Here is a 72,089-nt window from a genome sequence, read left to right on the forward strand (position 1 = left end):
TTCGAAGTTCGAACTTTTTGAAATCCAAACCATTCATTCGAGCTTAGTAACTCTGCCCCACAATGTAGATGGTGCCTCTAGTAGCAGTGGGATAATATCCTCTGGGAAGGGAGTGTGGCTGTGGGAATGCAGGTATAGCAGGAAGAGATGGTGCCTATAGTAGTTGTAGGGATAATAGTCTCTGGGAAGGAACTGTGGGTGTGGGATAGCAGGTATAGTAGGGAGAGATTGTGCCTATAGTAGTAGTGGGAATAATAGCCTCTAGAAAGGGATTGTGTCTGTGGGATAGCAGGTATAGTAGGGAAAGATTATACCTACAGTATAGTAGCAGTGGGGATAATAGTCTCTGGGATGGGACTGTGGCTGTGGGATAGCAGGTGAGCAGGTATAGTATGTAGAGATTGTACCTATAGTAGCAGTGGGGATAGTAGCCTATAAAAAGGGACTATGACTGTGCGATAGCAGGTATAGTAAGAGAAATGGTGCCTATAGTAGCAGTGGGATAATACTCTCTGGGAAGGAACTGTAGTGTGGGATAGAAGGTATAGTACAGAGATTGTGCCTATAGTAGTAGTGGGGATAAAAGCCCCTAGAAAAGGATTGTGGCTGTAGAATAGCAGGTATAGTAGGGAGAGATTATACCTGTAGTAGCAGTGGGGATAATAGTCTCTGGGATGGGACTGTGGCATAGCAGGTATAGTATGGACAGTAGCAGTGGGGATAGTAGCCTCCTCCAAAAGGGGCTTTAACTGTATGATAGCAGGTGTAGTAAGAGAATTGGTGCCTATATTAGCAGTGGGATAATACTCTTTGGGCAGGGGCTGTGGCTGTGGGATAGAAGGTATAGTACGGAGAGATCGTGCCAGTGGCGTAACTAGACCCCTAAGGGCCCCGGTACAGAAATTTACAACTGGGCCCCCCCTAAAGGGATTGTTCATCTAGGAGTTAACTTTTAGTATGAAGTAGAGAGGGATATTCTGAGACTATTTGCAGTCGGTTTTCATTTTATTTGTAGTTTTTGACTTATTTAGCTTTTTATTCAGCAGCTCTTCAGTTTGCAATTTCACCCATCTGGTTGCTAGGGTCCAAAATCCCCTAGCAACCATGCACTAATTTGAATAAGAGATTGAAATATGAAAAGGAGAGGGCCTAAATACAAAAATCAGTCATTAAAAAATAGCAACAACAGTTAATGTAAAAGTTACACGTAAAAAGGACATGTAAAATTGAGGTTTGACTGTATTATAATTATTTACAGGATATGTACCCCCCTTCTGTAAATGATAAGGATATTAGAAGTCACTGAGGGGTTCTGTGACAATATAAAGGCACAAGGCTGAGTTATATAGGGAACTCTTAGTATCACTCATGTATTATAAGGGTTAATGTACCCCCTACTGTAAATGATAAGGATATTAGAAGTCACTGAGGGCTTCTGTGACCATTGTGCTTAGTACAGGGGAATACCTATGCTGCCATAGTTTTATGGGATCTCTGTACAGACTATGAACACACTTATTATGGGATCTCTCTGTACAGACTATGAACAAACTTAGGGGACTGTATGTTCCTGCTGAATTCTGCTTAGTACGGGGAATACCTATGCTGCCATAGTTTATGGGATCTCTCTGTACAGACTATAAGCAAACTTAGGGGACTGTTACTGCTAAATTGTGCTAAGTACAGGGAATACCTATGTTGCCCTAGTTTTATGGGATCTCTCTGTACAGACTAAGGGCTGCCTACAGAATTTAGACCATCAGGGGCGCGCCACCAACGAGGCGAGTTGAGAAACTCGCCTCAGACGACACTCTGGAGAGGTTTCCAGGGGCGGCAAAAAGCCGCTCCTGGTACCTTTAAGAGCCAAATTTCTGGTTTTTAAACCGGAAATTCGGCTTTACTAATGCGAGAGAGCGCAATAGCGCTCTCCGGATTAGAGTTCCTGCCTCCCCTCCCGACTGGTAAACCGGGGAGGGGGGCGGCATTGCAGGAGCCACCTCAGGCGGCGTTTTCCCCTGAATCAGCGCTGCAGACCATGCCAACGATGGTAGACTTTTTAAATATATTGATAGCTATACATTTCTTTTAGCTGTACCTAAAGTGCAAATCTCATCATTCTGAGATAAAAGACACTGATGCAATTTAATTAATTATTAAAACATTTAGCAGAATAAACACAGTTGCAGTTACATGTATAATACCACAGAATTCAGTAGGAGTAGGATTATACGGTGGCAATTCCATGAATAAAGAACCCCAGAAATCACATAAGGATGGCACAGTCAATTCCATGTTAAAAAAAAAACAACACATTTCATAATAGGAGGTCACAACTGCAATTTTGTTCTGTTGAAAGCAAGGAAAGGGTTAAAAACCACAAGGCAGTGTTATAAATGTGATGTGTATCCTTACCAGCCTGCCTTCTTTCTTTCTTCAGATAGTCTTGGGGGTGGGTGGAGAGGAGGAATCTGCAGCAGCAGCACCACTGTCTGCCATCCATCCTACCTGCCTGTTCGAGCGCTGGACAATATGAATTATTACTGGCGCCTTTTTCCCCTGCTGCAATTGGCTGTCATCTGTCCTGCCTGCATACTTTCTGAAGCAACCCCTGCACACTCTCTCAAACCCCCACTCCCCTCAGTCTGCTACTATTTTTAGTTAAAGGCCAGCGGACTGTGAGGGGGTGGAGGGGAATAGTGTTCTACAGATCGAGGAATGTTATTTTAACATTCCAGTCACTGCGCACATTGATGGGATGTGGGAGAGGAAGTTAGCATGTAATTAGCACACTTGTCTGCAGGAGCCAGGAAGTTACTGATCTTTCTGCTGGTGCCAAGGAGTTCAGTACCCAGTACTCCTCTCCTGGGTTGCGGGGTGCAGGGGATCGGACCCTGGAGCAGATGCACGTCTTGCACCCCCGGTAGTTCCGCCACTGCATGGTGCCTATAGGTGTAGTGGGAATAATAGCCCCTGGGAAGGGACTGTGGCTGTGGGATAGCTGATATAGTGGGAGAGATGGTGCCTATAGTAGCAGTGGGGATAATAGTCTCTGGGTAGGGACTGTGGCTGTGGGATAGCAGGTATAGTAGGAAGAGATGGTGCCTATAGTAACAGTGGGAATAATCATCTCGGAGAAGGGACTGTGGCTGAAAGATAGCAGGTATTGTAGGAAGAGATGGTGCCTATAGTAGCAATGGGATAATAGTCTCTGATAAGGGCTTGTGACTATGGGATATCAAGTATAGTAGGGAGAGATGAAACCATAGTAGCAGTGGTGAAGCATTCTGTCAAAATATCTATTTGAAAATATTCCAAAAATGTGTACTGACAAAAATTTTCTTTTAGTGACTGTTTATGGTAAAAGGCTGACTTATGAGAAAATATGTGCCTTATTGTGTAGTACACAGAACATGTGTGCACAGGTACAGGCAGCAGGCAGTCCCCGAGATAGGGTCTGTAAGTTTGTTCTTAAGTTTAATTTGTATGTAAGTTGGAACAGGTACATTTACCTATTAAATGTCAGATGTTTGTCTTAACATAGTATTTATTTTTATCTTTATGTGCATATTTATTTTTACTTTTCTGTGATCCACAGTAGACAACACACACCAGAGTGGATTGGGACAGGTGGTTTATTAAACCTAAATGCTAATAAAGGCCAAGCAAACCACAGCACAATTCTGTAGTAGCTGACATTTGGATGGAGTTGTATATAAGTCAGATGTATGCAACCTGATGACTCCATGTAAATAACAAACTTTTTTCAAAACTTTCCTAACCAGAACAACCTCAGAGCAGGCCTCTTTCTTTTTCCTGACAACTTCCTTGACTACTTGGTGGTCAAGGAAAATGACTAGCAGGTGGTGATGTTGTAACAAAATGCATTCATGTTAACAGTACATGTATCCCTTATGTTGGAATAATAAAAAAAAAGAATGAATGTACGTTGCAAAAGTGCTCTGTATAGCACCCCCATCAACTTTACATTCACTTATTGTAAGGGTTTACTTATCCTTTAATAAAACTCAGGATTTATTCTCAGCAGGGACAAAGATAAGAAATGTATCAACTAAATGTATCAATTTAGAACGGTAGTCGACAACCCCCCCTCCCAAAATTGCTTTAGAAGGTGAAAAATTAGACAAACTTAAATATTACAAAAACGGTCACACATAGAAAATAGAAAGTAATTGGAATTTTTTTTTATTTTTGGTACACTGAAACAGTGGCGGAACTACCGGGGGAGTAGGGGGTGCGAGCGGGCCAGGGCCCGCACCCCCTCAGGGCCCCCGGCAGCCCGCGCGCCACTGAAATGCAGGCCGTACGGAGGGGGGCGGGGCCCTAGTTACGGTACTGCACTGAAACCAAATGAACTGAAAAAAGTTTTGGAAGGTGGACCACCCATTTAAGTGCAAGAGTTGAATGTAGTGCATGCTGGGAGTTGCCCCTCATCTGGCTGGATTGAGGGCAGGTAAAGGTAAAAACACAGTCCATAGAAACACAGAATACAGCAGTATATTGAGAAATATTGTTACACTGGCTATGCCACTTTCCCACAGCAGCAGCCTAATAAAGTACCCATGTCATTCTTAATCTCCCTTCAGAATTGTTAGACTGACCCATCCTCTGTCTCTCTGAATGAAAGATCCAGATATTTGATGAGAATTTAAAAAAACAATTCCATAATTCCATGTATTTGTAATCTGTATTAATAATTCATTTTAGCGATATTTATACAGTAATTTACTTTCAAATGTATTTATTCTGTGGGTGGAATATTAAATCCTCAATCCCAATTGTATGATCTCGAGACCAACTATAGCAACCATTAAGAGGTTTTTTTAAAAACAGATGATTTATAATAAATAGAACCTGCTGTTTACTTGCTTTGGGTGATCAGACTTGCTGCAAACTTTATTTGCATAGAACGTCTAGTGTTTTTCTTTGAGTACAGGTATGGGAACCATTATCTGGAAACCCATTATCCAGAAAGCACCAAATGACGGAATGGCTGTCTCACTTAGACTCCATTTTATCCAAATAATAAGAATTATATTTCCTTCATTAAAATTTTAATACATGTTGTACCAGAAGCAAGCAGTCGTTTATGTGGTTATCCCAGCATAAATAATATCAAGTCCACTATATGTTATGTATCATTGAGATCAGAACCATGGAGCCAGGGAGGCTGTGATTCCCCCTCCCAGAACTTTATTTATCACTGATAATTACATTTGTTGGAAAAAAAGGTTCAAGGGCTTGGAGTGCTCTGGCCAGAAAGTATACAACCTGTTGGGAGCACATGTTGGGAGCACAGACAGGAATTGGTGCTCATGTCCCAAAGTGGCCAAAAAAGGCCATAAAAAGACCTACTTGAGTGCTGCCTTTACTATGAATACTTGCTGAATGGGGTCGTGTGGACATCCCTGAGACCTGAAAACATTATGAGCTGTTATGTAAGTGTTTTTTTCAGTTTTATACATGATTTAATACCACAGTACCAAGAGACTGTCGGGACCCAACCTTTTGTGTTCGTCATAACCTCTATTGAAAACACACGGAAAGTAGGTTAGACACAGATATCAGCATCACAGTTTTGCCTCTTTGTGCCATATACCGTGCCTTTGCTAAAATTGACCTCCATGTAACATAATGATTTAAAAAACAGAAAGACAAAAAAGGTGAAAAAGGAAATCGGTGTGCTCTATCTGAAACAATTTATGTACGTTTGTGTTATTGTTATCTTAGATACATAACGGAACTTTCTGAAAACAAGAAATCTGTGTCATCCTGTTTGTTTTATGTTTTAATAAGATAAACTGCGCATTGTACTGGGAACTCCCTATTTCTCCGGTTACCAAGAACCTCATGTACAGTGAGCAGTCATTCATGCAACATCTTTTTGTCAATTTCTGGGTTTTTTTTGAACTTTGCAACCAATTCTCAGATTTCTGTTTATGTCAAAAATATGATTTACATTAGGTGGGGACCTGTTCATTACAAAAGGCATTTGTTACCAGGTATAATACTAATTATTAAATATCCGATCATACCTTGTACTTACGCAATGAACTGATGTATTCCTGCACATATAAATAATCCAACCGATCATATGCTTTAGCTGCTTTGGGAACAAGAACTTGGACATCCAACATCACCCTTATAGCAGTTATGGTAAGTTTAGCCAATGCTGATAAACAGACAAATGCAAATGTATGATATAATATGATATGGGTGGGAGAGGTGCAGGAGCACTCCAGTGTTAATTAAAGCACAAGTGTGGGATTTAATTAATGGAATGCTTGGGGCATGGGTTTTTCTGAATTTCTTTCCAAAATCTGGATTACCATACATTAGATATACTGAAAAAGTATTTAAATTTTAAATAAACCCAATAGGTTTGTTTTGCCTGCAATATAGATTCAACAGATTCATGCAGTTTAGTTACCATCAAGTACCAGGCACTGTTTTATTATTACAAAAAAAAAAAATAGAAAATAATTTTACTATATTTACTTAAAACTGAGCTATTTGTAAAGAAGGGTTTCATAAGTACAGTGTATATACATCATTCTGTGTTTATCTGTCATTGAGGTATGTTATAAATGTAAAATTACACCAAATCAGCAATATGCATTGTATACATTATGGCAGTCTAACATATTTCTAGTGCAGGACCTGCACTATTTGTTAATAAACCACATTATTGATGTATGTATCATGTGAGCTAGAAGTGGTTAATTATACCCAACCATTTTTATAACATGTACCTGCATGCAGAATTGTCCATAATTGTGTAGGAAGTCCTCAGGGAACACTTTTACGTTCAATGTCTTTTCTTTCTGGGCTATTTTTAAGATATTCATGTTTTTATTGAAAAATACACTTTTTCAAGCCATATAACAATTTGAAGGGCCAGTGGCCAGGAATGATTGGATAAAAAATATCGTCTACACAAGCAGTTGTGCATACAGTATATAAGCACCTCTCACTCATAGTTGATGCAAACAGTGAGAAAAACTACATTTCTACTACATCTATATAAAAGCATAGTGACCTATAGCAGATAGTATAATCAGAAATTTTAATATTTAAAGTGCCAGTTTCAAAATGAAATTGCATAATTGCTGATTTGCTGATACTGTACATTGCCATAGGAAACTGTAGCATTGTATACTTTTTACAATATATGAACAAAACAGATGGGGAATATATATATATATTATCCAAAGCAAATATATATATATATATACTGTATATATATATATATATATATATATATATATAGCAACACAATTCACATGTAGGGGCACATTTACTTAGCTCAAGTGAAGGATTCAAAGTAAAAAAACTTCACATAGCAAAGTTTTTTTTTGGGGTACTTCGCACCTCGAATAGGCTACTTCGACCACGACTTCGAATCGAACGATTCGAACTAAAAATCGTTCGACTTTTCGACCATCCGATAGTCGAAGTACTGTCTCTTTAAACTTTAAACCTACCGAGCATCAATGTTAGCCTATGGGAACCTTCCCCATAAGGTTCCTAAGCTTTTTTTGATCAAGGAAAATCCTTCGATCGATTGATGAAAATCCTTTGAATCGAACGATTCGAAGGATTTTAATCCATCGATCGAACGACTTTTCCTTCGATCGTTTGATCGAAGCATTTACGCTAAATCCTTCGACTTCGATATTCGAAGTCGAAGGATTTTATTTAGAGTGTTGAATATCGAGGGTTAATTAACCCTCGATATTCGACCCTTGGTAAATGTGCCCCTACGTAATGTTGTCAAAAATAAGTAGTATCATAATTGAACATCCAACCATTCATGTAAAGAGCCCAGCAAAATGACAATTTGCATACATTTCTATTTTAGATATAATGACCTTAAGTCATTCTAGGAAAATATTTCATTAGCATGATGTGGTTTTAATCTTCTGTTAAGCTTTTAAGCTAAGACATTGGTGGGGAAGTAGTAATTTCATTCCAAGTGGAACCTACATTTAAGATTAAAGTTCACATCTGCATCAAACAAAATCATGAGCTGACAGGAAAATGTTATCATGAGAACAAAGTCGTTTGATTAAAATGACAAAGACGAAGAGTTAGCTGTCTTTTTAAATCAACAATAATATTGCTGTAAATGTTGGGAAGTGTATGAGTTTTCACAAGCTTTAAAAATAGGTTTGAAGAAAATTCTTTAAAGTGAGTCCTGCTTTCCAGTTCCCTACATTCATGGCAATAGGTTATTGTGTTATTCCACCCAAATAAGTTTGGGCAGGTACATGTTAAGCTAATGAAAATCATTATAAATAAAGCAACCTACCATAAGCACCCACTGAAGTGCTTGACTCCAAAATAGTCACTGACTCCAAAAGTACGTTATCAGCCTCATTCCACCGAAAGAATTAATGGCAATACTTACATGGAACCACGCCCCCAAAAAAAGCAGACTCAATGAGCAAGGCAGAAGCATTACCCAGAATGATGGCCAGAGGCTGCTCATTGTTAAAGCAATTCACAGATAAAAGAAAAATTTGAACAGCCACTGGCCTGGAGGCAGAGGATTCTGTATCACTAACGCAGTCACAGAAGTGTCACAGGTCTGTAACATAAATCCGAATATTTATTTCTCTGAACAAATATACTATTATATTCAATTCCCTCTTGGCCTGATACTCTGTTTATATAGCCCTAAGACACTGTAACATGTTCTTGAACCTGTAAATTGTTACATGTTCTTAATTTTTAAATTATTATTAATGTTCCCTCTGAATATCTCTATGTTATGAGAACTGGAAGCATGAGTTCTGGAAAGGACAAGCTACAGCACAGGTCTTGGAAACTTGAGAATTCTATGTATTTCTGCACTTTTCTGCACTTTAGACACAATTTAATCATTTTCTGCATAGGCACTTTTGCTAAAAATAAAAAGCAGAGATAATCCAACCATCTATGAAGCTATCAAATAAAACAAACAAGAAACAAAACAATTGCTAAGCCTGAAATCACCCAGAAGTTCATTGCAAAGTTAAAATAGCAGTTGGGGCATAAAACAAACATCATAGCAAAAATAAAATATAAAATATATAATTTGCATACAGTTTTTGGCTGTCATGAAGAAGACCTCAAAAAGACAAACATATTTAGGCTTTTTAGAATAGGATATTTTGAGTTTTATGTTTTTGTCTTGCACAGTCAATGTATGAAAATTTATTTCAGCAAAAGCCATAATTCTATGATAAAAAAAATCACCTTAAAGTCCATTGAACTATTGAAACATGCAAACAATAATGTGCAATGCACATTATAACATTGCCAAATGGCCTTTTCCTTTCTTACATATGTTTTTTTTTGTAACTTAGATTTTTATTAAGTTTTTTCCATTTTTCTTGTTCACGCATACATCAACAGCTTAAATGACATTAAAACCAAATGGCATATAAGTGTCTACAATCATGCATGGTTATACAATTTTAGTATAAGCATGTTATTAGAGATTAAACCTTGATAAGCGATTAATGTCTGATCTTGTACATGTCTTGGTGTGAATGTATTTTTCATTTGCGTAATTTTATTTCTAAAACATAAAGCATATATATATAACAAACCCTTTAAGGGGAGTGGGGGTGGGGGGTATAGAAGGGCCCTTGGGTGAGGAAGGTCAGCGACTCTGTTTGTATTGCACCTTAGACAGTTTCAATTTTATTTACATATTGGAAAAATGGCTTAACTCGTGTTATAGGTTGAGGCTTTATAGGCGTCCCATCTGGACCAGACTTTCTCCCATCTTTTCCGGTAACCCCTGATATTTGCTGTCATATATTCCATTTCCCTCATAACTCTCACTCTGTGTATTAAATCTCCTATCTTGGGGGAAGAGGTGTTTTTTCCACAGAGAAACGATGGCCAACCCAGATGCTGTTAAGATAAAGTTGTATTGTCTGGCATGGGCTTACCCACCAATGTTGTATAGATATGTAGGCAATTTTCCCTAAGTAAGATCTTTGAGAGTAGCTCTTTCACTTTTCTGAATAATGCTAAAATCTAGGGGCACCCACATTATATGTTGCTAAGTCCCCCCTGTGGCCACAGTTTCTCCAACACATTGGGGAGGTACCTGGGAAGATGCGAGTATTACAGGGGTAACATAAATGATTTTTTATTGCAAAAACAACTTTTACAACATACCCCAACATATGTCTAATATGATGAAAGGTTTTATGGGACATTTTGCAAAATGGTGATCTACTGTACTTGGGGAATCTGTTCAAAAGTACAAGGACCTCTATGTATAAATATCATTTTTATTTTAGTAAACAAGAGACCTTTTGTTCTGATAATGCTTCCTTGAGACATATATATTTCATAAATGTATTTCAATAAGATTATATTTAATGAAGCACCTGAAAGTAGGATGGCATAAAATAATGAATAGTATTATACTTCTTTATTCAAGGCCTTCTCATCAGAATCCAGAATAAAAGAGTACTTATTGTATGCTTTGCTCTTTAATTTTATTCATGGACATCTCAGCCTTGATATATCATCTTGCAATGACACTTGGAGAAAACCAGGTAAGAGATCTCCCAAAATTTCCTTGCTGTAGACGATTCATCACTGAATGTTTGCCTTCAAATGAAGCACAGTTAAATTAAACCCAAGAGGACTATTTTGCCTCCAATAATAATTAATTATATCTTAGTTGGGATCAAGTAGGCAGTACTTTTTTATTATTACGGAGAAAAAGGAAATTTTTCTAAAAATTGAAAATTTGAATTATTTGATTAAAATGGAGTCTGTGGGAGATGGCCATCCTGTAATTCGGATTTTCTACATAACGGTTTGTTAATAATTGTATTACTAATTAATTAATTGAAATGAATAACATAGAGAAGTAGAAATTAAATCACAAAGGAAAGTCCTTACATTTCCTTATGAAACCTCTTAACAACAAATTACAAAACAAAGGGAGAGATGGAGTCATGTCAGTATGTTGCTTAATAAGGATAACAAATGTACAGACAGAACAGCATTTTTTGTCATTTCACTTCATTATCCAGATACTAATGTTAGTGCGGTTCACAATATTTTTTAGCAATAAACTTTATTTTTTTTATTTGCAGACTATGGCGATATTTCGGTGACATGTGGACCACAAAACATTGAGTTGAATATTTATCTCTGCCCAATATATTATGATGGTTTTAATGAATCTCAGATATATATGAATGATATCTTTACTAACTCACAATGTCAGGGAATAATTGACACATCAGGCAGAGTCCCGGTTCTGAAATTCATCTTCTCAGTCAACGACAGTTCAACTTGTGGAAGTTCATTTGTAGTAAGTCTCCTTTCAGAATGCTTAGGTTAAAATTATTGTACATTGTTAAAATGTAATTGCTTAAACAAAAAAAAAAAAAAAACGCAGTTGAAATGAAATCCACGGAAAAAGGTAGTTGTATTATAAACATAAAAAATATGGAAAGGCAAATTGGTTGGAGAACTGTAAAAAACATGAATGATGGCACAGAATCCTAACATTTGTTTTTTTCTATCAAACAGATCACCAGTAGTCCTGGTCAAGGGATTTTTCAGGATTTCTCCAACATTCAGAGTGTAAATATCAGTGGAATCATTAAGTCAAGAGATCCAAGTACAGGCATTATTACTTATAGCTCAGCTTTAAAGTATTTATACTCTTGCCAATATCCCCTGGAGTATATTCTGAACAATACCAGGCTTGATGTGTAAGTACATTTACATTTAGCAAAACTCTGTTCATTACAAAGTATATGCAATCTACACCTCTTGATGCGCCTAACTGAGGTGCTTATATAGCATAACTGAAAACTAAATGTTCCATGTGGGAGACAATTTATATAAAATTATAACAATAAATGTTTAATCTCGTGTAAGCCATGGAATACAATATTCATGGTTACAGTGGAGTGGACAGTGGACATTCATTAACTATATTTATTTCACATTGCAGAATTGGAAATTCAGTAGCAATCAACACGAATAATGGCAGTTTCTTAAGCACAATCTCTCTCAAGCTGTATTCAGTAAGCCATTACGTTAATTTTACTGGGGAACATATGGGGGAAATGTTATTCAATGTTATTACATTAAAGTGATAATTTGTGATTGCTGGATGCATCACTATAGGTGCTAATATGGGTGCTGAATTGCACTTTGCAAAGTGTCATATGCAGTGTGCTTTACTAGCACCATGCATTTTAATGCACTGGCATCATCCTTTAATGCAAGGTCAAGCATGGTTACAGCACATAGTAGCCCTACATTGACTATGATGTAAAGACAAGACTCCCTTTGCAATTCAACCCTATTCACTATTGCACCTGCTAAATTATATACATGTGTGTGTATTTTACCTGTTAAACCAACCAGATTTATTTATTATAGCATATTGTTTATCAGATTTGATGGCTGTACCTGTTGCCCAAAACACCAATTAACTCTCATGATTGGTTAAAGGGGTGGTTCACCTTTGAGTTAACTTTAAGTATGATGTAGAGCAGGGGTCCCCAATATTCTGTAGCTGTGAGCCACATTCAAATGTAAATAAAGTTGGAGAGCAAATCAAACATGCAAAAAGTTCCTGGGGGTGCCAAATTTGGGCTGTGATTGCCTATTTGTTAGCCCCTATGTGGACTGGCAGCTACAGGAGGCTCTGTTTGGCAGTATACAGTATATGGTTTTTATGCAACCAAAGTTTACCTCCAAGGCAAGAATTCAAAAACACACACCTGCTTTGAGGCCACTGGGAGCAACACCCAAGGGGTTGGTGAGCAACATGTTTGAGAAACATGGATGTAGAGAGTGATATTCTAAGATAATTAGCAATTGCTTTCCTTTTTTTATTGTTTGTGTTTTTTTAAATGATTTAGATTTTTATTCAGCAGCTCTCTAGTTTGCAATTTCAGTAGTGTTGCTAGGGTCCAAATTAGCCTAGCAACCCTGCATTGATGAAGAGACTGGAAAATTAATAGGAGACGGTCTGAATAGAAATATGAGTAATAAAATGTAGCAATAACAATAAGGGGCACATTTACTAAGGGTCGAATATAGAGGGTTAATAAACCCTCAAATTCGACCCTCGAAGTAAAATCCTTCGAATTCGAAGGATTAACTGCAAATCCTACGATCGAACGATCGAAGGAAAGATCATTCGATCGATAAAATCCTTTGTATCGAACGATTCGAAGGATTTTAATTGATCGATCAAAGGATTTTCCTTCGATCAAAAAAACCTTAGAGGACCCTAAATAGGCTAACATTGTAGCTCGGTAGGCGAAGTATGGGGTCAAAGGTTTTTTTTAAAAAGACAGTATTTAGACTATCGAATGGTCGAATAGTCAAACGATTTTTAGTTCAAAACATTCTAATTGAAGTCGAAGTCGTAGTCGAAGGTCGTAGTAGCCTATTCGATGGTAGAGGTACCCAAAAAAAACCTTCGAAATTCAGTTTTTTACTTCGAATCCTTCACTCGAGCTTAGTAAATGTGCCCCCACATGTGTAGCATAACAGAGCATCTGTTTTTTTAAGATTGGGTCAGTTACCCCCATCTGAAATTTGAAAAGGGTTAGTAGAAGAAGGCAAATAATTAAAAACTTTAAAACAAATAAATAAAGACTAGTTGCAAAGTTGCTTAGAATTGTCCATTCTATAACATACTAAAAGTTAACTTAAAGGTGAACCACTCCTTTAATACAGATGAGACTATGGATGGAAACGATATCTAGAAATTTAAATTACCATGCCACTGCATGTAATAGAGAGCAAAATAGAGAATGATGGAATTTTACTGTGATGACTTGTGACATGAGCTCTAAAATCACACTTTGAGAAATCTGCCCCTAAGTGATCAGCAGCAAACACGAAAAACCAGAAAAATACTTTCCCTCCTTGCTAATGACATATTAAGCACTATGAATTAGCATTTCGCAAAATATTATGTTTTATTAATGTCTTTTGTTTTCTGTAACAGGATGCGACCTATGCAAAAGAACTTACTATTCCAAGCCCTGGATTACAGATGAATAGTTCAGTATTTGTGGAAGTGAGAGCAAATAACTTGACAGCAAAGTAAGATGTTATAATTGAACATTATTTTATCTACCATTAATTGATTTCACTCTAAGAGGTCATAAAGATGTTAATTACTTGAAAATAAAATGTAAAAAAAAGTAGAAATCAGAAGTTGATTGCAGAGGCATGCCTACCATGAGGCAAGCTGAGAACCTTACCAGATATGCAAAGGAACACATATGACACATATATGAGACTTATCAATAAATGAATAAATAAATGAGAATATTGCTGTTTTTACTAACCACCTTTTAAGCATTAAATGGCTACTTTGCCATTCATTTTCTTGCAGAATTGTGCTCAGCACAATGAAACCTAAGATAGGATATTTTATTGTTGTAAATTACACCCCTATCTAGTTGTATTAGAGAGGAGAAGAGGAGGTATGCACAGGAGTAGGTAGTGAGTAGTGGGAGAGGGGTACTAGAGGGATATGCACATGGCAGGATTAAAGCTTGGCTGAGACCTGCATTGGAATTGGTATAGAGCATAGCACTGTACTGTGGAGAGGAGTTGTATATAAGTGTAAAATGTGTGTATATACGATGAGACGTGTACTTTATGGAAAGTTCCATTCCTGCAGAGGAAAGGTTGCACTTTATTCATAGTAAATGCTGCTTATTGCTGCTAAGAGCTATGTAGTATTTTGCAGATCTTTACTATATGACATTTCTATGAATGCAAATGTGTGTGCATTTCTAAGCCTTGCAATTCACCTGCTGTTAGTAAACGAACCTAGCATTTTTCATAAGTGTCAAGGTTAGGGTTGTTTTCTCTGGAAAAAAGGCACTTGCGAGGGGACATGATTACACTTTACAAGTACATTAGAGGACATTATAGACAAATAGCAGGGGACCTTTTTACCCATAAAGTGGATCACCGTACCAGAGGCCACCCCTTTAGACTAGAAGAAAAGAACTTTCATTTGAAGCAACGTAGAGGGTTCTTCACAGTCAGGACAGTGATGTTGTGGAATGCACTGCCGGGTGATGTTGTGATGGCTGATTCAGTTAATGACTTTAAGAATGGCTTGGATGATTTATTGGACAAACATAATATCAAAGGACATTGTGATACTAAACTCTATAGTTAGTATAGGTTTGGGTTTATAGAATTTGTGTTGAAGTAGGGAGAGGTGTGTGTATGTTTGCTGGGTTTCATTTGGAGGGGTTGAACTTGATGGACTTTGTCTTTTTTCAACCCAATTTAACAATGTAACTATAAAGAAATCAACTATATAAATGTTTCTGCTTAGGTTTTATGTAATGCTGGATCGATGTTATGCTTCAGTGTCTCCATTCCCGACAAATTCCACCTATTATGACCTTTTCATTGGGTAAGTTTCAAAGTATTAACATTAAGTAAAAAACGGTTTTTATTTTTTTGCTATATTTAATACAAATTAATTGTGTAATTTACATGTGTTGTCTAAAAAGAAAAACACATATATGTCTTCACTTTATAATGCATGTTCTCTGTGTACCAGATGTAGCATGTAACGTTTATTTTAGAATAATGTCCCAGAAAGACAGTAGAAGTAGAAAAAATAAGCAAGCAAGTGGTCATTTAATTGTACAGCCAGGATAAAGCCTCCACAATGGATCTGGTCCCTTGTTGAAGAAATTTGCCACACACAACAAATTTGTTGTCTTTTTTAGGGTTCAGATTCCATTTGCCCAGTCGCTTGGGTTTGGCTGAAACCTGTTGAAAAAGAACATAGTTTGCATATACCAATGCTTTGAGTATAAGCTTAAAGGGAACCTGTCACCCAGACATAACAAGCTGTATAATAATATAATTCTAATTATTGATTCCATATGGTGACAGGCCATTTTAATGTGCATGGAACTTAAGAAATACCATTTTGACTCCATATCAACTCTGTAGCAATGGAAACAGAACCCTATAGGTTGTGGTTGGCAGCTTTAAAACCAGGCATCACAGCTTGAAGGAATAGTAACATAAAAAAAATAATAGTGATTATTTTATATACAGTACATTTAAATATAATGCGCTGTTACTTTGCACTAGTATATATTAGCTTCAGAAAGACTGCTACAGTTTATATAATTAAGCTGCTGTGTAGCCATGGGGCAGCAATTCAAACTAAATAGGCCAAAATAAGGCACATCAGATAAGCTCGGTAAAATACAACAGGTTTAGTTCTTATACAAGAAGAGAAATGGTTCAATTGCATTCATGGCACTCTACAAAACTTCAGACCTTTCTCATATGAAACAAGACAATTGTAGTAAATAAACAATGTATTTGTAGATAATCTTTCAAAAGATGCAAAATTAAAATTTTTCTGGTCATTCAAGTTTTCTGATTTACAATGGATTTCCCAACAGTGTCCTAAGCAGGCTCTTATGAAGCACAGGGTAGCATGTAAGGAGGCTGGTAGAATAATCTATGTTCCAATAACTGATAAGATATATTTAATTTTTGGCCATTTAAAAATGTTAGCAAATCATCTCTTATGAAGCATAACTAATCTGATAAAAGTATGTAAAAAATATTGAAATATATTTCATTCTTAGATCAACCATGCAGATGTCATAGTGTTTGCAGTGGATAAATTGTTTACACTGTATATTTAAATCCCTATTCACTACAGTATATTTGTTTTTCAATGTAGCCAATAAATAATATATTTTATACACTTTTTTTTACAGATGTAAAAAGGACACTTATACAGAAATAATTATGAATGGAGGTGCCCAATATGCACGGTTTTCATTCCGTACCTTCAGATTCATAGAACAAAATGGTCAGCCAATATCAACATGGTATTTGCACTGTATCACGCGATTGTGTGCAGTGGCAGAATGTGCACGAATTAAACCAGTAAGAATTATAAATGAGATCAATATTAACATAAAGTTATATACACTGTAATAATAGTATTTAAAGACAGAATGGAAGAGATATGGCTATATGCTTAATTGTAAGACAGACAAAAATCATGGAATCAAAGTTCTGAAACTTGAATTTTCGAGAGCAAAACAGTTGAAAACATGTGGCATCTAAAAGCTGATGAGATCATGTAGACATCAGTGGGATTGATTGCATTTTCAAATGGCAAGCTTTTTGTTTTTTAAATAGAGATTTTAAGACCATTGAAAAAAAATGGTAAAATGTGATTTTAGTGCACATTTTTAATTGATCAAGTTTTTGAGTTTTTCATAAATAAGTGTACAATTGGGAGTTCTAGCTTTCGAGTTTTTCGTAATCGAAAACAATAGGAACATTTACATTTTGTTAAATCTGCCCCATGGTGTGGCCCTGTTCTTAATGCCTGCCTATGGTCAGATAAGTGCAAGTACATATATATTTATTAGCTAAAAGCAGTCACGTTGCACCCAAAATCAAAGCATCACCTCGTGCAGTCATGGCATTGCTATGCAATAGCTCACATGATGCCTATATCAACCAAATGAAAGAGCAAACTACTAGGATTATTCAATAAATAGACATTAGAGGTAATTTTTTTTCCATTGGACAGAAGTGGGAGGTCAGCCAATGAAGTATGAGTGTGCTCCTTAGTGCTCTTTCCACAGAGCATTCTGCCCAGCAGAATGGATGAGCTTTGCATCTTAAAGGACCAGTAACATCAATTTTTTTTTACAAGCCAAATGAAACTTTAAAATTGCAAAGGCTTTATTAAAAAATAACTTACAGAAACTCCACTTCCGCTCCTCTTCAGAAAAGGCGAAAGGGCGACGATCCATCGTGTGGCGCTGGATTTCTCCTCCCTGGCTATCTCAGATATTCTTCAGCATGTGAAGGAGCCGTGGTCCTTGGAACGTCGGATGCGCTGGTGGGCTCGCAGGCAGTTGTTCTCCTGGCAGTCCAGTCCCATTGCTTTCATCACAAGAAGAACACCAAGGCTTGAACTTGCAGGGGGGCGCCCTGCGGAGGAGGCTGGAGGAAGAGCAGGAAGCCACAGAGGAAGGCGAAGTCAGAGGGCTCCCCAGCAGCAGTCGCGCCGGCAGATGAGGTCGCAGCACCGGTTTGTCCTTTCTTTGGCTACCCTCCCCGCAGCTGTATATTCACCTGTGCCCCCTAGCAATACAGGGCAAGGCGGGGCAAACAAGCCAGCCAGGACCGAGTAAAAGCGAACCATGATGCCCTTATGGTATAGTCCAGAGTCCCTGCACGTGAAGTAACAACCGGATCATAAGTACCAGCTGAGGCGCTAAACCAAGACCCTGCAGGACAAGTACTATCTAGTTGGGGGGCTGCTGCACGAGGTTGGAGGAGGCCACTTGGTGGTCGGCCTGAGTCCAGGTAGATGTGGGGGAGCGGAAGGGATGGTGGTACAGCGCAGTGGCATTGAGCGCATACAGCTAGCATTCCCATGCACGCAGCAGCCACGGGAGAACATACAGTATGCGGGGAGGGGAGCCGAAGAAAGGACGAACCGGTGCTGCAACCTCATCTGCCAGCACGACTGCTGCTGGGGAGCCCTCTGACTTCGCCTTCCTCTGTGGCTTCCTGCTCTTCCTCCAGCCTCCTCCGCAGGGCGCCCCCTGCAAGTTCAAGCCTTGGTGTTCTTCTTGTGATGAAGGCAATGGGACTGGACTGCCAGGAGAACAACTGCCTGCGAGCCCACCAGCGCATCCGACATTCCAAGGACCATGGCTCCTTCACATGCTGAAGAATATCTGAGATAGCCAGGGAAGAGAAATCCAGCGCCGCACGATGGATCGTCGCCCTTTCGCCTTTTCTGAAGAGGAGCGGAAGTGGGTGCTTCTGTAAGTTATTTTTTAATAAAGACTTTGCAATTTTAAAGTTTCATTTGGCTTGGTGTTTTTTTTTCGATTTATACTAACGAATTTTTTGTAAAAAAAAAATTGATGTTACTGGTCTTTTAAGGTGGCCATACAGAGGCAGATAAAGCTGTCAATATCAGTCCTTTAGACCAATTCAGCAATTTATCTGCCCGTGTATGGGGGCTTCCACCGGGTCTTTCTGATCGATATCTGGCCATGATTTTGATAGGGAAGGTTAAATTTCTCCGCCGACCGACCCGCCAGAGCCTATTGCTTCCCGTTGTAATTTGATCGTTCAGCCCTATATAACTCTGTTGTTGGTGGGCATATCGGTAAAAGATCCATTTGTTTGGCGATCTCACCAGACGAGCAGGTCTCTTCATGTATGCTAGCTTAAGATAAAAAAATCAAGCATGAATTGAAAAGTGCAGTGTTAGGGTTCCCAAGCCAGCCCTGTCCTCAGGGCAGGCAGTTAGGATAGGGTCCTGTTGAGGCTGGCATATTTGTCACTCTCTAACTTGTGCCTCTGAATGAACCACAAGTTAGGGGATGGCTAGGGGACAGGTAGGGACAGGAGAAGACGTGCATCCCACCCCTCACAAACAGAATATAGGCAGCGTTGTATTCGTGGGGATAACCTCAGATCTACTAATCCTTATATTCCTTTATAGAAAAATATGATATATATATATATATATATATATATATATATATATATGTATATATATAAAACTTCACTTATGCTGTAAACTATTTTGAATATTTGGAAAGCTTACAGGATTTCAGAGTAGGATAAAATTGTTGTTCAGATTGAAAAATGACAAAGCTGATTACAAACTATCTGTATAAAGTGTCATATATATGCTGATTAAAGGCTTTACCCCACAGACATGTTTAAGAAGAAGGAGAGAAGTGAGAGCAGACCAGAGTTCTTCCTCACCCACATCTGTTTCTGAACCAGCAACTGTTACTTCACCTGCAATTAGTACCAACATAGACAATGGTATGTATGGTTACAAGGTCTTGAATGAGACAATACCCACATTTACTAATTCAAATCCTAGTAATCCTACTACTCATCTAATCTTCTCTAACAGTAACAACACATAATGCACGTGCAAGCAATCTAATACCTGGGAACTGTGACCTGTGTCAACTCTAAAGATGGGCATAGACGTAACAAATACAATCTTTCTTGGAAAAGATCTTTCCAAGAAAGATCGTTTGTTTCAATACACACGTGTAGAGCTGAATTGTCATATATACAGGTAGAAACAATAAAATGCTAAATGTATCTAATGATTCAGCTCTAACAATGGCCGATGTTTGGATGCCTTCAAAGGCACCTGATCAAAATTTTGTGTCCAGCCCGATTGGCAAGCCGACCAATATCCAAGTCTTCTGCCAATATCGGTCGGCTCTTTTCCTACCATACACTCACTGAATATTGTACAATGTTATCTGTACATCTATGGCCACCACTTATTTACTATTAACTCTGATTTACTACAATAATATGCACCAGTGCAGTTGCCCATGGCAGCCAATGAGCACTTTGCTTTCATTTCCTTACTTGTATTTGACTAATCAAAAACGAATTACTGACTGTTTGCTGCGCTTGTACTATTTAGTAGCTATGGTCCAACATCAAATAAATCTGTGTATATTCATTATGTTTTTTTCTTGCTCTCTACAGGGAAAACTGGAAGCTCTAGCAGTGGTAAGTTATTTGGCTTCATTTGTTTATACTTTTTAATATGAAATATAAGACTACAATGTAAATAAACCCTTCTTTCAAGTTACATAGTTAAATTGGGTTGAAAAAAGACAGTCTATCAAGTTCAAACCCTCCAAATGAAAACCCAGCATCCATACATACACCCCTCCCTACTTTTAATTAAATTCTATATACCCATACCTATACTAACTATAGAGCTTAGTATCACAATAGCCTTTGATATTATGTCTGTCCAAAAAATCATCCAAGCCATTCTTAAAGGCATTAACTGAATCAGCCATCACAACATCACCCGGCAGTGCATTCCACAACCTCACTGTCCTGACTGTGAAGAACCCTCTACGTTGCTTCAAATGAAAGTTATTTCCTTCTAGTCTAAAGGGGTGGCCTCTGGTACGGTGATCCACTTTATGGGTAAAAAGGTCCCCTGCCATTTGTCTATAATATCCTCTAATGTACTTGTAAAGTGTAATCATGTCCCCTCGCAAGCGCCTTTTTTCCAGAGAAAACAACCCCAACCTTGACAGTCTACCCTCATAATTTAAGTCTTCCGTCCCTCTAACCAATTTAGTTGCACGTCTCTGCACTCTCTCCAGATCATTCATATCCCTCTTAAGGACTGGAGTCCAAAACTGCACTACATACTCCAGATGAGGCCTTACCAGGGACCTATAAAGAGGCATAATTATGTTTTCATCCCTTGAGTTAATGCCCTTTTTTTATGCAAGACAGAACTTTATTTGCTTTAGTAGCCACAGAATGACACTGCCCAGAATTAGACAACGTGTTATCTACAAAGACCCCTAGATCCTTCTCATTTAAGGAAACTCCCAACACACTGCCATTTAGGGGCCGATTCATGAAGCTCGAGTGAAGGATTCGAATTAAAAAACTTCGAATTTCGAAGTGTTTTTTGGGCTACTTCGACCATCGAATGGGCTACTTCGACCTTCGACTACTACTTCGACTTCGAATCGAACGATTCGAACTAAAAATCGTTCGACTATTCGACCATTCGATAGTCGAAGTACTGTCTCTTTAAGAAAAACTTCGACCCCCTACTTCGGCAGCTAAAAGCTACCAAAGTCAATGTTAGCCTATGGGGAAGGTCCCCATAGGCTTGCCTGAGATTTTTTAAATCGAAGGATATTTCTTCGATCGTTGGATTAAAATCCTTAGAATCGTTCGATTCGAAGGATTTAATCGTTCGATCGAAGGAATAATCCTTCGATCGTTCGATCGCAGGATTTGCGCTAAATCGTTCGACTTCGATATTCAAGTCGAACGATTTTAGTTCCTAGTCGAATATCGAGGGTTAATTAACCCTCGATATTCGACCCTTCATACATCTGCCCCTTAGTGTATAACTTGCATTTATATTATTTTTGCCAAAGTGCATAACCTTGCATTTATCAACATTGAACCTCAGTTTGCTGCCCAGTTTTCCAGTTTAGTGATCAAGTAAATAGTTTCTGCACCCACCACATCCTCTGTTAAATGGATCTACTTCAGGCATAGTATCTACAGATGCAGAACTTAGCACAGAGCGAGTAGAACATCTCTTTCATCCATTAAAAGTCTTAATTAAGTCATTCAAGGAAAAAGTGATATTGGGTATCACAGCCCCATATCACCCTTTACCAGATTGTAAGGAACACTTCTTAGACATACAAACAAACAGTCCTCCAAATCTTCATATTTCCAACACCTGCCAATCCTTATATAACTTCCCCCATGCATATACATATTATAAAGAATAGTGGGGCGCATTTAATAATACTGGGCAAATTTGCCCATGGGCAGTAACCAATAGCCACCAATCAATGATGAGCTTTTTAAAGCCAGCTACAAGTAGAACAATGAATGCAGTAATTTGATTGTTTGCCATGGGTTACTGGCCATCAGCAAATTTGCCCAGTGTTGATAAATGACCCCCAGTGTATCTAAGTTACATAACATTAAAAAAAATGCTAGTCGGTTTGGATTTCTTTGGCATATACATATTGAGAAATGGCTATATATATATATATATATATATATATATATTTGCCCATTTCTCAACAATATTGCAATGGGATGCTATTTAAATAGCATCTACTTACACTATTACTAACTCACAATTTAGAAGCCTGATTTAAGGTTTTGGTATTAATGTCTAATTGCTTTTTCATTTTTTAGATTATTCTGAAATAGATGCACAAGGCATTGGGAACACTACTGTTGGCTTGGGAATTACAGTAGGATTACTGGCACTTCTCTGTCTGCTGACAGCAGCAATTGCATGCATTTTGCACGGAAGACTGAAAAAATGAATACCCAAGAAAAGAACAGGCTACAATAGAATAACTATTGTATGACATCTCTATACTGTATAACTGCTTCTGCAGAGCAGCTGTATTAGTTTGGTATTAGTCTAAAGCCACCTGCTTTTCTAAAAATACAAATTTTTATAATCTAAAAGAAGTAATTCTTATTAACTTGATCTCACATTTAATAAAGGATACTTAAAACTTTACAAAATATATATTACTATAAATGAATTATGCTGCACAGGTTGGATTACAATATTTACTGACAGTTTATTTATACTTTGAACTGTTGGAAGTGATTACACATTTCTCTTTGCTCATGCAAACCTCTTCAAATTAATTTGCAAGCATTTACAAGATAAAGTATTGGTCATTACTTGTTAGCATGTATAGAATATTGGACATTTTTGTAAGCATTTGTAGGGTAGTGACCATCCCTGTTAGCATGTGTAGGTTAATTGCCTACAAAATTAGGGTTTCTTTATTTATACTATATGTCTCCTTTAATATGAAAGGTTGCTTCTAATCACTCATTTTAGGCATGAGCAGCATATTGATCATTGAGTATATTTCCCTTTACTGTTAAACATTCTGTTTAACTCGCATGTATTTGCAAAGCCTAGATTACAATCATTAAATCAGGAGTAAATTAATCTTCCTTGTAATCCTACTAATTGAAAATCAGGCAAATAGGCTTGCCAATGACATGTTACATGCAGAGTCCATGTAAAACACTTCCAAATGCAGTGCAAACCTATGCACGTACACGTGTAATTTATAATTTGTTCTTTGCTGTAACAGTAGCATCATTATATATTTAAGCTCAATTTGTGGCAATAAATTAATGCTTAGTCATGCTTCATTTAATGTTTAAATATTTAATTATTATCTTTGTTTATGGATATGTTGATTCTTTTTCTAAATAGAAAATAAAAAGTAAATCATTTGCATTGAAATCTTTTAGTTATGGTTATTGTGTTACAGTTACCATTAGTAAGTGTATATTATTCCGTGTTACATGTTCTCACACACCTGGTTCCTCTTCATTGCCACTAGGGATGGGCGAATTTGACCCGTTTCGACAAAAATTCACAGCCAGCGAAATGTCGCCGACGCCCATTAAAGTCTATGGGTGTCAAACATTTTTTTGACACGCGTCTTTTTTTTTTTGTAACAACGCTATACAAGTCTATGGGCGTCATTTCTGCGGCGAAACAAGGTGAAAAAATTCACCCATCTCTAATTGCCACCATTTATTTATACAGCAACACTATCAAAAGAGTTTGCATTCCATTTACGTATCTTCTCTTAATTGAGTGTACATCTTACTGCAAATTAAATTAAATATTGTCAATTTTATATAAAAGTGGGATACACCACTTTTCTAAAGACCACAATTAATAAATTGTATCAGATACATATATATGTTGATTCTTCATTTCAAGGAGAAGGAAAGTCCTTTTACTGATTATATTTATTTACCTGACAACCCTGGCCGGTGCACCTATCAGGAGAAAACTGCACCGGCCTGGGATTCTTCTATCGAGCACAACAGTGAGATCGTTTTCCTGCTTCTTCTTTCTTCTCATGGCTGCGCATGAAAAAGTCAGCTATTTCTTTCTACTGCGCATGTGTTTGTCCCTGGAAATTTGAAGAAAGAAGAAGCAGGAAGACAATTGATCCGTGGTGCTGGCTGGAACCCTGTTCCAGTGCAGTTTTCTCCTGATAGGTACACTGGCCCAGGGTGTCAGGTAAGTAAATGTGATCACTTTGGGGTGCCTAATAACTAAATTGCTCCCCCAAATAAAAATGACTTTCCTTCTCCTTTAAGGTTAGAATTATGGATGCACAAAAAGCAATGTATCCAAATCCACCACCAAAGAACCAGCTGAATACCAAATACAAATCCTACATTGCATATCAAAAGCTAAATTAGATTTTTTTTAAAAAAAAAAACAACAACAAAGAAAACTCCTACAACATTGAGTTGTCTGGGTTTTGATCTGACTCTGTATGGCCCTGAACTATAAACCCTAAAAAACAGATTGTATTCTGCAAAATCATGGATTCTCTACATCCTCATCCATAATAATATTAGATGTCCTAAAATAAAAAGATGTGAAGCACAGAAGGTTGTCTCCAGAAAGACAACTCCTGGGATAAGTTTGCATGTTGTAAAATTACACACACAATGATAAATTCAGCATTTATTTTTCACAGCTTTTTACATTGTTTTCAAGCAAATTTCTTACACAGCATAATAAAAATGCCCTTTCATATTAAGACTCCTCATACTTTACATGAAAGTGAAATGAAAACTCCTTGGCTGATCCAATCTCAAGTCAACCACAATATGGACCATAAAGTTACCATAGGCCATTTAGCTTCTCAGGAGTGTCGAAATGCAGGAAGGTGGGGGCAGAATGGGAATTTCTTAAGGTTATTGCATGTGTATGAGGAAATGTACTATATGGCATATGTCTCTGCAATGCACAATTACTACCTGAGTTACTACTCCTTTCTTCCCATGGAAATCTATGCATTCCATAGACTAATCTGCAGATGATTCATACAAACTCTATTAAAAAGCTCTGTTCATAAGATCATAAGATCATGTTATGGGTTTATTCTATCCAATGCAATGGGATAAATGCTTTGGTGGACCATGGGGGGGGGGTTCTCTGGAGTGAAGGTGCTTGTGAGGGGACAAGATAACCCAAATACATTAGAAGACATTAAGCGAGGGATATTTTCTCCCATAGAAAAGGTCAAAGAATGAGAGGTCACCCTTTCGATTTGAAAATAAAAATAAACTTTTACTGGAAACAATGTAGTTAGTTCTTAACAGTGAGAATAGTGAGGTTGTGGAATGCCCTGTTGGGTGAGGCTGTGATGGAAGATTATATTAATGCCTTTAAGAGTCACTTGGATGACACCATGATGAACAAGTATAATATCCAAAGGTATATTGATCTTAAGATCTACAGTTAGTTTAGTCTAAGTATGTGTATATATAATTTATATATGCAAGTGTATTAATGGGTCTGTTTATGAATGTGATACACAAACACTGGGATATATTTGGAGAAGTTGAACTTGATGGACTTTTTTTGTAAACATAAATTAAAGGGGAACTCCACACAAACATTACTTGAGCTTTTTGAAAAGGAAACATAATTTCAAGCAACCTTGCAACATACACAATTTAAAAAAATTGCAGACTATTCATGATTTTTAATGGTTTCTGACAACTCCCTAAGCCTAGCCCCCTGCTCTCCTGATGATCTCTCTGACTACTTTGCTGAGCTGGCTGACTACTGTTACTTTGTATCAGCAGCCAGCTGTCCTCAACCTGCATCCTCCAAACCCCACAATTCCCTGCACATGTGATTTCAATAAGGAACGGAACATCATAGTGCAATGCATTGTGGGTTATGCAGTTCCTGCATGCTGTCTGTAAGAAGTGGAAATGTTATTACAATTTGCAACATCAGTATTTAGTCCCTCATTCCCTGCCAGGATTTCAAATGATGCAGAAAGAGAAGAACTGTTAAACAGCTGGATTTCAGCATAGAAAATGTCATTTATTCATACTTTTTGATGAAACAGGTAACTGTGATGCATATATTAGGGGTTTCTGTGTTATGTGGGCCTCTTTATCAAATTTTGGTTTGGAAGCCGGAGTTCCCCTTTTACAATGTAACTATCCTGGAAAGGCAGAATCTTTGCATGACAATACCTTTTTGAAAAACCTTTTTAAAGATAAGAGAAAATGTTTAAATTTGATATTTGATCCACACATGGTCTACACGGTTTCCTGCAGTTATAACAGTACAAGACAAGAATAGCACTACTCAGTGGATGCTTGCAGACATGAATCTCCTTTATGGTGTCATGGAGGAGCTTTCAATGTAGACGTTCAGCTGGAATAATAAGTTATGAAGGGGTTACCTTTCATCGGTGCCAGGGAGTGTGTAAAAAGAAGAACTATGAAGTTTTTTTTAAACAAAAAAAAAATAATTTTGTAGATTTACAGATTTATTAGCTATACCCCGGTAAAGTCTCTCAATAATAATGTGAAAAAGTCATTCAGCAATGCAAAAGCTCTCTATATTAACTTTCACGTAATTGTATTTAAGTTTTGCATTAGAGAAGTCTGCAAATGTGGGTATTTCATCACCTTAGTGCTCGAGGGTTAGGGATAATTATATTCTTTTTAAAATTATAGGTTATATTCATCTCTTAAATTCTTGTGATAGGAATGAATGCACCTAAATTGCTCTACCGAAAGATAAAGTTTCTACAGGTTTTTTTTCTAATGTTTTAATGTTCACATTTTCTCATTTAAAGCTCATAATTAAACTTTGAAATTAACACCAAAGATCTCACATCACATTTTGACTTTTACCTAGGAAAACGTCATATTATTGAAAGGTGAAGTAAAATAACTGGTGCTAGTACAAATTACAGAATCTACTAAAAGGGGTATGTAGATGACTATTCTTAAAAAGTAATAAAAAAGTTGTAGCTGCTAAAGCACAAATGCTCATAGTTAATTTCAGTTCAGTCAGTTTATATAGAAGAACTATACATACTGAACAAAAGGGAGTTAAATATACAGCTCTGTCCATTTATTGGGTATTAGTGTTGGTACATGGGGTTATCCAATGGCATTGGATTATACAATATTTCTTTAGAAAACATATATTTTTCATGATAAGGCATTATTTATATAAAACAGTATTTCTACATTTGGACATTTAATGTGTTTTTATAAAGACCTGTGATCTGATGTCCGGGGGTATAGTTCCCTTGAAAAAGGAAGTAACAAGAAACACATTTATTAAAAGGGTTGCTCTCAAAGAAATGCATTTTTAAGTTAGGGGCTTATCCCTCAAAATTCAGATTTGGGTTATTTTCTACTTCAAATAAACTCATAATTAAAAAAAAAATGATGAATAGGATCATTGAAAAAAAAAAGCTGGAAACAATTGCATTGAATAAATAGATTAAATATTTCCCAGGACAACTCCCATAGACTTCTACATGGCCGCTTTTAGATGCCTAAGATTTACATTTGAGTTTTCAAGTTTTTTTTAGCTAGATAAAAACTTGATTTGAAGTTATAATTTGTGTATGTGAGTTTTAATGCAAAAAACTCGAATTACAGTAAAAACATAATTTTGAACATTGATAAATCAGCCACGTAGTGTTCTTTTTTTTTGGGTTAGGTGCAGGGAGAAGTTTCTTGTCAAAAGGACATTTATTTTTATTGCTAATATTGAGTCTATGGAAAAGACTAAATTCCACTACTATTGTGGAAACTGATCCGCACTGAAAACAAAACTGAAAGAAGAGGAAAAATACGACACTATTCTCTGTTCCTACCAAATATGCAGAAACAATGTGTCCAAGGCAACAGGAGATCTGTTTAATAATTTATATGGGATGGAAGTAATTGATAATTAATGAAATATTAAAATAATGTATCTTCAGATCACTGAGTTACTGATATTAGAGCACTATAAATATATTTATAATCAGCAGTTTTACAGTACTAAAATGAATGATGACCTTGAGTAACTACTTGATGTCAATGACCTCAAGCAGGATTAACAACATTAACAACTTTAATGCAATAAATGAATATGGACTCATTTATTTGTCCATTACCAGAGTATGAATTGGCCCATTACCACTGCTAGAGGTCTATACTGGCAGGCCCATTTAGTTTCTCATTTCTAAAGTCAGCAAGGGGCTGGCCCATTAATCATTTAGTCATGAGAAAGATAAGCTAAATGACTTATTAATGACTTCATTACTACTGTGACAAGATGACTGACCTATTAACAGACTGATCTCATCTTAATGAGATGAAATGCTTATGCTATCACATTATGATGTAAAAACAGCAAACTTCTGTTCATACTCTGTTTCTAGGTGTATTTGCCAGCCTTGCTTGATTTATTTGTTATAAAGATTGATATACATCTCTTGTCTTGTTCGGAGGAAATTGGTATTTTGTAGGGAGCTTTTTGTTTTCAAACTTAAAAAAAAACTTTCAGGTAAACTTAAAAAAAAACACTTTAGGTAATGACATCACTTCAGGAGACACTGCAACTGCAGAGGTCTTGGGATAGAAGGGAAACCTGTACACTCTCTCTTCTAAGTCTGATAGCTTGCAATGAATGCCTATATATTCTCATAAGTGGTGGGAGAATGGTGAGTAACACAGCACACAGGGGGAGATGGAAATATTTTTGCAGGGTGGCTCAGGTAATTCACCTTATTCCATTGGACTAAGTAATATAGCAAGATTGTGTATTATGTATATGGGCTGAATTTTGGTTTAACTTGTTAGAAGAAGACATGATTTTATACACTAGCATGTTTGGCGATGTTTGGAGTTTTTTATCCAGCCTCTTCTGTGTAAGGGTTTTTTTGCTTTGTTTTTACATACAGAATAAACCCAGTCTTCAGAGTACCATGGCATAACGGCATCAATTCTGGGAAAACGTTTAATATGGTGACGTAAGATCAGAAAGATACTTTTAGCCACCAGCAAAAATCAATACTGGTACATTTATATTCTGACCTCCAAAACTGGATGCAGGTTGTTCTACCAGGTTAAAAATCTTAAAAGGCACAAAGCCTAACAAATGAAAATTAAAAATAATAAAAATTACTGGAAAAATTGAGCTGATATTAGAGGATCTTTTCAGACTGTTTGTAAGGTTCGCTTACCTTGGTAGTCTAGTGACCAGCGGGGACGCCTGCCACGTGGTTGATTCTTCCTTGATCGCCGGTTTCTAAATGTGCACTTCTGGGTTTTACACGCCGACGTGATGATGTCATTGCGCTTTGGTGCGACTTCAGATTTGAATTAGTTGTCCATTGTTAGGTCTAACTTGATTAGTTTCTGGGTGCTTATTCCTTGTGAATCCTACTTGTATATCCTGGTATTGACCCATGCCTGCCTGCTTGACTACTCTGAACACTGCAATCGGACCCTTGCCTATTCTAAGATCTCCAATCCTGATCCTTGCCTGTCTGACTATCCTGTAAACTCTGCCTATACCGACCCAGCCTGTTTGACTATCCATCCTAAATCCTTGGTAAATAATCAAGCGCCTTTGCTCGTCCAAAACTCTTGCTTGGCTCCTCTCTTATTAAGGCATGGCAGCATCTGAGTATCTGAGGGCTCCTTCAGAGGTCAAACAGGCCACAGGCGGAAGCAGAGATGTGACAAGGGAGCCTAGCACTTGTTCTGGAATTAGTTTGCCAATCGTGACACTGATTAAATGCAAGTTTTCAAGGATAATGCCCATTATACAGATCATAATTTGCTCTTTACAAAAAAATATCTTCACATACACCATAATAGTTTAAAGAAACAGTAACATCAAAAAAATTAAAGTGTTTTAAAGTAATAAAAATGTAATGCAATGTTGCACTGCACTGGTAAAACTGCTGTGTTTCCTTCAGAAACTCTACTATTGTTTATATAAATAAGCTGCTGTGTAGCACTGGGGTCAGCCATTCAAAGGAGAAAAGGCTCAGGTTACACAGCAGATATCAGATAAGATCTGTAGAACAGAATTGTGTTATCTAGAATCCACTATTTAACCTGTGTCATATAGCGTTTTTTCAAGCTTCTTTATATGAACTATAATAGTGTTTCTGAAGTCAGTTTTACCAGTGCAGGGTAACAGTACATTATATTTTTATTACTTTAAAACCATTTTTTTGTGTTACTGTTAATTTAAATATCATAGTGCTTATTTTTAAATTCAAGTGCACCTGAGCTAAATGCAAAGTTGTGCTTGACATTTACACTGATATTCATTAAAAGTACTTGCATCCAAACTAGGGATGCACCGAATCCATGGTTTTGAGTTTTGGTCAAATCCCGAAATTTTATTTGTTACTTACTGGATTGTTTGTAGAAAATCACACAATTTTAAGAGTTTTAAGGATTTGGCTTGAACCAAATCATGGATTTGGTGCATCCCTAGTCCAAACATGCTTCTTTGCACTTTTTTTTTTTTTTTTAATCCAACCCTGTATGAAGAGTCATGCACAAGCGCACCTGGACATGACTTTAGCTTTAAAGTTCAATCAGCAGGTTGTGTAAATCAATTTTTACACTGCATGATGAAAGTGACAGTATTTTGAATGCAAAAAATTAGCCGCAACTTGCACACAATTCATAAACAAGCCTATGACTAAGTGTGTATAACACAAAACGCGTAAGGCTGTCAAGGATTAGGTAGGGCACGCTGTGGAGACTGATGGGAAAAGGGTGAGTCCTTGAGGCAGGAGCTGTATGTGCCTAGGGAACATAAATGGATGGCAGGAACAGGTTGATGAGGGCGAAGAGTCAGACTGGATCAGGTGCAGAGCAGAACAGGATGGAGAGGACGGAGATCACGACTGGACTAGGCAGGATGAAGAGGGTGATGACAGGAACAGACTGAATGGAGCAGGAGTGGAACAGGAACAGACTGGGTGGGACAGGACGGTGTGGGCATAGATCAGATCAAATTGGGGATAGAGTGCAGAGGGAGAAGAAGACTGGAGAGCAGGATAGCAAGAGAGGACTGGAGAGCAGGATAGCGAGAGAGGACTGGAGAGCAGGATAGCGAGAGAGGACGAGTGAGATGAGGGGGCACAAAGTACAAGGCAGGGTCAGGAAGCAAGAATCAGGAAAGGGCGAGGCAAGGTCAGTACAAGGTGAAGTCAGGGCAAGGTACAAGGTGGAACAGGAAGCAGAAATCAGGAACAAGCAAGGCAGGGGTCAGGTTAAGGTCTCAAGGCTGAAATAGGCAAAGGCAAGGTGAAAGGTAGATCTGGAGCAGAACTGGAAGTGAAAGACCAGACAGGAACATGGAAGGATAAGGAGGAAAGGTTCAAGGTAGGACAGAACAAGGCAAGAAGGCAAAAGCTGAAACCCTTAGCTAGGGACAATGCCACACTGCTAGTTTGGGCAACAATGCTCTGGCAAGGTGTGTTTGGAGGGCTGACCTTAAATAGGGCAGAGTCAGCCCTGATTGGCTGCAGAGGACAAACAGGCTGCAGCTGGGCTGGGGCTGCAGAGGCCAGGTAACATATATCGAGCAACCCTACAGGCTGCTCACCTGGCCAAATGGTTAAGGTATCGAGCCAGAAACCCAAAGGTCCTTGGCTCGAATACCAGCAATACCTGACAAAGGCTAATGATGACACAATAAATATTTTTACTGAATTCTACTGACTGTGGAAGATTGCCTTTATTTGAGTGCCTGCTTTACTAAATCCTGCTTGAGTTCAGAAACAAACCCTTACTCAAATTACATTCACTTTAATCATGCTTGTGCATGTAGATTTCTGATCTTTGCTCATTAGTGATGGGCGAATTTATTCGCCAGGCGCAAATTCGCTGTGAATTTGAGCGATTCTCCATCAGCGAATAAATTCGCGAAACGCCCGCGAAAATTCGCTGGAAAAAATTCACCGGTGTCAAAAAAAATTTTCGCCAGCGACAGAAAAAACGGACGCCGGCGTCAAAAATGGCTAGCGCCGTTTCGAGAATTTTTCACCGTTTCGTGAATTTCACAAATTTTTTGGCGAAGCGAAACGGCGCAAATTTGCCCATCACTATTGCTCATTGACCCACCAATAATAAATGAGTCTTCAAAATGGAACACTGTCTGTGGTAAATGTAGACAGCAGACTCAGAATAAACACAACCTACGGACTTCTTTATACGGTATACAGTTGCCTTGAAACGCTTTTCTATTGCAAACTACAAAAATGATAAAAAAGAGAGAAATTAAAGGACTTTAAATACAAGTAAAAGTTAAACATGTCTGTATGAGAACATTTGCTGAAATCTTTAATCTATTAAAAGTTCAGCTATAATTGGATGATGATGTTAACACCAATGTAGTCTTTGAAAGTGAAATGCCTAATTAGGAATGTTTATGTGCACTTGTGCTCTGTAGTCACAGTTCTTAAGAATTTATATTAATAGCACTGTGTGAGATCCCTGTCTGAGAAACTTGTATAATAAAGGAAACCTAAATTCACCCCAACAATGTTTTGTCTTATAGAACAGAGGTGGAAATGAATAGCTAAAAATGGAAGCTTAGGGTATTGTCTGAAAACCAAAAATGAAAATCAAGTCAAATCTAATGCAGAATTGCACAGCTTTATGCAAAGTGAAAGTTTTATTTCAATTATTTTCAATTATTTTATTTTCATTCATATTTTGTTATAAATCTCCCCTTAGATACGCTATTCTTTTCTCTGACTATTTAATAGTATATGTTCTTCTCATTAATTTGCTGTTGCAGTTTGCTTTTCACTCTTTTGTGTCCCATATCTTATTTCTTCTTATTCTCCGAGCCACTGTTATGTATTTTTTTATCAAATTCTAACTGCTGATTGGTTGCTATGGGTTACTGCTCCTGGGCAAACTTAGTGAGTTGTATTACACATGATTAATCATATCTTAATTATGAAGTACAAGTTATTGTCTTATTGTAACAGGAAAAAAAAAATATTTTTGAAATTTTAATCAATTGATGATCTATGAGAGATGATCTTCCCATAATTTGCAACTTTCTGGATAAAAGGTTTCCAGTTAATTGATCTCATACCTTTAGTATGCTAAAGAATGGCCAGTTCAAAGCAGCTTTTCAATTGGTCTTAAATTATTTTTCTTCTTACTCTTTGCAGTTTCAAAGGGGGTGGGGGGGTCATATAGACCCTAGCGACCAGATTGCTGAAACTGCAAACTGGAGAGATGCTGAAGAAAATGATAAATAACTTAAAAAACACAAATAATACATGAAAACTAATTGGAGATTGTCTCAGAATATCCCTCTCTACATTATACTGCAACATAATTCAGTTGTAAACTAGTCATTTTTTGTGATGTTTAACCTGTATACAACGTATTTTCATATCTATATGTCTCAAACATTCTGTAAATCAAATTGAATTTTCAATTCAAATTATAAAAAAAATCGATTTTTTCCATGATGCAGGATTTTTGCTGCTTTTCTTTTATAATATATTTTTCAGGCCTGTTTCTGTTAGCTTAAATTTTATTTGCATCCAACTTTATGTTTAAAATGCCATAAATCAATGTAATGGTAGTAAAGTGTAAGGAAAGTCATTGTTTCCCATTTAATATTTATAAAGGTTTTAGACTTCTACCCATCTTTTCAAATCAATACATGCTTAATGGAATGGGATATGAGTTGTACACCATGATTAGCTAACCATCCTGTAATTTGTTCTATCTTCGTCTTTTAAAGTAAACAGTATCTTTCTAACAATTACATAAATATCTAATTAATATCTAATGTGTTACACTTTATCTCGATGTTGTTAAAGAGATTCTGTCATGATTTTAAGGTTTACATTTTAATTCTAAATTACACTGTTTACATTGCAAAAAAAATGTGTCTACCATTTAAAACTGTATTCTTGAGCCAACAAATGTATCTTTTAAGCTATAATATTGGTGTGGAGTTAGACATCTCATTGCAATGTTCCTGTTTCTGAGAAGGAGCCAGTGCTGCACAAAAAAACAGGAGTTGTTTCTCCCCTTCTACACAAGTTGTGTAATAGCAAAGCAGGGTTTCTCCTGCTTGGGTGCTATTCTCATGTTTGCCACTAGATGGATAGAGACTTAAAGCAATGCAAACATTTTTGATTTCATTTTGATCTCTACAATGCTCAAATATTCTCCAACCTTCAGGAATCCTACTTTTTGGAAGGGTAAGGGGGTCCTGGGTCAAACTTGTAGGGCAGCAACAAAGAGTGACTGAAGTGTATCTGAGCACAAGTCACATGACTAAGGGCACCTGGGAAACTAACATCATGTCTAGCTCCATGCCAAAATGAAATATAAAAAAATCAGTTTGCTCTTTTAAAAAATGTATTTCAGTGCATAACAGAATACCTTTAATAACAAACCCTCTTTTAATGCAGGTTACTTAAATGCCCTATGCTAACAAGTTGCATGCTTATTATAATCAATATGGACAATATGGAACTGCACCAACATGAAATATCACTACAAAACGTGCCTGATACATTTGCATTTATTTATTTACAGCTAGGGCAAAATATGTCTATGTCCTGGCTTGAGCATTTTTGAATTCTTTAATTATATATAATATAGGATATAACTGTGGTAAAGTTCAGAACCTTGTTTAGAACATTAGTACAGCTACAGTACATTTTCATTTATAGTATTTTCTTACCCAACAGAACTGCATATTAACACAAAGGCTTTTATAATATACTTTTAATTACTTTTCTGTTAGCTCAAATTTTATTTGCATCCAGACTTCATGTCTAAAATGCCAAAAATCAATGTAATGGTAGTAAAGTGTAAGGAAAGTCATTGTTTCCCATTTAATATTTATAAAGGTTTTAGACTTCTACCCATCTTTTGAATTTTTGATGTGCATCAAAGAGAAAACCATGCCTAAATTGCAGTCTATATCCAATATGTGTGAGCTCACCTTAAAATCAACTATAAGTATAACAACACAACTGAATGGAGATATGGTCTGTCAGGGGATGAGGGTACCGTAATTGAGAAATATATGATGTGGCCTGGGAGAAAAAGGAGTTGTTTTTAGAAAGGGATGGCACCTAACTGGAAGATGGAAAAAAAGGATGGGGGGATTGAAAACTGAGACCATAGTTATAAGTTGAAAACAGAAAGCTGAATGACACAAGGGCAGAGAGGAGAATACAAAAAAAGTACAATTATTATATATTTTTTTCATTATATTTAAGGGTGTTCATTGTAGAAACCAGTATAAAAAAAGGGATATACTGTAGCAAGCACAAATAGCTGTAGTTTGTAACACATTCACTTTACAAAGTGATTTTTACCCAGAAAGGAAGTAACAACACAATTACCATAAAAAGTGTAATGAATCTTTCTATTTTGGGGTGATAAGTTTTCTGGCAATCAATAACAAGTACTTTGTAGACTTCTTTGAGCTTTGTGCAGGAAATGGCAAGTAACCTGAGAGTATTAATTCCTATGGTCATATCAACATTGTCAATCATTTAAAGGGGTTGTTCACCTTTTAGTATGATGTAGAGAGGGATATTCTGTGCTAATTTGCAATTTATTTTACACTTTTCATTATTGACGTTTTTTTGAGTTATTTAGCTTTTTATTCAGCAGCTCTTCAATTTGCATTTTAAGCAATCTGGTAATTAGGGCCCAAATTGCAATAGCAACCATGCATTGATTTGAATAAGAGACCGGAATATGAATAGGAAAGAGCCTGAATAGAAGGATCAGTAATAAAAAGTAACAATAACAACGCATTTGCACAATGGAGGAGTGGCTCCATGGACAAGGACATGTGAGTTTCCCCCTTTCCTCTCTAGCATTCAAATACAATACATATCAAATCTACTCATATAAACAATAAGAACTATAGCATAGTAGACACAAATATTACAGCTACAACATATCAAGAAACAGATGCAGTGTGGTATATTGTGGTGGATTACCATAAAATGGGACCCATTGTTTTTAGGGGGCTCAGCAGGGTCAGGGCCAGCTTTGGTGGATCAGGAGTGGAGCTGGGGCAGGTTGTGGGGTGTATAGGACAGGGTGGGCTAAACCCAGGACTGAAGCCAAAGTTAATCCTCCAATGTTTATTCTCTGTACACTTTTAGGACTGTTAGCAGGTGTTGCTAACTCTCTCTCCATGCTTATTTTGGATAGGGAAGTAATTATGTTATTATGCCACAGTAAAAATTGTTCCTTTCTATTTACCATTTGGCCATTAGCATTTAGATATAATTAACTGAAAAAGAATTAGGTCTTTTGGGCCATGTGATCTTTTAATCTAATTATGTTTTCTTGCAAACTGTACTTTCCTTCACACACTATATTCTGCTTCAGTTTTATGTGAAACAATTCAAAGAGGTATACTATTTTTAAAAATGTAATGTACTTTTATAATTTTTTATTTTATACTTACATTGTTTTATCGTTATGTTTTAGATCTTTATATAACAACTGCATTCATTTCACACAGGGAACCAACCTAGAAAAGAGAGAGGGTGCAGGTGTTTTTTTTATTACTGTGCTCGTTCAAATACAAGACAATATCAAAAGCAGCACATACAAACAATAAATACTAAGTAGCACTGAAGAATATACAAACACTACTACAACTACAAAGCATCTAGAAACAATAAGAGTGAAGGCTTTGTGCTCTTGCCGCCCATAAAATTGTAGCTGAATGCTGTGCTCTAGAAGTCCCATCTTCTTGCATAGTGATAATAACCTCTTTGTGTATCCTTCAGCTCAGTACATTGTATCTTTTCTAGTTTGTATAGTGTATATTTCTGAGTTTGCTGGTGGCACAATGTACATGTAAAAGGGGATCCTTAGTCAGTCTGGTTTTTTTTAAATTGGACTTTTGCATGGTTACATAGTTACATAGTTGAATTGGGTTGAAAAAAGACAAAGTCCATCAAGTTCAACCCCTCCAAATGAAAACCCAGCATCCATACACACACCCCTCCCTACTTTTAATTAAATTCTATATACCCATACCTATACTAACTATAGAGCTTAGTATCACAATAGCCTTTGATATTATGTCTGTCCAAAAAATCATCCAAGCCATTCTTAAAGGCATTAACTGAATCAGCCATCACAACATCACCAGCCAGTGCATTCCACAACCTCATTGTCCTGACTGTGAAGAACCATCTACGTTGCTTCAAATGAAAGTTCTTTTCTTCTAGTCTAAATGGGTGGCCTCTGGTACGGTGATCCACTTTCTTGGTAAAAAGGTCCCCTGCTATTTGTCTATAATGTCCTCTAATGTACTTGTAAAGTGTAATCATGTCCACTTGCAAGCACTTTTTTTCCAGAGAAAACAACCCCAACCTTGACAGTCTACCCTCATAATTTAAGTCTTCCGTCCCTCTAACCAATTTAGTTGCACGTATCTGCACTCTCTCCAGCTCCTTTATATCCCTCTTAAGGACTGTAGCCCAAAACTGCACTGCATACTCCAGATGAGACCTTACCAGGGACCTATAATGAGGCATGATCATGACATAAGTAGATCTACCAATTTGTTTTTTCCAGGTGTTGGTCTGGGCAGTTTCTCTCTCTTAAAAGCCACAAGCAGGGGAGGATTAATCTCATGGAACCAATGCTGGGGTCTAGGTTATCTCTCCCCTTTGAAAGCTAATGGCGGGGGAGGACTAAGCCCTATGATTGAAACCAATGCCTAGGTCGGGAAACCTTTATTTCAGGTAATGCTGTTATGCCAGGAGGTTTTAGCATCTCAGTATTATGATCAGAGGTAAATAGTTAGAGACCGCCCTATGGTTTTTACCTTGACGTGGTGTGGTGGCTTATCAATTTTATGATCATAATTTTCTAAATAGATGCATCTGCATAAATTACTTATGCGACAGGTGACCAGGGAATGTGCATTGATCAATCTTTTTTCTTTTTCTCTGTGTCTTGTTTTTTCCAGTAGCAACACAGCAGCCAATGTTTTTACAGTTTGGTCAGAAAAAGATGAAACCGAATTGAAAATCTGCACCAACATGACAAGCATTAGGACAGCACAGAAAGTTAAAGTTGAGACCTTCTAGAGAAAACCCCTTTAAGAACAAAAGGAGATGCCTGTAAACAAATTAAATAAGTGCATGGGCCAGTAGATTTGCTTGCTGGTCAGGTTAGTAGCAGTGATGTTTTTGCCGTGTCTGTTGTATCCCTGTGCATCCATTTTATCTGTATTTATTACAGGTAGTGATGGGCGAATTTGCGCCGTTTCACTTCGCCGAAAAATTCGCGAATTTCGCGAAACGGCGGAAAAATTCGCGAAACGGCGCCGGCGTCTCATTTTTGATGCCGGCGCCCGTTTTTGACGCCGGCGACTTTCTTCGGAAATTTTTTTTTTTTTGACGCCGGCGAATTTTTGCCGCGAATTTTCGCGGGCGTTTCGTGAATTTATTCGCTCGGCGCGAATCGCGCAAATTCGCCGCGAATTCGCGCCTGGCGAATAAATTCGCCCATCACTAATTACAGGTATTTAATCTGAAAAAAAAGGAAAGAAAAACCCAATATATATTTTATTATTTTTCCAGACATGGTCATGAGAATATTCTAAAGGACTTCTTAAGGTTATATGTACCTCATTTTGATAAATGCTGTTTCATTATGAAAATAGCAACAATTTATCTAAGTGAAATATTGTTCAAATGAGGTTACAGCAGGAGGTGTGTATGAACAGTAATATCGCAGTCATTTTGCTCTTAAGTTTCTTAATCTAGTGTGACAAATAGCTGATCATCATTTTGCAGAGGAAAAGTCATGCTAGGTTAGTAAATGAGAAGAGTTAATTAGCTAATACATGAGAAATGTAGACAGGTAGACAGGCAAAGCAGCAGTGCATTACACCTTCAAGTAATCTTCAGAGATCAGATTGCTCATTAGCAGGTTAATAAAGTATTGACACTGGAGCATTTGCATTTGATATTGGACTGTTTAATTACAAACACAGCATAGTGATTATTTACAAACTGCAGGGTAGGGTGCAAACTTAAAAAAATGAGCAACCAGCATCAGGCATTTTGCACTCTTGTGCCCTACACTTTTTTGAAAATGGCACCCCTTGAACTGCTTCAAACACAAGAGAGGTAAGGCACCAGCAACTGAATCTTCTCGTACATTTTTGAAAAACATTTAAATACACGGTTAAATTTAAAAATAAACCATGAATGCCAAGAATAAAGTTGATAATTTGCTTTGATACAGAGTAGCACTGTCTAGAGATGTCGCGAACTGTTCGCCGGCGAACTTGTTCGCGCGAACATCGGGTGTTCGCGCTCGCCGGAAGTTCGCGAACGTCGCGCGACGTTCGCCATTTTGGGTTCGCCATTGTTGGCGCTTTTTTTTGCCCTCTCACCCCAGACCAGCAGGTACATGGCAGCCAATCAGGAAGCTCTCCCCTGGACCACTCCCCTTCCCTATAAAAACCGAAGCCCTGCAGCGTTTTTTCACTCTGCCTGTGTGTGCTGAAGAGATAGTGTAGGGAGAGAGCTGCTGCCTGTTAGTGATTTCAGGGACAGTTGAAAGTTTGCTGGCTAGTAATCGTTTTGATACTGCTCTGTTATTGGAGGGACAGAAGTCTGCAGGGGTTTGAGGGACATTTAAGCTTAGGTAGCTTTGCTGGCTAGTAATCTACCTTCTACTGCAGTGCTCTGTATGTAGCTGCAGTGGGCAGCTGTCCTGCTTCTGATCTCATCTGCTGACTGCTGCAATAACAGTAGTCCTTGTAAGGACTGCTTTTATTTATTTTTTTGTTGTTTTACTACTACTACTACTACTACTACTATAAGAGCCCAGTGCTATTAGTCTAGCAGTGTTGGGGAGTGGGACTGGTGTGCTAATCTGCTGCTCCTAGTAGTTCAGCAGCACCAACTTTAATTTTTTTTTTTAATATTCATTTTTTTTTTATTTTACTTTTTTTTATTTTACTACCGCTGTAGTAGTGTATAAGTTGACCTTTTAGGCATTATTTGCCCTGTAGGCATTATTTGCACACTGTTTTCTTCAACCCGCCATCGAGCTGTGTGACCTTGTTCACATTCTGTCTAAATATCCATAATATTACCGTCTCCAGAAAAAACACCGGAGTCACTTTTTTCAAGCAGCCATAATATATTTTACGTAATCCGTATCCACCGCTGTAATGGCTTGATAAAGGGCTGGAATAGCCCGAAACGTCGCTCTGCTAATGGCATAAATAAATAACCTTTGATTCACACATCGGAGTGCTGCTGGAATTATTGTTTTTCGTTGGAATTTCTCCTCGGGCAGAGAGGAATACAGCTGTGCACCCGACGCTGCAAAAGGCGATCCTGTGTGAGTGTGGCACCTTACTGAATTGATTTGAATACCGTATCCACCGCTGTAGTAGTGTATACGTTGGCCTTGTAGGCATTATTTGCACACTGTTTTCTTCAACCCGCCATCGAGCTGTGTGACCTTGTTCCCATTCTGTCTAAATATCCATAATATTACCGTCTCCAGAAAAAACACCGGAGTCACTTTTTTCAAGCAGCATTCATATATTTTACGTAATCCGTATCCACCGCTGTAGTAGTGTATACGTTGGCCTTGTAGGCATTATTTGCACACTGTTTTCTTCAACCCGCCATCGAGCTGTGTGACCTTGTTCCCATTCTGTCTAAATATCCATAATATTACCGTCTCCAGAAAAAACACCGGAGTCACTTTTTTCAAGCAGCATTCATATATTTTACGTAATCCGTATCCACCGCTGTAGTAGTGTATACGTTGGCCTTGTAGGCATTATTTGCACAGTGTTTTCTTCAACCCGCCATCGAGCTGTGTGAGCTTGTTCACATTTTGTCTAAATATTGATAATATTATCGTCTCTAGAAAAACCACTTGAGTTACTTTTTTTCAAGCAGCATTCATATATTTTACGTAATCCGTATCCACCGCTGTAGTAGTGTATACGTTGACCTTGTAGGCATTATTTGCACACTGTTTTCTTCAACCCGCCATCGAGCTGTGTGAGCTTGTTCACATTTTGTCTAAATATTGATAATATTATCGTCTCTAGAAAAACCACTTGAGTTACTTTTTTTCAAGCAGCATTCATATATTTTACGTAATCCGTATCCACCGCTGTAGTAGTGTATACGTTGACCTTGTAGGCATTATTTGCACACTGTTTTCTTCAACCCGCCATCGAGCTGTGTGACCTTGTTCACATTTTGTCTAAATATTGATAATATTATCGTCTCTAGAAAAACCACTTGAGTTACTTTTTTTCAAGCAGCATTCATATATTTTACGTAATCCGTATCCACCGCTGTAGTAGTGTATACGTTGACCTTGTAGGCATTATTTGCACAGTGTTTTCTTCAACCCGCCATCGAGCTGTGTGAGCTTGTTCACATTTTGTCTAAATATTGATAATATTATCGTCTCTAGAAAAACCACTTGAGTTACTTTTTTTCAAGCAGCATTCATATATTTTACGTAATCCGTATCCACCGCTGTAGTAGTGTATACGTTGACCTTGTAGGCATTATTTGCACACTGTTTTCTTCAACCCGCCATCGAGCTGTGTGAGCTTGTTCACATTTTGTCTAAATATTGATAATATTATCGTCTCTAGAAAAACCACTTGAGTTACTTTTTTTCAAGCAGCATTCATATATTTTACGTAATCCGTATCCACCGCTGTAGTAGTGTATACGTTGACTTTGTAGGCATTATTTGCACAGTGTTTTCTTCAACCCGCCATCTAGCTGTGTGTATTATCGTTTCCAGAAAAACCAACTGAGTTTTTGTTGTTGTTGTTGTTTTTTTAAAAATAATGCCAGGCAAAGGCAGGCCGCCACGCAGAGGCCGTGCTAGGGGCCGTGCTGCTATGCAATCCTGTGGCCCTAGCAAATTGCCCAGTTTTAAAAAGCCAATGACCCTGAACTCCCAAAATGCTGAAGAGGTAGTTGACTGGCTTACACAGCACACCCCATCCTCTACCGTTTCTAACTTTACCACAACATCCTCCTCATCCTCCACTGCTATGGCCACCCCACGTAACACTTCCTCCACCACCGGTGCCCCTTCTTCACTGGGGTCAGAGGAGTTATTTTCCAATGAGTTTCTTGAACTGAGTAATGCGCAACCATTATTGCCAGAAGAAGATGAAGGAGATGAGGACCTTACACCAGATTTAATTCTGGCAGAGAACACGATAGAGATGGACATAATGAGTGATGAGGAGGAGGTCCCCGCTGCTGCTTCCTTCTGTGATGTGTCAGAAGAAATTGATGCATCTGAGGAGAATGATGATGAGGAGATTGATGTTTTGTGGGTGCCTAGTAGAAGAGAGCAAGAGGAGGGTAGTTCAGATGGAGAGACGGAGAGTCAGAGAGGCAGTAGGAGAATAAGACTTAGAAGAAGCAGGGAGGACAGCCCGCAGGGATCAGCAGGGCAACAACATGTATCGGCACCTGTGTTCAGCCGGCCAACGCACCCGCCATTGCCGCCAATACCGCCAACTCCGCCAACTTCTACTGTTACCGCCAGATCGCACACTTCCAAAAAGTCAGCAGTGTGGGATTTTTTTAATGTGTGTGCCTCTGACAAAAGCATTGTAATTTGCAATGAGTGCAGTCAGAAACTGAGCCTTGGTAAGCCCAACAGCCACATAGGTACAACTTCTATGCGAAGGCACATGAGCGGCAAGCACAAAGCACTTTGGGAGCAACACCTCAAAGGCAACAGGCAAACTAAAAGCCACACTCCTTCTGGTCCAGCATCTTACTGCTCTACCTCTGCTCTCCTTGACCCGTCTGAACCACCCTCCACTCCGCCTTCCACCTTGACCACCTGTTCCCATTCCCAGTCATCTGCCACCAGCCAAGTTTCTGTGAAGGCCATGTTTGAGCGTAAGAAGCCAATGTCTGACTGTCACCCCCTTGCCCGGCGTCTGACAGCTGGCTTGTCTGCACTCTTAGCCCGCCAGCTTTTACCATACCAGCTGGTGGACTCTGAGGCCTTCCGCAAATTTGTAGCAATTGGGACACCGCAGTGGAAGGTACCCAGCCGCAATTTTTTTTCTAAAAAGGGAATACCACACCTGTACCAACATGTGCAGAGCCAAGTTACCGCATCTCTGTCACTTAGTGTTGGGCCAAAGGTCCATATGACTACTGACGCATGGTCCTCCAAGCATGGTCAGGGCAGGTATGTCACCTACACTGCCCACTGGGTGAACTTGGTAATGGCTGGGAAGCAGGGAATGGGTAGCTCAACAACAACAGTGGAGTTGGTGTCACCGCCACGGATTGCACGCGGTTCTGCCACCACCTCTACTCCTCCATCGCTCTCTACCTCGTCTTCTTCTTCTTCTTACTCTGCTGCTGGGTCCTCCTTCTCCTCCTCCACACCTGTGCACCCCCAGCTCCCCCTAGGCTATTCGACGTGCCAGGTACGCCGTTGTCACGCTGTCTTGGGGATGACGTGCCTGGAAAGCAAAAACCATACCGGATCTGTACTCCTGTCATCTCTGCAGTCACAGGCCGATCGGTGGCTGACCCCACACCAACTGCAGATCGGAAAAGTGGTGTGTGACAATGGAAGCAATCTGTTGGCAGCGTTGAGACTAGGCAATTTAACACATGTGCCCTGCATGGCACATGTGTTAAATTTAATAGTCCAACGTTTTGTCTCCAAGTACCCAGGATTCCAGGACGTTCTCACCCAGTCCAGAAAGGTGTCGGCCCATTTCAGGCGTTCCTACACAGCCATGGCACGCCTTGCTGACATTCAGCAGCGCTACAACATGCCAGTCAGGCATTTGATTTCTGACAGCCAGACTCGCTGGAATTCAACGCTCCTTATGTTGGAACGTCTGCTGCAACAACAAAGGGCCGTCAACGAGTACCTTTTTGAACTGGGTGGTAGGACTGGATCTGCACAGCTGGGGATTTTTTCCCCCGTTACTGGGTGCTTATGCGCGATGCCTGCAGGCTCATGCGACCTTTTGAAGAGGTGACAAATATGGTCAGTCGCACCGAAGGCACCATCAGCGACCTAATACCCTTCGCTTTATTCCTGGAGCGTGCCGTGCGACGAGTGACAGATGAGGCTGTAGACCAGCGTGACGAGGAGCTGGAAGCGCACGATTTCTGGTCGGAATCACCAGAACGAACCCAGGCACCTGCTGCAACGCAGGGAGAGGTGCCAGAAGTGGAGTCAGAGGAGGAAGGTGGCTTTGTGGAGGAGGAGGAGGAGGACCAACAGGAGCAGGCTTCCCAGGGGGCTAGTGGTGACCTTTTGGGGACCCCTGGTCTTGTACGTGGCTGGGGGGAGGAGACCGTGGATGATGCAGTCCTTGATAATGAGGAAGCGGAGATGGATAGCTCTGCATCCAACCTTGTGAGAATGGGGTCTTTCATGCTGTCATGCCTGTTGAAGGACCCCCGTATCAAGAGGCTTAAGGAGAAGGACCTGTACTGGGTCGCAACGCTACTAGACCCTCGGTACAAGCATAAAGTGTCAGAAATGTTACCAACATACCACAAGTCCGAAAAGATGCGGCATTTACAAACCAGCCTGCAAAACATGTTGTACAATGCTTTTAAGGGTGATGTCACTTCAGGAACTCATCAACATTCCAGGGGCAGAGGTGCCAGTAATCCTGCCACGAGCACACCTGCAAGGACAAAGCCCTTTGGCCAGTCTGTAACGTCAGACATGCAAATGTTTTTCTGTCCAAGGCAGCGCCACAACCCTTCTGGATCCACCCTCAAAGAACGCCTCGACCGGCAGGTAGCGGACTACCTGGCATTAACTGCAGATATCGACACTCTGAGGAGCGATGAACCCCTGGACTACTGGGTGCGCAGGCTTGATCTGTGGCCAGAGCTGTCACAATTTGCCATGAACCTCTTGTCTTGCCCAGCCTCAAGTGTGCTCTCAGAAAGGACCTTCAGTGCAGCAGGAGGGATTGTAACTGAGAAGAGAACTCGCCTAGGTCACAAAAGTGTCGATTACCTGACCTTTATTAAAATGAATGAGGGGTGGATCTCGGAGGGTTACTGCACGCCGGAAGACTTGTTCTGACTTCTATGCAGCTGTCCTTCTCTTCAAGCCTCATGACTCCACACACAGCTGTCCTTTAGCGTCCTCCTCCTCCCTCCGCCACCGTTACAAACTAGGGTGCAAACCCTACTGGTTTAATTTTTTCTGGCCTCTGTGCTTCAGTGGCTGCAACCAAAAAAACTGGGCAAACAATGTCTACAAGGTCAACGTATGGCAAAAAATGACTATTTTCAGCATTTATATGGCATATTTTTTCTGGCAACTGTGCTTCAGTGGCTGCATCCAAAAAATGCATATTTTCTGCATTTATATGGCATAATTTTTCTGGCCTCTGTGCTTCAGTGGCTGCAACCAAAAAAATGCATATTTTCTGCATTTATATGGCATAATTTTTCTGGCCTCTGTGCTTCAGTGGCTGCAACCAAAAAAATTTATATTTTCAGCATTTATATGGCATAATTTTTCTGGCAACTGTGCTTCAGTGGCTGCGACCAAAAAAATGACTATTTTCAGCATTTATATGGCATATTTTTCTGGCCTCTGTGCTTCAGTGGCTGCGGCCAAAAAAACTGGGCAAACAATGCCTACAAGGTCAACGACGTTGACCTTGTAGGCATTGTTTGCCCAGTTTTTTTGGCCGCAGCCACTGAAGCACAGAGGCCAGAAAAAATATGCCATATAAATGCTGAAAATAGTCATTTTTTGCCATACGTTGACTCAACGTATATGGCAAAAAATGACTATTTTCAGCATTTATATGGCATATTTTTTCTGGCAACTGTGCTTCAGTGGCTGCGACCAAAAAAATGCATATTTTCTGCATTTATATGGCATAATTTTTCTGGCCTCTGTGCTTCAGTGGCTGCAACCAAAAAAATGTATATTTTCAGCATTTATATGGCATAATTTTTCTGTCAACTGTGCTTCAGTGGCTGCAACCAAAAAAATGCATATTTTCTGCATTTATATGGCATAATTTTTCTGGCCTCTGTGCTTCAGTGGCTGCAACCAAAAAAGTTTATATTTTCAGCATTTATATGGCATAATTTTTCTGTCAACTGTGCTTCAGTGGCTGCGACCAAAAAAATGCATATTTTCTGCATTTATATGGCATAATTTTTCTGGCCTCTGTGCTTCAGTGGCTGCAACCAAAAAAATTTATATTTTCAGCATTTATATGGCATAATTTTTCTGGCAACTGTGCTTCAGTGGCTGCGTCCAAAAAAACTGGGCAAACAATGTCTACAAGGTCAACGTATGGCGAAAAATGACTATTTTCAGCATTTATATGGCATATTTTTTCTGGCAACTGTGCTTCAGTGGCTGCGTCCAAAAAAACTGGGCAAACAATGCCTACAAGGTCAACGTATGGCAGTTGTTTAAAGAGAACAGTAGATTACTAGCCAGCAAAGCTACCTAAGCTAAAATGTCCCTCAAATCCCTGCAGACTTCTGTCCCTCCAATACAGAGCAGTATCAAGCAGATTACTAGCCAGCAAACTTACTATCATCTGTCCCTGAAATCACTAACAGCTCTCCCCCTACACTATCTCTTCCAAGCACACACAGGCAGATTTTTCAGATACATTTTTGCCCTTGATCCCCCTCTGGCATGCCACTGTCCAGGTCGTTGCACCCTTTAAACAACTTTAAAATCATTTTTCTGGCCAGAAATGTCTTTTCTAGATGTTAAAGTTCGCCTTCCCATTGAAGTCTATGGGGTTCGCGAACCGTTCGCGAACCGCTCGCGTTTTTGCGCAAGTTCGCGAATATGTTCGCGAACTTTTTTTCCGACGTTCGCTACATCCCTAGCACTGTCTAGAGAGAGACCCTATAGAAATACAGGGAGAAACAAGACTATATTTATCTAACTGCCTAATAAATTATTTCTATATATATATTTGTCTTTGAAAGTGACAAAAATATCCAGCCACACCTCTCTAATACACTAAATTGCTACACCACAAATGACACAGGTGTAACCCTTTGTATTGTCAAACAGTTGCCACAGTCTGAATTTTCAATTATTCAGTTTTTTATGATTTTGAATCACTGTGATCTGAACTGAGTTTTAATCGCCATTTTTTTTGTAGTACCGTACTATCATTTTGCAAGAGAACTCATTAAAGTAAGAGGCTACCATATGATTACAATTCAACTCATACAACTCATTACAATAGAGGATACCATATCATTATTTTTGCAGGGTCATAGTTCACGCTGAAGCCTGAATTGAGCCAAAGGAAGTCATTTGCCGGAAATTACAATTTGCACATTTTGTTTTTTGTGTGTATGCTGTAGCTCTGAATTTTTTCACAATATAAATAACTGCTACTTATAATTTATTGAGGTTTTAATTTAATAAAATAAGGCATTCTTTTAACTTCATAAAAGAACTGTAAAAACAAGACATTTACTTGCAGTAACAGTACTTAAAGGAGATAATAAATGCTATTTTTTTTATTGTTATTGTCTTGTTTATAATGCTGATGGGTATCATTTTAAGTGAATATGTCCATGTGAAGGCCCTTTAAATCTTCACTGAGGGCCAAAACTATGGGCAGAAGACTTTGGGAGGGGGTGCAGATCGGCAGGGAACTGATTGGAAAGAGTAATGAAATTGTGTGAGCTGAAGGTGGCAGAGGATAGCGAGTAGGGGAGTGTGGGGGTTTCAATTTGTGAGGGATGGGTAGTGCCTTGGCTCAAATCTGTCTCCAATTAATTAGTGGTTGATACAATTTTATTAATTTTTGTAGCCTGCTTTTGAGATTTGATGTCTGTTGATAATTAACATGTGTTTCTTAAACTGCATAGGAGACATTCTTTTGACTTTTACATCAGACTGAGATTCGAAATGGACTGTACAAATATCTTCCCCAAGGTCAAAAGCTCTCATTTTAATCAGCAAGTTAATTTCAAAAACATTATAATTTGTATTTAAATGTAGGGATGTAGCGAACGTCGGAAAAAAAGTTCGCGAACATATTCGCGAACTTGCGCAAAAATGCGAGCGGTTCGCGAACGGTTCGCGAACCCCATAGACTTCAATGGGAAGGCGAACTTTAACATCTAGAAAAGACATTTCTGGCCAGAAAAATGATTTTAAAGTTGTTTAAAGGGTGCAACGACCTGGACAGTGGCATGCCAGAGGGGGATCAAGGGCAAAAATGTATCTGAAAAATCTGCCTGTGTGTGCTTGGAAGAGATAGTGTAGGGGGAGAGCTGTTAGTGATTTCAGGGACACCAGTCCCACTCCCCAACACTGCTAGACTAATAGCACTGGGCTCTTATAGTAGTAGTAGTAGTAGTAGTAGTAAAACAACAAAAAAATAAATAAAAGCAGTCCTTACAAGGACTACTGTTATTGCAGCAGTCAGCAGATGAGATCAGAAGCAGGACAGCTGCCCACTGCAGCTACATACAGAGCACTGCAGTAGAAGGTAGATTACTAGCCAGCAAAGCTACCTAAGCTTAAATGTCCCTCAAACCCCTGCAGACTTCTGTCCCTCCAATAACAGAGCAGTATCAAAACGATTACTAGCCAGCAAACTTTCAACTGTCCCTGAAATCACTAACAGGCAGCAGCTCTCTCCCTACACTATCTCTTCAGCACACACAGGCAGAGTGAAAAAACGCTGCAGGGCTTCGGTTTTTATAGGGAAGGGGAGTGGTCCAGGGGAGAGCTTCCTGATTGGCTGCCATGTACCTGCTGGTCTGGGGTGAGAGGGCAAAAAAAAGCGCCAACAATGGCGAACCCAAAATGGCGAACGTCGCGCGACGTTCGCGAACTTCCGGCGAGCGCGAACACCCGATGTTCGCGCGAACAAGTTCGCCGGCGAACAGTTCGCGACATCTCTATTTAAATGGTGGTAAAAATGCTAATAAGTCCCTCCATACCAAAGTCCATAGGTTGGGAACAAGGAATTTGTATTACATACTATTTCTTCTTAACAAATAACATAAAAGTCATTGCAGTTGGGGAAACCCCAGATAATGGATTAGCAAGTAATTTGTCAGAAGTGAGTTGTAAAAGTAGAGTTGTGGCTGGCTTTAAAATTCTTGGTGTAATAATTTCTTTTCAGTATAGCACTGAGATTACAAAAGTGAATACATAAGAATAAATACTCACAGCAGAGTAAATAAAATCTATAATTCAATAAATGCTTCTCATTTATTAAATGTTAACAACAAAATCAGCCCAATTGCTATTATAGAAGCACAAGTCTCTTCTTTGTAATAAACATTGTTGAACACAACTTTCAGAAGTTGCTGATGTGCAGCAATGTCTAAGGGCTGGCATGGTGCATCTTATGACATGTTATAGTGTAATAGATTGAAAATGATTGGTAGGTTCATGTGGCAACATTGTTAGGAGATGGGCATTTTCTACAGAAAACAGACTTACTGGTTTAGTAAATTTTTACAATTTTTAAATTTTTTAAAATTAAAGGTTCTTTAAAGGAACAGTAACACCAAATTATTTTAAAGTAATGATACTATCATGTAGTGTTGCCCTGCACTGGTAAAACTGATCATACATAGTCCAATAAGCTACTTACTTTGTATGGGTTGAGTTGGTATCTAAACCAAAAAAGTACAGTAAAAAAATCAAGTGCACTACTTTACACAGTATTTCACACTGAAATTCAGGTAAAAAAAGACATTTATTAATGATGGAGATATTATGCAAACTGCCATGTTTTGTACTTTGTCCCTGTTCTGTCCTCACTACTCGTTACCCTGGGGTAATGTGTAGCTTGACATGCAGCTAAACTCCTTCCTTCATTAAACCACTGACACAGGTTATTGAACTTCAGTTTATTAACAAAGGGCAAGGTGTAAAACGAGAGAAGATAGAAAATGACAGTGCTTAGTAAGCTGTACAATATAACATAATATATTTAAATGCATAAACACTGTGTAGAATATGTTAAGTAAAAGGGGAGAGAGGCATGTGCATATAATATAAGGCCTAGATACCTAGGGAGAAACATATACTGTATAGCAGGGCCATGAGGTAGCTGCATATAAACTGTTATAAACGTGCATATAAATACACAAAACAAGTAAATAACTATCTGCCTTTATAGATAGGCTTGTACTATAAACAATACCTACCAACGATGCTACCACGAGGCTGGATGGGGTAGGATTGTTGCGGATAGTGACGAGCTATCTGTGTACACTATGAAGATGACAGCTACACTGATCATTTCCTGGTATTACACAGGATCACATGGTAGGGGTAAGGACATTTCTATAGAAAGGCATAACCATACAAGTAAATGACAATCTGATGCAATACAAACTATAAAACAATGCTGGGGGCATAACAGTCCCTGTCCTGCAGGTAGAAGAATTGCCACAGGTCTCTTTGCTTCAGAATGGAGTACACCTCCATTTACCCAATGAATACAGCTTTGGCTCTATTTAGAAGTCCTATATTCCTGAGGGGTGGTGACATCTTCCCTCTCATGCCCTAACTTCAGATTTTAATGAGTGACAATGAACCAAAACTTCAACCTGCCCTACAGCTGCCAGTGAGGTCAGGTCTGCTTTTAAAGAGCACTAAGAGCTGCACTTTTGCATGTTGGTTTTATTAGTTGTTGCTGAAGGAATTAGGAATATTTGAATTCTTAAATGTAGAATTACATTTTTAGTTCTTTCTGTAGCTTAACACATGCAGGGACAATGGCTGCTCTACCACTGGAAATCCCCTCTAGCAATATCCTGTGCTAGAACATTTATTTCCCTAACGTAAATGGGCACTACGCTGTGCAAATTTCAACAGTAGGATTTTAAATACAACTATAAATCAAAGGAAAGAAGGAAGGAAAGGATTTAACACTTGCATTTGCTTATTGTTATGAATGCAAAAAATGACATCAGAAGTTACATCATGCCTATATTAAGCTGAATTTAGATTCCTTCTGTGAACCACTTATCGTCCTCTTCTGCTACTGGAAAGTCCCGTACAGATTTCCCTTTTGGTTCTACAGAAAGTCTGTGTATTCGATGATACACCTTCAGCCAGGACACCTTCAGCCAGGACACCTCTAGGCCTTTAGGTTGTGAAGAAGGCATGACGCACTCAATTGCGATGAACCAAGGCAATTTTTATTGTGCAGCTTCTCACAGGTTCACAGAGGAGTCCCAACTCACCAGGAACATATAGTTAATGAGTTATTCACAAACACTTCTCACAGGGTCCTTTTTCCACCTCCCTGTTACATAAACTCACACAGCGTGCCTTCCCTGAAAACTCCAGTAATGTGGAATGTCACGCACAGAGCTCTGTGATTGCCAAACCTCTTTACTTAATTTTTCAGGATTCATTGAGATCTGGCATAGTGCCGAGAGACTGGCGAATTGCTAATGTGGTGCCTCTATTCAAAAAAGGATCCTGTTCTCAGCCTCAAAACTATAGGCCAGTTAGTCTGACGTCAGTGGTAGAAAAGCTTTTCGAAGGGTTAATAAAGGATAAGATACTGGACTTCATAGCAAATCATAATACTATGAGTTTGTGCCAGCATGGTTTTATGCGTAATAGATCTTACCAGACTAACTTAATTTCTTTTTATGAGAATGTAAGTAGAGACCTCGATTCTGGAATGGCAGTGGATGTGATTTACTTAGACTTTGCTAAAGCATTTGATACAGTGCCACACTGGTTAAGGAATGTTGGCCTGGAACATAATATTTGTACCTGGATGGAGAACTGGCTAAAAGATAGACTACAAAGAGTGGTGGTAAATGGAACATTTTCTAATTGGACCATTGTTGTTAGTGGAGTACCGCAGGGCTCTGTACTAGGTCCCTTGCTTTTCAACTTGTTTATTAATGACCTGGAGGTGGGCATTGAAAGTACTGTTTCTATTTTTGCAAATTATACTAAATTGTGCAGAACTATAGGTTCCATGCAGGATGCTGCCACTTTGCAGAGTGATTTGTCTAAACTGGAAAACTGGGCAGCAAACTGGAAAATGAGGTTCAATGTTGATAAATGCAAGGTTATGCACTTTGGCAAAAATAATATAAATGCAAGTTATACACTAAATGGCAGTGTGTTGGGAGTTTCCTTAAATGAGAAGGATCTAGAGGTTTTTGTAGATAACACGTTGTCAAATTCTGGGCAGTGTCATTCTGTGGCTAATAAAGCAAATAAAGTTCTGTCTTGCATAAAAAAGGTCATTAACTCAAGGGATGAAAACATAATTATGCCTCTTTATAGGTCCCTGGTAAGGCCTCATCTGGAGTATGCAGTGCAGTTTTGGACTCCAGTCCTTAAGAGGGATATAAATGAACTGGAGAGAGTGCAGAGACGTGCAACTAAATTGGTTAGAGGGACGGAAGACTTAAATTATGAGGGTAGACTGTCAAGGTTGGGGTTGTTTTCTCTGGAAAAAAGGCGCTTGCGAGGGGACATGATTACACTTTACAAGTACAATAGAGGAGGACATTATAGACAAATAGCAGGGGACCTTTTTACCCATAAAGTGGATCACCATACCAGAGGCCACCCCTTTAGACTAGAAGAAAAGAACTTCATTTGAAGCAACATAGGGGGTTCTTCACAGTCAGGACAGTGAGGTTGTGGAATGCACTGCCGGGTGAATGATGGCTGATTCAGTCAATCCCTTTAAGAATGGCTTGGATGATTTTTTGGCAGACATAATATCAAAGGCTATTGTGATACTAAGCTCTATAGTTAGTATAGGTATGGGTATATAGAATTTAATTAAAAGTAGGAAGGGGTGTGTGTATGGATGCTGGGTTTTCATTTGGAGGGGTTGAACTTGATGGACTTTGTCTTTTTTCAACCCAATTTAACTATGTAACTATGTAACAGAGTGCAGTAAGCCTCCGCTCTTAACAAAGTCTTTCCTCCCTTCTCTTCTGCCATATCCAGCATACAGTGCACACGATTCCTCCAAGCTGTTGGCCACTAAAATGCCACTAGGCTGCCACTCACATAGTCCCTACATGCTCACTTCTCTGTCTGGTGCAAATAGCTCCGGAGCTCTACCCCTCATCAGAACTCAAGCTATCCTTACTAGCTACCCAAGCCATCTAACTCTCGCTCCTAGAATGAGCTACTCACACTCCACTACCTCTGTATCTACACTAGTAAGGATCAGGTGCCCATCTAGTCTGACCCAGTAGTGTATTTCTCTGCTGCACTTGATGTTAGGCCAAAGAGGAAGTGCACAGTTCCTGCATTTCCTTATACAGGTTCCTTCAGGAGAATTCCCCTGCACCTGCTGGATGAACCCACATATACCCACATATACCAAACTATTTACATTTAAAAAATAAAATGTTCCCATCTGTACAGGTATTTCACCCATATTTTAGTTACAGGAATTAGTGTGCCTTCCCTAAGATGGCTGCTGGCTACTGTCTGGCACAGTGTAGTCATAAGTCTGTTACAATCCTTTAGGGCTGGGAAGGAAGAAATCCTTCTAACTGGATGGTGTGTGCTATTTGGTGTGAGAACTATGGATTGAAAAGGAAGACGATTTTCAGGCTGTATTATCCCCAGCTGTTACACAAATAGTGTTGCCACCTTTGACCTTGGCAAAAACTGAACAAGAGGGAGAAAGGTCAAAGTAGTGACATGTGGGGTGAGTTTGTGACTTGTACAGTGGGACTGTGGCATTAGAGGTGGCTATTGGACAGAGATATATTATGAACTTCAGGCAGCAAGACCCAAGGCCCCGGCACAGATATCAGAACAGAGAATGGAGACTGACACTGTCATGGGAAAAAATTAATCAGTTTTCAAAATGAATCAGTTAATAGTGATGCTCCAGCAGAATTCTGCACTGAAATCCATTTCTCAAAAGAGCATATATACAATTTTGAAATCTGACATGGGGCTAGACATATTGTCAATTTCCCAGCTGCCCCAAGTCATGTGACTTGTGCTCTGATAAACTTCAATCACTCTTTACTGCTGTACTCTAAATTAGAGTGATATCACCTCCCTCCCTTTCCCCCCCCAGCATCCAAACAAAAGAACAATGGGAAGGTAACCAGATAGCAGCTCAGTAACACAAGATAACAGCTGCCTGGTAGATCTAAGAACAACACTCAATAGTAAAAACCCTTGTCCCACTGAGACACATTCAGTTACATTGAGAAGGAAAAACAGCAGCCTGCGAGAAAGCATTTATCTCCTAAAGTGCAGGCACAAGTCACATGACAGGGGGCAGCTGGGAAATTGACAAAATGTCTAGCCCCATGTCAGAATTCAAAATTGAATATGAAAAAATCTGTTTGCTCTTTTGAGAAATGGATTTCAGTGCAGAATTATGCTGGAGTAGCACTATTAACTGATGTGTTTTGAAAAAAATATGTTTTCCGATGACAGGATCCCTTTAAGTTTAAATGCAGCTTTGCTGACTTTTATTTGGCACAAACACAAATCTTCAGCCCACAGGCTTCACACAGGGGAGAACATTCGCTTCACATAAGCATTAACAGTCCCAGTTCACACCCACACTGGTGTTAAATTTAAATCACGGTTTCCTTAGCCCTCACTGGCTTTTGGTGGACCGCAAATCCCAGAATCCTCTCTGGGCACACTCGAGACACACTTGTCTCCTGGGAGGGGTTTCTCTTTTCCTCTCCAGTCCTTTAGAGCTCTCTCTTGAACTCAGGTCAACAGGGAATATCTCTCCATCCCAGCTACACACAGGCACCTTCCTACACTCAAGAAGGTCCTTACATGGCCCCACACCCTCCTCCAGCTCCAAGAGATATCCAGAGGAAAAAGCCATGAGGTGTTGCTCCACACCTCCTTTTAACTACATCAAACCTGTAGCTAATTACTTAGCTGCCTCTAGATTGGCAGCTGCAAAACCCTTACATGGGGCAAGGAATGGAAGCCCCCCTGCTCTCTTCCATTCACTATATATATATATTACCATTAGGGTTACTCTTTAAATTGGTATCCCTCAACACATGGTCAGGTCAGATTATGCTGCAATACACCATTCCCTGGAAATGTCTCAGTACCAACCCAGAATTTGTGGAGGTGTTTATTTGCAGGAAAACTGTAATATATATACAGTCAACAGGGAGTGACTTCACACAGGCATGCAGCTTATTATCTAAGATCTGCAGGGACACTCCACTGAAGTGGCAATTGCCACAGGATGTCTTAGATCTCATAAATAACAATAAACCTAAAAAAGGGGTTGTAATATAATGCTATGTATGATTATTTAAAAAACAATGTATAACAGTAGCCTTGAATTCGACATTAGACATCCTACATCTATTTGATAACACTACTTACTACACATTACAAAAACTCTACAGGGATGGTTTGCATAACATGAACATTATAAAGAATGGCTAAGCATTGGTCATACTTTAATTATACAGATAAGCTGAATCAGATCCATTGTTGCTTTTTTGCTGTCTTTGATCCTATGGGATCTAATGAACTTTTCAAGAATGTAACTGTAGGTGTTGGCAAGCTTCACTGATGTTTTTATGTTAAAAGCAGCCTTTCAGATGCACCATCGAAAGGAGGTGAGCATATGACAAAGCTGTTTTTGAGGCTTACTGGTACAGAGGGTTTATTCTTTACCAGCATTTTTCAGAAAATGTGAGCTTCAGTGCAATTCACCTGTCCCTGAAAAATGTAAGCCAAGAATATGCCCTGTGTGCCATACGCCAACCCTTAAACTGCCAACTGACATTGAATCATACAATTTATATTGTCAGCAAAAAAAATGTACTATATTTCATCATGGCAGAAATATACCCCATATGTAATAAAATGTGAACCCATCCTCCCGCCCGAGCCCGACTTCTGCTTCCATTTATAGACACAAGCCGACCCGCCCAGCCAACTACATCACAAAAGGGGCGGGGCGAGCAGGTGCGTGTCTATAAAAAAGGAAGCCGGAAGTCGGACGTCAGCAGTATAAGGTGTTGGGGAGAGCAGGAAAAAAAGCTCAACTCAGCCCCGCCACCCGCAAATGGGGGTGCGAGGCCAGCCTGAACCCGCCTGACCCGCAATTGCAACTGTAATTGTTTGTAACCAGGTGACCAGAAAATACTACCTGTCCATTGGTTGCTCTAGGTTACTGCACCTGGGCAATCTTAGTGCATTTTCTTATATAAACCCCAATCAGTAGATGAGTAGAATTCTACTTTTCCAGTTTTTATTGAATTTCATCATGTGGCACCAGAGTGCCTGTGCCAATTAAATTAACACAGTAAAGCACTGCATAATAATTTTGCTCATTTCAGTGAATGATGTATGTCTACAATATGAAAATACATAAAATAATTTATGATTATTCCTGGAGATTTTTTTGGGGGTTGTAGGTAACTATTGCTTAAAAAAGAGTCAAAGACTGGATTTTGCCCAGAGCAAAAGCTACATTGATGCTCAAACATGCAGGTACTTTGGATTTTGCAGTCTCATTGTATGCCCAACAAGAACTGTACACATGGAATCCATTATCCAGAAACCCATTGTCCAGAAAGCTCAGAATTACGGAAAGACCATCTCCCATAGACTCCATTTTATCAAAATAATCCAAAATGTGTTAATAAATTTCCTTTTTCTCTGTAGTACTAAATAAGTAGCTTGTACTTGATCCAAGCTAAGATACAGTATAATTAAACCCAGCCTATTGGGTTTAATGTTTAAATGATTTTCCAGTAGACTTAAGGTATGAAGATCCAAATTACAGAAAGACCCATTATCTGGAAAACCCCATGTCCCAGGCATTCTGGATAACAGGTCTCATACCTGTATTATATATCGTCATTTTAGTTCTGAAGTGGGCATGCTTTAGGACCAGTCATATTTTTAGGTACCAGCAATCCCATGCAGACATCAATATCCGTGTAACCCCATGCTAGATATGTTTTGTCTGATTTTTTGATGGAGTGTAAATCATAGTTCTCCAAACTGCATTTACAAAGATTCATTTAAGCACAAATATATCATATACAGTATATACTTCAAGAGAAAAGAGACTAATCATTCAGTTGGTAAGTATGAATAGGGCAAGCAACATCTGAATATACAAAAGAGGAAATACACACTGTATTTGCAGCTTGAACTGCATAATACAAAAGAACAAATATCACCCATAACTCACAGCTGGAATAATATAAAATACCGAGAAGGAAAGAACAACACATCACCCACAACGTGCAACAAGTAGGGGAAAAATTAGCAGACTTGCAAGGAGCACCATTCTCCTAATGAAATATTTTTCAGTCACTGTTTTCCAATGTGTGGAAACCTATTATCTTTCTCTGTATAACTCTGCAGAAACTAGATAAGGAAAGATGGCGGTAAAGTAAATCATATGAATAGATACAATGTGTTTTACTGCAGTTCCATTTATATACATATGTGTCTTATCTTTATAAGAATGTATTCACATCTAAATTCTCATTCATGCCTGGAGGGATTAAGGAACAGTATTGAAGAAAAAGATCTATAAAAGGAGTAGTTAATCCAAATATATATATATTTTTTGAATAAGGAAATCAAATTTAATCCTAAACAACTTTCCACTCTATATTGAATTATGACCTGGATAAGAGCTACAGTAGTTAGTGTTACATTGTTTCCACTGGACTGCTACATTGTTTCAACCTGAAGTAGTCAGGTACAGCAGTGGCGTAACTAGTTGTTACTGGGCCCCATAGCAAATTCAATTTAGGGCCCCAAAATATTTATAAGTTGGCCTATTTTACCAAGATATATTAAAATTGCTAATTAATTAGGGTCTCACTGGGCCCCCTACACTCCTGGGCCCCCCTTCAACCGCAGGGTCTGCTTCCTCTATAGTTACGCCCCTGAGGATCAGCAGTGCAGAGAATTACAAAGAACAGACAGATATCCAGAATGCAAGGGTGTTTTCCGGGAAAAAGCGATCTTTCCATAATTTTCATACCGTAGGCTGCTAAACATCATTTAGCTTTATATAAACCCAATGGGATTACTTTTTTTTTTTACTTAATTATGTCTTAGTTGGGACCAAGTACAAGGTACTGTTTTATTACAGAGAAAAAGGACATTTTTAAAAATCCGAATTATTTGATTATAATGGAGTCTATGGGGGATGGCCTTCCTGTAATTTGAAGCTTTCTGGATAATGGGTTTTCTATATAGCAGATCCCCTACCTGTACCGCTTTCAACTATATATTGTGAGAATTGGATTCAAATTGTTTCAGCTGTACAATTAGTCAGGATCAACAGTACAGGGAATAACAAACAGCAGCCAGATACTGTTTCAATTACATTTGGAAATAGCTTTAAAACATTGATTAATGGTTAATGTAGAGTGAAAAGGTTGGTTCATTATGAAAACATTTTTGTTTGGGTTTACATCATAATTTAATTCTTTGGTGTAAACAGCAAAAAAACCAAAACACTTATTTTTCTGCTGAACGCCATTTATTATTATTTCTTTTTATCTGTTTGAATTATTTGTGTTGCAGTGGGCATCATTACTAATGCAGTCTTTTCTTCCACTCAAAAACCTCTTTGTATTATGATTCAGGTTTAATGCAGTTTTGTGCACAAGATAATTCCTTTCAAACTGTTTAATGTACTAAAATAAAACCCAAAAAACTGTCAATGAAGTTATTCTCGCAAAAAAGGATGTAATAATGAAGACTGTATGAATATGTTGAATACGAACTGGATAGTTGCATTCTGCACAGTATTAAAGGGAACTTGTCATTCAGACATAAAAAGCTGTTAATTTAAAGTCCTTTTTAAATTAAACATGAAGCCTAAATTCTGTTTTGTATTAACATATCCATACCCATTTTAAAGGTATATAAAAATGTAATGGCAATCATTAGTGATGGGCGAATTTACGCGATTCGCCGCCAGCGAATAAATTCGCGAAACGCCGCGGAAATTCGCGGCAAAAATTCGCCGGAATCAAAAAAAAAAAATTCCGAAAAAACGGATGCCGGCGTCAAAAAACGGGCGCCGGCGTCAAAAACGGGCGCCGGCGTCAAAAACTAGATTTTTCGCCCATCACTACCAATCATATATTCATTATATTGCTGTCACTGCACTCCTCACATTTCCCCTGCCTTTTACAATCTACTGTAATTGTGTTGCCAGTGCATGGGCATGTGCATCAGCTCGCCCATTCACCTTATACACAAGATTTTGGGATGATGCAAAGCTTACTTTAATAATAGTGTCCAGAAAATGGTGCCTACCTGTTTACGGTAACTGTAAATTCCAAGACTGAAGGAAACAAGATTTTAATAATTTTTATTGTGTAAGTAAAGTTTATTGCTTGACTAACGCAATATAATTATTTTTGGAATTATTTCTTAGTGTGACAGGTCCCTTTTTATGGAGATGGAGATTGGTAAATTAGGGGGGGGGGAGGTGTCAGAAGGCACAGGGGGTGAGCTATGGTTTGCATAGGATAGGAACGATTTGTTTAAAGCCATGCCCCAAGCATACGACTCCACTAGGCTGCAGAAACAACTGGGTTAGATGTTAACATGATCCATAAGGTGCCCTTATTTTATCTTATATTGCCTTATAAAAAGTTAGAAAGGCTAAATTACAGGTTAAATTTTATATTTAAAGATTTTGATAAGGCAGCATGTTTGCTATACATTTATCTACTAAACATATTATCTGCTCTCCATGAAGCTAAAAACAGAAAGCCTTTCTTCACAAGACTAAATAGTAGCTCCCAAATCTTCTCTGAGGCTAAATAACATTGGCAAGTCTGCTTTGAAGAGGGATCAGAGATTGCCTGTGACACATTGCTCAAGAGGGATATGCAGATGCAGATAGTCTCAAAATTTAATGTGCAATCCATCTAGATGATATATATTCTGACTCCTAAAACACTGGGAAACCTTTTCACTATGTATCACACATTATAAGTCACAACCCAGAATTCAAATATCATAAAGGCTTAATGATATTTTGGTTCAAAAATATAGATAACAAGTTGCATTTAACAATTGTTAGATTATTAACATCAAGCGTCTACCAAAAAATTGCCTATACAGAATATTACTGTAAGTGTGAAGGGACAATCTTATTAGAGCTCACAATTCAACAGTATCACAGTAAGAAATCTACTGTAAACCCACTTACAGGTATAGAAACCATTATCCGGAATGCTTGGGACCTCAGATTTATTTTGTAATTAGGGCTTTACCATTATTAAGATCACCATACCATGTCTATTAAAACCGTTTATTGAATAAAACCAACATGATTGTTTTGCCCATTGCCTGTCCTATTTCACTGAAAAATTTGCTGGAAAATTTTAAAAATACAGTACATCGAAGTTAATGGACTTCAATAAAAACACATTGTAGTCTATTGTCTTTAATGCTGCATTTTTTCACTGTAAAAATTTTCATTACAACATTTTGTGGCATGTTCATGAAATATTTGCAGATGGCAAAATACAGAATTTTGCCACAAATCCACACCTGGTGCAAGAACGACACTAACCACTAGTTCCCAGTGCAAATAAAACAATGTCCTATAATAGTAAAACATATTGTAAGCATAATATTCAGGCATAAGCTTTTTTTGCAATGTTAACATTGTAATTTGGAGTTAATTATAGGAGCATATTTACCAAGATAAGCAAAAAAGTTCAAAAGAGTTAGAACACCCACATCAACACTCTATTCTACACTGTACAAAATCATGTGTATTTATTTAGGGGCCCATTTACTTCGCTCGAGTGAAGGAATAGAATAAAAAAAAAACGTTGAATTTCGAATGTTTTTTTGGCTACTTCAACCATCGAATGGGCTACTTCGACCTTCGACTTCGACCTTCAACTTCGATTCGAACGATTCAAACTAAAAATCTTTGACTATTCGACCATTCGATAGTCGAAGTACTGTCTCTTTAAAAAAAACTTTGACCCCCTAGTTCTCCACCTAAAACCTACCGAGGCCAATGTTAGCCTATGGGGAAAGTCCCCATAGGCTTCCTGACAATGTTCTGATCGAAGGATAATCCTTCGATCGATGGATTAAAATCCTTCGAATCGTTCGATTAGAAGGATTTAATTGTTCGATCTAACGATTATTCCTTCGATCGTTCGATCGTAGGAATATCGCAAAATCCTTCGACTTCGATATTCGAAGTCAAAGGATTTCAATTCGGCAGTTGAATATCGAGGGTTAATTAACCCTCGATATTGGACCATAAGTAAATTTGCCCCTTAGTGTTGAAATGATTGTGAAGCAGAGTAAAATATGTTGTTAAAAACGTTTACACTACTTTAACTCAAGATTTATTTTTTCTATTTTGCTATACTTTATTTGGATAGTCTCATAACCACTGTATTTATAGACACTGATGTTCAGTATCAACTGGTCATTTATATAGATATATACGTAGTGAAATAAAATAGCTTTTAATTGTATATATATATAGATATAAAGCTATTTTATTTCACTCTTCAATAACAACTATATCATGTTTTGCACTATAAAAGAATGTTTTAGTTTTGAAATGATTTCATGAGTCTTGCATAAAGGCCTTTTCATGCAAAGTGATGTTAGCCTTTTAATAAGTCAGACACTACTGTGAACATTAACTATAACTCTAGCTGTTAATCTCATAAAGAGTTTCTGAAATCAAAAGCTAATGTAAGACTCCATTAGGAAAAGTCATTGGCAACAATTGCAATAAGGTACTGCTGTGCTTTATTTACTAGAAAGAAAATTATGAATGTTAAAATTGACTCAGTCTGAAACAAAAACAATGCATCTATCTATCATCTATCTATCTATCTATCTATCTATCTATCTATCTATCTATCTATCTATCTATCTATCTTTTATCATTTATCCATTTATTATGTATCTCTCTTTTTTTCTGTCTGTCCAGATTTCTTTTTTACAGAACATAAAAGTCCATAAGGTTGGTATTAGCAATTTGAAAAGTCTTCACTAAAACATATCTAGTATAGGTCAATCTAAAAACAACTGGACTTGCTGAGTAATCAATGAAGACGTTTCACTACTCATCCGAGCAGCTTCTTCAGTTCAACTGACTGGTGTGGGAAGTTCTCAGCATATAAACTCTTCCACTAATCCATTTACAATGGCACATTGTAACTCTTCAAAGAGGTGACATCTAAAGAAACTCACAGAGGTGTCGATTCTGTGTAGTTGTGATAGGATTATCCAATGTGTCATGCATCTCCTAGATACAGGTGTTACTTGTGAGAGTTGCATGAATGGATGTGTGAAGTGTTCTGAATCCGCCGGGGTACAGATGTTAGAACAGCATTGTATGTAGCAAACAGGTGGTGTCGAAGGCCCCCACCTCTGTTCAGAGATGGTCTCTCCACCTTGACATGAATCGCCTCTTTCACGCCTCGTTCAAACCAGCGGTCTTCTTTATCCAAGATTTGGACCTTGCTGTCTTCAAAGGAGTGTCCCTTGTCTTTTAAGTGTAGAAAGACAGCTGAGTTTTGCCCTGTAGAGTTCTCCCTCCTGTGCTGAGCCATTCTAGGAGTTGCATGACACATTGGATAATCCTATCACAACTACACAGAATCAACACCTCTGTGAGTTTCTTCAGATGTCACCTCTTTGAAGAGTTACAATGTGCCATTGTAAATGGATTAGTGGAAGAGTTTATATGCCGAGAACTTCCCACACCAGTCAGTTGAACTGAAGAAGCTGCTCGGATGAGTAGTGAAACGTCTTCATTGATTACTCAGCAAGTCCAGTTGTTTTTAGATTGACCTATACTAGATATACTATGACCTGGATGAATGAAAATCTTCATAGTCATCTTCACTAAAACCTCTGAGCTTGTGTGGATTTTTCAGGATGATGGATTATGTTGGAAGGATTTATACATACTGTAGAAGAAATAAAAAGGTAGTCACTAAATTTCTAAAAATACAAAAAGTTTCTGTATTCAGATAAAAAAGCATGATAATATTTGGCATCAATATCAGAAAGAACAGACATATTTTGCATGTGTTTATCTTCACCAGTTTATTCGCCTTCTCATGACGGAAGAAAATATAATTAACAAAACATGCATGAAAATGAACACAATAGAAGGCACAAATAAAGAAAATGTTCAAGTAAGAGAAAGGCAGATAAGTATGGATATGGAATAGTATGAGTATATGTAACTAGTTATATACTATATGTAGTCCTCTAAATCAATGCAAATACCTAGAATAAAACTATAGTTGTTGTGTGCATTTCAACCTTCAATAAAGATAGCAAGTCAGATTTAGGACAAGTTCAAGATAGCGGAACTCAAATTTTTATTTTGGGGTATTCAACCCTCTTTCTCTCAGTTAGGCCATGGCTGTTAGTATGTAAAAAGGATTATTTCCAAATACCAGCTTTCTTAAAGAATTAATCTAGCAGGAATGGCAGACGTGGTACTATACAGGTGTTTTTATCATTAGGCTTGGGCGAATTTGACCCGTTTCGTCAAAAATTTGGGCCAGCGAAATGGCGACGAAGCCATTAAAGTCTATGGGTGTCAAAATTTTTTGATGCGCAATGCCATACAAGTCTATGGGCGTCATTTCTGCGGCAAACCAAGGCAAAAAAATTTGCCCATCCCTATTTATTATATATTAAATACGGTCATTACCAGAATGACTGTTACTCATCATTGGATCCCAGCCGCATCATACAAGACCCACTGTAGGGGGCATATTTATTATGCTGTGTAAAATGAAATTTGCAAAACAAATGGTGTAAAAAGCTGTGTTAAATATATGGGAAATTTACACCATGCGAACACGAGATTTGCTGCCGTTATTTTACATGCTTCTCTGTGGTAAAAGAGACAAATTTCTCGTTTGAAAAACAGAAATCCATCTCTTAAAGTGACCAGGAGTGGCATTTTTGCCATCCCTGGTAACTAGTCGGGCCACCTGAGGCGATTTCAGGGGGTTGCTTCAAACCAATGGACTTATATATTAAACAATGGCAATTTGGCAGGTTTAAGTCAAACCTGCAGGAGGTGGTGTGGTGTTGGCCTGGCTCCAAGATAACTGTGGTTTTGCTGCCTCCTTTTCAGTCTATCTTGGTGCACGCCCTCTATCCAGCTGAGGGCAATCATTCATTGAACAGCCCTTTGCTGGATTACTAGCCTAAACGCTGACTCCGAGCCTCTTGATCTCTTGTTCCTGAATCCTGTTTGTTCCTGAATCTGACCCAGTAACCTTTGTTCTTGAATCCTGTTTGTTCCTGAATCTGACCCAGTAACCTTTGTTCCTGAATCCTGTTTGTTCCTGAATCAGACCTGGTAACCTAGTCCTGTTTTTGTTGCTTTTTGTACTTCATCTCCCTGTTCTGACCTTGGCTCGATTTTTGATTCTGCCCGTCTTGACCTTTTTTGCTTGTATCTCACTCTGTTTTGTCTGCCGCCTGCCCTCGATTTTTCAGTCTGATTCTGTTTGTGTTTTTGTTGCCTTACACCTGGATTTGTATATCTTTCTGCAAAAGTCTGCTTATATTTTTGTTTAATAAATACTCTAAGTTACTCAGCACCCTGGCTCCTGTCTGCAAATCCTAACAGTCATTCCTAACACTGACCATACTGGATGTACATAATGGAATTATCCTTCTGTGAGGATATTTTTTCCAGACATCACAAGAGCACAGTAAATATTTCAACCAAACCCCCTGTTTATCTCTTTAGTCTGAGAAAAGAAGCAGACACATTCTCCTTTGTAAAAAAAAGTGTGTTTGATTAAACTGACTCACAAATAACTTTGCAAAGCAGGTTACAAAAAAACAAAACAAATTATCTTCCACATTTTTCTTTTTTATTTCGGATTGGAGAGTTTAATCGATGGGTAGCTACGATTTTACCATCTGTTGCATGTCATAATTGCATATCCAAAAAGAACATAATTCACAACTGAATCATCAAAAAATAATTCAAATGATTTAAAATGAATGTGTGTGTTCAATACTGAGTGGAGCTTCCATCTGTTGAATAGTTTTTTTTCTTTTTAACCATTAATCAGCGGCAAAGCATCTTTTTAGTGATTATGTGGTCGCGTTACTTATACGTACAGCTTTTTTGTAATGGAATGAAATAAGGTTTTTAAATCTCAAAGTGTAGGAAGCATAATCTGTCCCTCATAAATTGCCTCTTAAAAATCCATTACTGTACCTCATAGACATTGTCTATTCAAGACTGGAAGAAAAATTGGATTAGCAGAACTCAGACTGGGGAAGGCATATAGGCATTCAGACATTTCAATTAGGGAATTCTAGTGGATGTCAGATGCTAAGGTACTGTCTTTACTTACCACTTGCCCTTGGCTGCATTGCTGTCTCCTGCACTGTGCACTGAACTGTGTCAAGGACAGAAATACCCCAGACCCAAGTGCTTAGTGAATGAGCAGTTAAAGTTGCAATATGACATTGGATCTTTAAACGTATCTGTTGCAAATGTTTTTTAGCCACAATTTACAGTACATCTTAATATTTCTCTTTATATAGTGCATACATCAGTGATCCCCAACCAGTAGCTTATGAGCAACATGTTGCTCTCCAAACCCTTGGATGTTGCTCCCAGTGGCCTCAAAGCAGGAGCTTATTTTCAAGTTTCAGGCTTGGAGGTAAGTTTTGGCTGTATAAAAAACCAGGTACACTGCCAAGCAGAGCCTCAATGTAGGTTGACAGTCCACATAGGGGCTACCAAATGGCCAATCACAGCATCAGCACAGTTTGGCATCCCAAGAACATTTTTCATGCTTGTGTTGCTCCCCAACTCCTTTTAATTTTGAATGTTGATCACGGGTTCAAAAGCTTGGGGATCCCTGAACTTCATGTTAAGTTGACCAGATAACGCCTTTAATTGGACAAAATTAAGAGGTACCAGCATTCCTTTAGTAGGTAAGACTTAAACTCTCAATTGTTTTTTACATTTTTTTAAAACAGTGGTATAACTATAAAGAAAGCAGGCCCTACAGGGGACAGGAGGTCCTGGTCTGGGGGTCTGCTTCCTCTATAGCATATATTATACACAAGCCAGTACTTTTATGTATAATATAGATCTGGGATTCATTGTTAAGAAACCCATTATCCACAATGCTCTGAAATACAATAATGCCATTTCCTATTTTCTTACAGTTTGCCTTTTTTCTCTTTATTATATGAAAGTGCTAAAGTGTACGATGGTAACTATGCACACATAAATCCATGTTCATGTTAAAACCATCTCATTGGGGCTATTTGATGTTTAAATGTCTACATACATGTTTACAGAGCCTTCAGGTGTTGTTCTCCAAATTATGGAAAGACCCATTATCTGGAAAGCCTGGTTCCTAGTTTTTCCATACAACATGCCTGTATTTTGTTGGAGTTTGTAAGAATTGTTGTTGGTCTATAGGATTAAATGACGACCAATGTCATTTGAGCAACCTGTAACTGGCCTCTGGTGACAGGCAAAATATAATCTTTAGGTTTCCTGCTCAAGCATCAAGGATGATTTTTCATTCTGTTTTCATGATATTTTGGCTCTTGCTGGGAAATGATAAGCAAAGTGGAGAACCGCACTGCTGGATATCTGCATCTGAATGCTGCATTATACTGTAATATGCTTCACTATTAAATTGCGTCTCAAGAAGTTGATTAACTGTTTCTTATGCTGAATGTCATTACATCTCTAATACAATAAACCAGCAGACATCAATGTTTTCATAAATGTGAAACAATGTTATCAGCCAAAGGCAACCCTGCCCAGGGAATCGCAATGAAAGAGGAAAGGATCCTGTTAAAAGGAGCATGCGCACAATGTGAGGCTATTGAACTGTGCCCGGGACAGTGGGGTGTGTAAAGGTAGGAATCCAGTGAAGTCACTGTTGAGCTATGGAGAGCCTTTGAAGACTGAAGCATCCAGAGAGAATGAAAGCAATCTTACAGGAAATTAGTTTGACAATCCTGTGCAATGTAAGAGACTTTATTTTAACCTTTCCTTGTCCTTTACATGGAAACATTTCATAAATGGGACAATCTTATCTTATTTCAAAAAAGTATAAAACACTCTTATAAGCTGCCCCTACACATTTCTTAACTTGACTATAGCTATTGCATGATATAACATATAATACACGCTGCTCTTCGTTTATTAGTAATTATATATTATTCATACATCATGCAATATGTAAAGGAACCCTTGAAAATAATACTTCCTCAAGATGTGTTCATCCCAGAGCTTCTTTGCTTCTATAATTTGAACCGCTTGCACCTATTACAACAAAGTGGATTAGTTCAAGAGATTCCAAGATGACAAAAGAGCGAACAGATATGCAAGTACCTCTGTGAGTAGTACTTGATGGATAGACTTTTGCATTCGTTTCTGCACTTTGCAATGTGCCTTCCAATAAAAATTCTGCTCTATACTGGTAGGGAACCTGTTATCCAGAATGCTGGGGCCTGGGAGTTTCAGGATAACAGATCTTTCCATAATTTGGATCTTCTTACCTTCTCTTCCAGAAAATCATGTAAACATGACCCAATAGGCTGCTTTTGCTTCCAATAAGGATTAATTAGATCTTAGCTTGGATCAAGTACAAGGTACTGTTTTATAATAATAGAGAAAAAGGAAATCATTTTAAAAAAATGTACTTCTTTAGATAAAATGGAGTCTATGGGAGGCTGGCTTTCTTGATAATGGACCCCATTCCGGTACAAGCAAGTACAATACTTTCCTGTGTTCCAACCCCCAAAGATAGTGGATGTCCTTATCAAAGTAACACTGTTCTGTCTTGTGATGCACACATTAGAAATGAAAAGCAATTGGAAAGAAATATAATAACAAATGGCTCCTTCTACATTGTTATAAAAAAAATTCTATAAAAAAATTTCCAAGACGCAGTTTAGTTTTCTCAGATAAGCTTTAATCTACCAATCAAACTAATTCTGTGTCTCATAGTTGAATAATTAATGACCCGATACAGTTGCTGATTATTGTCATCATTCAGATCCCACCTGGCAGAAAGCATCACTGGTCTCATTGCTCAGTGGGCTATTGTTCATTGGGCAAGATAGGAATCATGATCGCTGCAGAATTTAGTCAATCCAAGTCAGGTAGTTCTGTTATTAAATCTGAAAAAGCAATTTAAAGAATAAGTTCTGGATCTTGATAACTTAGCATTATTTATGAGTTCACTGCTTTTCCTAATGAAGGCCCAGGAGTTTCTCATTATAATGAAACAGTATTAGATGATATTTGGCAGCTTCTTACACACAAGTTGCTCTTCCTGTGCCATGAAAAAACATGTAAAACTAAAGGACTTCCTCAAAGGTCTGAATTTCAAGAATAGACAGTATTACAAACTGATTATTACAGGGCCTGCATTCAAACTAGGGTATCAATGTAAAGGCCCAGAAATGACATTTTTCTATATATAGTTCACTAAGATTGACACACTTTTACAGAGACAACTATATTAGAAAATGAGGTATAAAATAACTTTGATGAAACATTTTGTTGAATCTTTGTGTATGGGTTATGGGCAGATTGCTGACAGCGCATGAATTAAATATTAAGCTGACTTGGTATCTTGGTAAACCACACATTAATAAAATCATTTTCTTTTCAGAAGATTAAAACCTATTAGGAGAACTTTGGAAAATGAATAAGAAAACAAGTAAGACTAAGGTTGCCCTTAAAATTAGCTCTAGAAATAATTATGCTTTTCAACTCTATATTTTCGTTATATAAATATGAAGGAAACATTTAAATAAAAAAGGCCATGGTCTGGCCTGTCTCAACTCGCCATTTTGCATTGGTCCAACTGGCTCTTGTGCTTGCATTTATGGAGTTCTATAGAACTCTAGGCAATTTTTAAGTTAGCGAGTGGTGCTAATACAGTTGGCCTGTAGGTAAATTCCTCTGCAAGAGATTATAGGGTGTGCACAAGTAAACACAACCTCTTTTGGCCTAAGAAGATCTGACTGGGCCAATCTTAAGTAAAATGGGGCTGCACCTAGATACAATTAGGGTGAGTAGCAGCTTGGTGTGAGGATCACCTCAGGTGTGGTCAGATAGCTGTATATAGCAGGGGAAACCTTTGGCCAAGTGAGGAGTTTGTGATTTGGATTAGGATCACAGGCCAATGTGTACCAGGTAGGGACTGAGCTTTCAGGGAGTGGGTTAGTGAGAACCTACAAGCTGTAGTAGAGCAGCCAGTTGACATAACAGAGAAGGGGAAGCCTAGAGAGTGAGACAGAGAAGAGTCACCCCTTTGCTAGTGTTTATTTACAGGACAGGGGTACTGGAGGTTTCTGAATGAAGCACTGTGAGAGTATATGTTGGTGAACTATAATTGAAGATACAGTATACAGAAGTCAGATCAGTTGTGCTATAATATATTGATATATTTGTATTGTGTTGGAGCTGCTGAATAACAGTCTGCCTGGTTCAATGCATTGAAGTGGAAGATGTCTGTCTTATATAGAAAGTTCTTCCCTATACCATTTCTCTATGTGAGTAGCTACCAGCCATAGGTAGCAACTTTACAAGAGCTTACATTCACTAGATCAATACTGTCCAACTTCTATGGTACCGAAGGCTTGAATTTTTCTGGCCTACATGGTGGAGGGCTGATAATGGAAGCCAGTGTTAACTACTCCCTGTTTTTAAACCACACCCATTTTAAACCACAAACATGTTACCACAAGACCATGTCCACATGGTGGTAGCACACTAAAAAACAAATGATTGGTTCTCACTGCAGGGATATCACTCATATGCGAAAAAAGTTGTCATATTAAAGGAGCACGAAAACCCTAAAATTGAATATGACTTAAAATGCCACATTTTATATACTGAACTTATTGCACCAGCCTAAAGTTTCAGCTTCTCAATAGCAGCAATCACATGCTTAGTGGGCTCTGAGCAGCTGTTGAGAAGCTAAGGTTAGGGGTTAAGGATGGGCGAATTTGACCTGTTTCGCCAAAAATTAGCTGCCGGCGAAATGTCGCAGACGCCAATTAAAGTCTGAGGGTGTTATTTTTTCGTGAAACAATGTGAAAAAATTTGCCCATCCCTATTAGGGGTCATTGTAAATTAACAGATAATGAGGTTGGCATGTAAAATTAACTGATGCTATAAGGCTGATTATTACATTCTGATGCTAGTTGCACTGGTTTCTGTGCTGCCATGTAGGGATGTCGCGGACTGTTCTGCGGCGAACTTGTTCGCGCGAACATCGGCTGTTCGCGTCCGCCGCAAGTTCGCGAACGTCGCGCGACGTTCGCCAATAGGCGTTCGCGTCAAAATCGTTCGACCATTCGGTCGCTAAAATCGAACGATTTTCGTTCGATTCGAACGAAAATCGTTCGATCGAACGATTAAAATCCTTCGATCGTTCGAATCGAACGATTTTCGGATGTTCGAAGTTCGCAAACTGTTCGCGAACTGTTCGCATTTTTTGCCGGTGATCGCGAACGGCGTTCGCGAACACATTATCGGCGGTTCGCTACATCCCTACTGCCATGTAGCAATTATCTGTATTAATTAGTAATCAGCCTTATATTGTGGCACTTCTATTCTATGTGTACTGTATATTGTGTGTCAGTCCCTATGCTCAGTAACTGAGAGACTCAGAAACACAGAGCATGTGCAGTGAATCAGCAGAAAAGAAGATGGGGAGCAAATTTGGAGACACAGATCTTTACTGCTAAAGGGCTGGGGTTGCCTTGGGCTGATACAAACGCCCAAAACATAATGTACAACATTTCTAGCTACTTCTTTAGTTAAGCTTTAGTTCTCCTTTAAGACATACCCTTAAATTCATATGCCTCCTTCTTCCCTGTGAATAACACAGCAACCGCACCACATGATTAAACAATTTCCAAATGCTAACAAACCCCTACTAGGCTTATGTTCCACAGGCAGAGCAGGGCACACACGGACCGATTATGGCACACACAGGGAGCATAGGGCAGGCAGAGTATGGTACATAAAGGCAGCATAGGGCAGGCAGAACAGAGCAGGAGACAGGGAGACCTATCAATACCAATCATGTACTACACACAGTGACACAGTGCTGGTGCCCCTTCAGCAGTTTGAATGAGATGTGACCAGTTATGCTATGTGGGCAGTTTCAGACTGGGGTCTGAGCTGTTAACAGTACAGGGCTTTAGGGTGTGAACAATAGAGTGGTTACATGTGTGAAAAATGCAGGGGGGTTTCTATGTGTGAACAATGCAGGAGTTTATATAGAATTTGAGGTTTAAACAATGCAGGGGCCAGTTAATCTCAATACTGATACCTTTTAAATCTTACACATGGCAAGCAGACTCAGCAGGCAGACTTTCATGTGGGGGGCCACACAAGGAGGGGACATAGGCCGCCTGTTGGACAGCACTACACTAGGTGATAAATGGGGAATGTACAACTCATGAGAAGTCAGAAACACCATGCTAACCACACAGGGATAAACCCATGTGCTTTACTGTGTTTAATGCTATTGTCC

The 72,089-nt window shown here is 38.6% G+C and overlaps 1 protein-coding gene across 1 annotated transcript; it reads left to right on the forward strand.

Annotated features, from left to right (window-relative positions):
* The first annotated feature begins 6,067 nt into the window (after positions 1-6,067).
* LOC121400012 (zona pellucida-like domain-containing protein 1) lies at positions 6,068-23,892 on the forward strand. The gene is given in 12 exon segments (XM_041582286.1): positions 6,068-6,174; positions 10,463-10,580; positions 11,130-11,350; positions 11,572-11,756; positions 12,002-12,074; positions 14,021-14,118; positions 15,377-15,457; positions 16,797-16,968; positions 19,785-19,899; positions 20,593-20,616; positions 22,813-22,935; positions 22,938-23,892. Coding segments are annotated over 12 exon segments (1,251 nt in total). The 5' UTR covers positions 6,068-6,171; the 3' UTR covers positions 22,976-23,892.
* The last annotated feature ends 48,197 nt before the right edge of the window (positions 23,893-72,089 follow it).

This window comes from Xenopus laevis, chromosome 2L (genome assembly GCF_017654675.1).
Source record: "Xenopus laevis strain J_2021 chromosome 2L, Xenopus_laevis_v10.1, whole genome shotgun sequence".
NCBI classification, from domain to species: domain Eukaryota; kingdom Metazoa; phylum Chordata; class Amphibia; order Anura; family Pipidae; genus Xenopus; species Xenopus laevis.